We start from the raw sequence: 72,089 nt of genomic DNA on the forward strand, positions 1-72,089 counted from the left end.
ATCCAGCTACCACCTTAATGACAAATCATTGAGTTGGGATACCTTGAATGCTTAGATGCTTGAAATCACTCCGTCTCTAAAATAGAAAAACATTTAATAGAGTCGGATTCCAACATAACCTTGACCCAATCCGTCGCCTTACATTGAAGCATCATAAATATTGCGGATCAAGGGAGTTGAAGATTCTTCATCATCAAAGGAGGAGATCTTCATTAACATGCTTAATGGGGCTCATCTACTTATCTATAAGTCATTAGAGTCCAGAGACCTTGTTGATTATTCCTTTGTGTAGGATTGGGTCACAGGTGATTCTCACCCCTTTCAACTCCTCATAAGAGGCCTCCAACGGGAGAGTATCTGTGGGTGCTATGTGTTGACCCTTGCTCTTATAGAGCATAAACTTAGGTCCTTAGTGTAGGTCCTTGGCCTGTGTGGCCTAAAACCTAGGTGTTGTATGTCGACCTTTGCTCTTATGTAGGGCATAAACTCTAAGGTCCTTGTGTGGATCCTTAGCCTGTGTGGCCTAAAAGCTAAGTGTTGTGTGTTGACTTTTTTTCTTATGTAGGGCATAAACTCTAGGGTCCTTGTGTGGATCCTTGGCATGTGTGGCCTAAAACCTAGGTGTTGTGTGTTGACCTTTGCTCTTGTGTAGGGCATAAACTCTAGGGTCCTTATATGGAACCTTGGCCTGTGTGGCTTAAATCCTAGGTGCTGTGTGTTGACCTTTGCTATTTTGTAGGGCATAAACTCTAGGGTCCTTGTGTGGATTCTTGGCCTGTGTGGCCTAAAACCCTAGGTTCCTTGTGTGGATCCTTTGCTCTTGTGTAGAGCATAAAACCTTTATGCTGTGTGTTGACCTTTGCTCCTGTGTGGGGCATAAACTTGCGTCTTGTGGAGACATGTCTAGGTTCCTTGTGTAGGTCCTAAAGTCGACCTTGTGTAGGTTGTGAAGGTTAGAGGTGAACCTGATTTAAAACCTCCTTTAGTGAGATCCGGTACACTCAAGGGTTGAGTGCGTCCGCTGGAAGTGGAGTAGGCACATAGCTGAACCACTATAAATGACTGCATTTGGGATTGATATTTTCACCTTACTATTTGTGTTTACTTTGAATGTTCTCATAAAACATGCTAACATGATTATTTAGAACTGATAAGAATCCCATCCCACACACTCACACAGTCATATCGTTCATTCATCATAGACTAAGATTGCATACTGCTTAAATACTGGATATTCTTATGATTGGATCCTCTATTTGGCTTGGAAGCCATTAGAGTTAAATTGATGATATCTTGACATTTGCATATTAGATCAAGATAAAGGTAATATGATTTTAAATTGTCATAAAATTTTATAAAAGTCCTAATCACCCCCTACTAGGACACTTGACCTATTCCTACTTCTACTATAGCGGTCACTACTGCAATTTTAGCCTCGACCTCAGTCTCCGGAATGCGACGGGCAAAGTTCGCTGACAACCACTGTAGTTTAAACCGCGGGCCCGAGAAATCTGTGGGATCCGGCATCATCCCCAACAAGCTCATCGAGTCATCGACAAAAGGTATCGGAAGATCCTCCCTCATATCAAAGGCCCAACTACATAGAAATGTCGTAAGGGGTGATCCCTCATTCCCCGAAGGGCAGATGAAAGGTGTGGGTCTTCGCACGCCACCGCTCGACCATAACAGGTAACGGGGACATGTTCGTCTTGCTTAGACGAATCTTAAACAAACTAGCTAGAGGAGTGCACTCTAACACCTTGAAGAACAAGGGCTAGGGATCCTTGAACCAGTCCGTCCAATGGGTCCTAACCCCACACCCTCTTAAGACTGCAGGAGCGTCTCCCTCATGAGCCACATTAAACAAATGCCGGCCCTCCTGAGGTACGTAGTACAAATCAGCAGAATGGTGAGACAGACCAACCTCATTGCGGCCACGACGAGGCATGCTGCACAAGTAGAACATTTACGGATAAGTACCCTTCTCACCACAAGGCTCACAAGTCCAAAGCCCATCAAGTTCAAAAGCCCACAAGGCTCACAAGTCCAAAAGCCCATTTCAAAGTCTAAAGCCCATTCAAGTTCAAAAGCTCGCAAGGCCCAAAAGTCCAAGCCCATTGTCCAAAGGCCCATAATTCAAGGCTTAAAAGTCTAAGCCCATTGTCCAAAGGCCCATGGTTCAAGGCCTATGTTTTTAAGCCCATTCCCTAGACCCACATATCCAAAGCAACGCCCACTTCACAAGTCCAATTTCAAAGCCCATGGTCTTAGGCCCATATATCCAAAATTAGACCCATGTTCCCCAATCCATGATCCAGGGCCCACTTGAGAAATTTAACCCTTACATGGCTAAAAATCATGACAAGGAGTGCGATTCACTCCATAAGTGGTGGCCCACCATTAAGATCCATGCCATCGGAACACTCAAGTGGACCCAGAATCATCCATCTTGTCCATCATCCACGGCCCAGATCATCTCCAAAAAAATAAAAAATAGAAGCCTTTGTCAAAAATAAGATTTTTTAGTAAGATCTAATGGCTGGAAATCCTGTCAACACAATCAATGGTCCCGATCATAGCTCTCCTATGCCCAAAAAGAAGATCCAAAGCTACAAATATCCCCCCCCCCCCCCCCCCAAACACTCCACAAACATGATCCAGCTAAGTCCAGCAAAATACACAAAAGAAAATCATCCCAAGTGAGCAATCAACCACTTAAAAGAATGATGAAGGAAGTGTACCAAGTGAAGGCTACAAAGAAGCAAAAATCCACCACCAAAGATCTTCCAGGGAGCAACAATGGTGTCCCTAGATGGATTGAGAAGAGGACTGAAATAGGAGAGGGGACACCCATGATTGGACTAGCGTTGGTGCCGGACCAGTAGGCAAAAGGGTGCCAGGCGGTAGATGGACTATCACCCCGCTCGGAATCTCAGCGCACCTGTCCCCTTTGCAGAGATGGGATGGCCGGATCACCAACCAATCTAGTAGACAAAGGCCAGAAAAAGAGAAATAGGGATTCTTCTCATGAGAAGACCCCAATATCTCGTGAGAAATTCAAAATCTTGCCAGAAACTGGGAATCTTGATAAATGAGATGATAAATTGCTGAAAATTATAAAAAATGGTAAAAAGAAAAAAAAACACAAAAAATGTAAAAAAAATGGTTAAAGCCCCATTAATTCATTAGTGGTGGCCACACAGCTATTCGATCAAAACCACACAATAAAAACCGAACGACGATGCCCACTTGCGAGATCGAATGGATATTTTTTAAAAAAATCCAAAAAAAATACTTTCAATAAAATCCCTGCGGAATGTAGTTTTAAAGAGAATAGTTTAAAAAAAAATTGTACGTGGCGCGCAGTATACTGAGGAATCTTCCATATTCTCCAGTTGCAGTCAGTGCAAACAGTAAAATAAGATTCGATCCCTTTCGGTTTCCCCGGAGGACGATCGAATCCGTACATGATAGAAGTATGATTAGCCCAATCTCCATATCTGGACAGTCGTATAAGACGAATGCAAGTAAAAATGATTTGATCTATCTCTGGAAAGAATAATTAAACTCAAAGTGAAGATAATCTATTGTAATAAAAGTATCAGAATTAACAGACTACATGACAAAAGATTACCCGCACATACCTAGTCTGGGATGTTCGGGAAGATTGATCGAGTCCATGTCAGCGTAGTGAGTTCCCTATAAAGTCGCATCGACGCACAGGACAACTAACTACTTTGATGATTAAATGGAACGAATGCTCCTAGGGTGATTACGTAGCAAAGGAAATGATAGATCCAAACAGTATAGGAATCCTCGTAAAGCCGCATCGACGTGCATAGGCCGTACTTTTTAGACTTACCCTCTAATGCTATTAACAATCTGACTTGAAATAGTTGTGATTCGTGGCCTTAGAACGTGCAGTGACAATCACAATGTTTTCCTCAACCCTCATGATATGTACTAGTCATCTCTTTTCCAGACAGTCAACTAACAACGATACAATGACAGGCAACAGATTCAAACCACTAAATTTTCTGATCAGAAGGGTGGGGTGTCTACTCGCTTTGGCACTCGGGTGCTCTCAACCTCGGCCAAAGAGGGGCATCTATAGACACCCCACCCAGGCTAGCATCTTGAGAGAACCAGGACAATCTGGGAATCATGATCATATCCTAAACCAAATCCTAATCTCAGCTTAAACCCTAACCCGAACCGTAAACCAAAAAATGAGCCCAACCAAACCCTAATCTCAGCCTAAACCTTAGACCTAGCCTAACCCAAACCCAAACCCAAACCTCGGCCTAAACCCTAAACCCAGCCTAACCCTAGCTTAAATCCTAATTCGAACCCTAAACCATCACCTAAGCCAAAGCGTACATGCAAATCAATACAAGCTCTAAAAACACACCCGACCATTTGAGCCTAAAAGCTCGAAAGAAGACTTCCAGACGAGCTAGCACACCACCATTGATCAAAGCCCGGACCAAACGTAGCCCGGGCAGTAGTAGGAATACCGTGGGTGGTAGTCTGACTGCTACCCCAGAATGGACAGGTGTCTCCTCCGAGCAACAGTTGTCTCTCGTCCCAAAGTCAACTTGCATATGGATTTACCCCTTCAGCCCACCTTATTTACCATTTCACCTACCTTCAAGAGCCAATGAGAGCATGCCACATGGCATTCCTCTCTTGTCAACCAATCCCAAGCTGCCATGTCAGCTTTTATCCCTTACAAGCCCAATAATTACCACAATGCCATCAGAAAAGGCTATAAATAGCCCTCTCCTCTTCACATTTTACACATAATAATTTCAAGAAAGAAAAAACTCTTCTCATTTCAAGGGAGAGAGGGAGAGAAAGGAAGAGAGTGAGGGTGAGAAGGAGCTCTCAAGCCTCTAAGTTCAGATTTTTCAGTTACCCCTTAGCTCCTCCCAACCTTCCCAACCCCACAAGCCTTGCTCGAATTGATCATGGTGCAGTCCATGTCTTAACCTACTCAAGATTGAGCCAAAGATCTTTTCATTTTATTTACATGCAAGCATTCATCATAACATCTCTTCCCTTCTCAACCCCCATGCTTCATTAGATACCTAGTGAACGTATGTTCTGTGACTTGCCGTACATCAGATCCTATCACATCAGAAATTTTTAGCGATCTAGTCCACTTTTCTGTACCTTTTTACATAATGTAATGACCCAGAAAATTTTGTGCCAAGACCCGAGTACTACCTCTATTTTTTCCTTAGAAGTTGTTTTTGGGGTAATTAGCGCTTAACTCGATTGCTTGTGAAATTTGCATCAATCACTTTAAATTGGATCTGCATGACTCAAAATCTGTAGAATAGTTAGTGTTATGTTACTCTGAAATCTGGGATTCATCGCTAAATCCAGTAGCTCTTGGGAATTTTTGAAAGCTTTGGATCAGACCTGGACCGCGCGTCGAAAGTCCGATAGCGATGATCCTAGGCTGTTTTGGTCACCATGTTGGACTTGACCATCACCTCAAAAATCAAGTCCAGATGATGTTCTGGGTCGATTTGATTGAGTCCGGAGTGAAGACTGTGAGAACGGTTGGAAATTAAATAAGATTTTATGAAATCAGAGTCGTGTCGCTTGCACGACGATTTTAAGCAATCTGACCATTGAATTTTGACCCAATTTCACACTCTGATCAGGGAAGGTGGCCCAGGCATGTTCTTATGCTTGTGGACCTGATCGAGTTTCGGTGACCGTTGAATTGAGTGTGGTACGCCATGGCTGATCTGAAGATCCGATCGGTACAAAAACTCAGTTTGACCTAGATCCATGGTCAGTGAGCTTAAGTCCGACCTTTCGTGGTTATAGGTCCACCGGAAGTGCTTCGTTGGATCGAGAGAGGCCTGTTTTGGTTATACCCTAAGTCTACCTTGGCACTGGGGTTATTTTCATCAATGTTAGGCCTATTTATAGACCTTAAAACCCTAGCTCTCTTTTCCATACGAATTTCCTAACCCTAACTAAGAAAGAGAGAGGAAAATAGAGAGAAAGTGAGAGAGAAGTTGGTGAATCATCTTAGATTCTTTCCTATTCTTCTTCATCCTTAAACCTTCACTTTTGAATCGTTATTCCGACGATTCTGAGTTCATCTTTAGGTAAGTTAGCCTAACCCTAATCTGTTTTAGAGCTTAGAATAGTCTTTGTGTTGTTGTAGCTCATTTCTATTCTTGTCTTAGGTTGTCCTGTCGCCGTTGACAAAGACATATCGTCTGAATCAGTTCAGTGTTCTATTTCTGGTTTAAGGTGCGGGCTTTAATCGTATAGGTTATGGTTTTCAAGGCTTTCAACGCCAGTGAATGGTTTATTCTTGTTATGGATGAGATTTCGCATGCCAAATGTTATGTTTATTTTGCGTTCCTGATATGCATGTGTTACATTGAGATTTGTGCATTCTATGTGTATGTACAAAGTACCGTATACGTATAAAATATGAACATGTGATTGCCATGATTATTTGTCGTGTACTTATGCTAACTGTATGTGCGACAACTCCTTGGTAAAAGGAAATTGTCTAAATGTGTGTATTTTAACATACGTCATGTATGTTGTACTATGTATTCTAAGTGTTTGTATAAATGCCTGAATGAACTAAAGTGTAATATATTGTACTATTTGCAGGCATTGAGAAGCAATTCTCAACACTCCTAGTGATGTGTATGATTTACTGCATGCTAGTCATATTCCTTGTTGTTTAATTTCAAGTCTTACTTATGCTTAAATCCATGTTAAGTTGATATTCTTCAATGCTTACATACCACATGATTTGAGTTATTGCTCCATTACTATTCTAAATTGTTGTTATCGATATCTGTTGTAGTAGAATGTGTTTGGGACTATGATTAGTCTAGGAAATCGGTAATCGGCCTTAAGTTCGTGGCTGAGGTTGCTTTCGCCATGTAGGACGTGATTAGACGAACCCGAGTCGTATTAGAGTTGTTGGCAGTGGTTTGGCCACGCGGAGTATTTGCACACTCTATGTCATTCAACCCAACGTGCGCTTGTGCTAGCCGAGTTCGTCAAGTAACCCGATTGTCCGATGTAAGTTCACCATGTATGGACGCTATTGTTTGAATCTAGAGTATCGAACTTACCAATGAAATCCTGTTAACCATGGTACCTTGATCCACTAAGACTCATGAACCGGACATGGTGGTATGGGACACCATGGTCGAGCTGTCGGCCTACGCTGGGGTGACGAGCCTCCCCGTAGTGACCAGTGAGCAACCAAACTCGCGAGCCGATTATGGTGGTATGAGACACTATATTCTTGCTGTCGGCCTACATTGATTGGTGATGAGCCCTTTGTAGTGACCTCGAATGTGCCTGGATACCGCATTGAGGTGACGAGCCTTATTGTGGTAACAAAGGTATGATGGGCGTGCATTGATTGGTGATGAACCCTTTGCAACGACCTAAAACCATATGATCGTATAAGATGCCTAGAACTGACGACCCTAGAATGGATCATTGTTTGGATGGTGATATGAGGAAGGTACCTTAGCTTCCCAATCCTGCTATATGAAAAGGACTAATAACAACTTGGTAATCATGTTCATGCACCGCATTTGCATGTGCTTTGAAGACGTGGCGCACTTTGAGGTGATGTCATGCGTAACGTAAGATGAAGACGCTGAGGGTGTATGCGCGAGGGCACGCATCATTCTTCATACATCCTTACATTTAACAAGAGTACTTAGGACATGTTTAATTGATCTGCTTTATCATTACCGCTTGATTGAACTGATAACATGTTAACCTTTGCTATATTGTTCCACTGAGTTGATCACTCACTCCCACGTTCTGGACGGTGTTAAACACCCACCAGACTCTGTCTTAGTTGCTGATGTTGCAGATGTTGATGCAACCTTTGAGGCAGAGCCGAAGATTGAGGATGATGAGGCTGCATTTTCCTTCATGCAGTTTTCAGGCGGGTTCTAGTGAGCCTTGTTCTAATGCGTGGGATTCTGGGATTTCTTTTGGGATTAAATGATGTAATTTGATACTTATACTTTTGATAGCAACACTTGTATTACGACCTGGTATGTGTATGTATTTCAGGAATTTGCACATGTACACATATATTTCTTTAAGTCTTCCGCTTGCTTTCTTCACTTATCCCTGAATTATATCTGCAATTTGGCTTAATTTATTTCATGTTTTATGCACTAATATAGACAACATACATCCATCATTAAATATGTTGCATGAGTGATGTTTGGAACTCGGGAGCTGAGTTATGCTCGACCTCCGAATTTCAGGGCGTTACAAGTTCGTATCAGAGCATGATTTAGATTAAACCGGACCTGGGTTATGGTCACACACCACACACTGTCACCACGTTATTGTATTTGGGTGCGAGTTTATCATAGATTGTGTGTTTGTGTTCCGTTGCTTCTATCGACGAAAGTTTACTGAAAACGATCGCCGAGATTGAGTCTGTGCTCTTTCCTGATCACACACAGCGACCCAAAATCTTTTTTAGACCATCTATTAACGAGTCTAGATGGTTTATCATCCCTTTTCAACCTTTCAATCTTCAAGAAATCTCTGTTTGTATCAGATTTCTACCCGATTGGCCCGATAGGCGTCGAATCATGCAAAGGGGCCGATCGGTGCATTTTCAGTGGGGCCCAGGGGGGATCCACATCATTTTGGAGCTAAGGGACCAGGAGGACCTCGCCCAAATGGCGAGTCATCGCCGGTTCGGCGAGGCCTCGCCGATCAGCGGGCCAGGCTGGGCGGGTCGGCTCAGGCCGACGAGTGTATGGCCTAGTGTGGCCCACCCTTCCACGGTTTGCTAATTGAAATCCTTTCTATACCCTACTTCCTTCATAATCCTCTCTCCCAAGCTCTCCTTTCCTTCAAGTTCTTCTCCAAACTCCTCCAAATCTCTTTCAAATCTCCTGCTTCTTCCATTTTCGTGCAAACCCTACTAACCCATCTCAAAACCTCACCTCCCATTGCTGTTTACATTTCCTTTTCTTCTCATTTTGGCTCTCAAATCCTCCTTTGGGATCTCAAGTGTGTGGAAGCTTCACCATCCTTCCTATTTCTCTCTTTCTCTCATTTCTCATGGCCCTCTTTGAGTTTATCACGGCCATCTTTTCCATCTCCACCCTTCTTTCTTTGATGGGGATGAAGAGAGCGCCCATGGATGAAGCAGGGCCTAGCCGCCCAACCCGTGCATGGAGGCCGAGAGGTGCCGCCGCAAGCACGACCGCCGCTCGTGAGTTTCAGACCAAGCGGGACCTTGAACCTCAAGCTCCCATTGGAAGAACCTTGTTGGCGGAGCTATCGCATGGAGTCTATGAAGGCCGTAGAGTCCTTTTTGAGGCTCATATTGATCCGCGGCTGTTTAGCGAGTTCTTGTTGTTGGAGCGTCTGGAAGGGGCTGGTTGGTGTCCCTTGTTTGAGGGCGAGTATTACGAGAATGCAAGAACTGTTTGAGCTTTTTATGCCAATATTCGTGATCCTTCGCTGGAGCCTCTGAAGTTCAAGATTCCTTGTGGTAGCGGTCGGGAGGCCACGGTCAACGTCGCTTTGATATCCCGACTCCTAAATGTGCCACTTGGTGAGGTGCATGCCAGTGAGAAGAATGTGAACAGTATGCGCAAGAGGGATCGTCGCACCCGGTTCCTGTGTGATCGTCTGGTCGAATCGTAGCCTAATTGAAGTCTTCTAACTACCTACATGACGGATGACTTCCACTTGCTTCACCACATGTGTACATTCAATGTATATCTAAGGTGGAGTAACCGCAGCGAGTGTACGCGCTTGATGGTAGATTTTCTGTATCAGGTGGGGCAAGAAGCGAAGTTGTGTGTGCCGACGTACATCTTGCGTTAAATTATCCTTATCGCTCGTTCGACTAGGAGGACTGAATTGCTTCCATTTGGCCGACTTATCTGTAAGCTTGCTCATGAGTTTGGCTATAGGCTTGGAGCAGAGAAGCCGCTTCCTGTTCGTCATATTAATCTGACGACCCTTAAGCAGATGGAGATTGGTCCTCGTCGACAGGCCTCAGAGAGTGAGGATGAGTCAGAGAGTGATGAGGATGAGAGTTATGCTGAAGGTGGTGCTGAGATTGAAGAAGAAACAGAGCAGGACGAGGAAGAGGTTGAGGCATAGGATAGGAGTGAGAGCTCTCCTCCTGTGGCACCAAAGCAGAGCGCAGATTAGGCTACCAGGGATGCCCATATTGCTCGGCTTGAGGAAGGGCAGGCTGTTCTACGCCAAGATATTATGGATCTTCGAGGCCTTGTGAAGCAGAAGTTTAAGAAGGTGACTCGAACTCTGAAGTCTATCCTGTGTTGCTTATAGGATAAGGGTGCCCCGCCTCCATCTCCTGATTCCGACGAGTAGTTGTCGTTGTAGTCGTCCTTTGCTTTGTTTGTTGTTTCTTTCTGTGTGTAGCCATTGTTGGCTTTGTAGTTGGAAGTTGTTTGTTATTGTTTGAAGTTTTAGATGTTGTAGTTCACATGCTTTCCTTGTCGTGATTCATGTAATGTTACACTACTGTATTGCGACAATTTTGTTAAATGGAATGCATGTTGTTTATCTTTGAAGTTGTGCTGTGAATGCTGTGTGGATGGATTATGTGGACGTAGAATCTTACAGGTTGCATCCTCTGTTGAATGTAGGCTATGCCTCCTAAGGGTTAGAAGACTTCGGCCCGTCTCTCCTTAGTTAAGTCACTTGTCGGGGTTCCTCCCCTGAGCGATAGCCAGTCAGATCCACAAACGGGCCCGTCTCATGCCGGTGTTGGGCCGACACCTATGGCTCCTCCAGTCACACCTTCGGTTCCTGAGCCGAGCCATACATCTTCGTCTGCTTTGCCTACTGATAGGTTTGAGTAGATGATGCTGTTGATGCAGAGCAGCAGATTCAGCAGCAACAGCAGCAGCAGCAGTTCTTATCTTCCATGGCTGACATCTTTGCTCAGTCAGTGAGGGCGTCTCCACCTGCTTCACCTATGCCCTCATCTGGGAGTGCCAGTGCGAGCGGCACTTTTAAGCGATTCTAGCGCTTACGACCTCCCACATTTGCGGGTTCTCATAGACCCGAGGAGGTCGACTATTGGATCGATAGCATCTCTAAGATGCTGAGACCACTGCATTGCTCTGAGGTTGAGCAGGTCGAGCTTGCTTCCTTCATGTTTGAGAAGGGGGCCAGTCTATGGTGGGACAGTGTTCTTCGCATTATCGAGGAAGGATTTGAGTGGTCGTGGCAGGTGTTTGAGGCACGCTTCCATGAGAAGTATTTCCCGGTTACGTACCGGCATGAGAAGGAGAGTGAGTTCCTTCGCCTCCGCCAGGGAGGGCTGTTGGTGACGGAGTATGAGAACTGGTTCACTGAGCTAGGTCGGTATGTTCCTTTGATTCTGGGCGATCAGCCGATGAGGATGCAGCACTTTTCTGAGGGATTGAGGCCTGAGATTCGATCGAAGATATGCTGTGCTAGCATTTCTTCCTATGCGGAGTTGGTGAGCATGTCCTTGCGAGTAGAGCAGGATGGGGATAGGTCGTCCCGTATGCGAGCACCTATGGTTCTTACGCCGTAACCTGACTTTCAGGGTGCACCTTTTCTCGGCAAGTGGCTGCGGGCAGATTCTCCTCCTAGGCGTTCAGCACCGCCCGCTCAGCAGATGCGAGCTGATCTTCGCTGTTTGTATTGTGGGAAGATGGGGCATTTGGATCGTTTTTACTTTTCGCGTATGCGGGCTAGTGGTTTTACTCCACCGTAGAGGATTAGCTGTCCGATACCTCAGGTTATTTCACCTCCACCTCTTCGTTCAGTGCCAGCTCATCGATCCTTCAGACCTGCAGTACCTAGCTTCAGGCCACCTCAGCGGCCCATGGTTCCTCCGCCGAATCATCAGCAGTAGGCTCGAGTTCATGCGCTCTCAGCTAAAGCGCCTATGTCTGATTTGGTGCCGAGATCCTTCGAGGTTACAGCGCACATTGAAGGTATTCCCATTTCTATGTTGGTGGATACAGGGTCCACTACTTCTCTTATATTATATGCGGCAGTTAGGCGTTTGGGTTTGAGCACTGTTTCTATGCAAGGAGTGACGCTCACTACCACTACGGGGATTTCCTCTGCTATGAACAAGCATTGTATGGATTGTTTGGTTGATCTAGGAAGTGGATCAATTCGTGTTGATTTCTTTGTCCCACCTCTTTTTCATTACGATGTTATTATGGGTATGGATTGGCTCACGAGGATGCGAGCAGAGATTGATTGTGAAGCAAGATCAGTGACAATCCATGGACCTGAGGGCAAGACAGTTACTTTCCCAGTTTAGGTCAGTTACCCTTTTTGTCTTGATTATTATACTTCTCTGTTGGAGAGTATGGCTGAATCGGTGTTTGATAGCACACCGGTCGTTCGGGAGTTTGAAGATGTGTTTGAGTCGATTCCTGGATTACCTCCTCAGCGCGAGATTGATTTTACTATCGATCTCATGCCTGGTGCGGCGCCTATTTCTTTGTCCACCTATCATATGCTTCCAAGTGAAATGGAGGAGTTGAGGAAACAGATAGATGGTTTATTAGATTTGAGTTTTATTCGGCCTAGTGTGTCTCCTTGGGGAGCACCTGTCTTGTTTGTGAAGAAGAAAGATAGTTCCTTGCGATTATGTATTGATTATCGCAGGTTGAATCTGGTAACTGTGAAGAATAAGTACCCTTTGCCTAGGATTGATGATCTGTTTGATCAATTGAAGGGGGCACGATACTTTTTGAAGGTTGATCTGCAGTCAGGGTATCACCAGTTGCGCGTCAAAAATGAGGATGTACAGAAGACCGCTTTCAGGACTAGCTTCAGTCACTATGAGTTCCTTGTGATGTCATTCGGTCTTACGAACGCACCGGCCGTGTTCATGGATCTGATGAACAGGGTGTTTCGGCCATTCTTGTTCCGATTCGTCATTATTTTTATCGATGACATCTTGATATATTTTGTGAGCTGGGAAGAGCACGAGGAGCACTTAAGAGCGGTTTTGGATACTCTTAGGAAGAATCAATTTTTTGCGCAGTTCAAGAAGTGTGATTTCTGGAAAGAGGAAGTCAAGTTCCTGGGACATGTGGTGTTCAAGGAAGGGATAGCTGTCGATCTTGCTAAGGTAGCTGCATTGCAGGACTGGAAGCAGCCTGGTTTAGTTACTGAGGTAAGGAGCTTTCTGGGTCTTGCAGGCTATTATTGACGCTTCATTCAAGACTTCTCGAAGATTGCCAGACCGTTGTCGCAGTTGACACGGAAAGATTTGAAGTTTGCTTAGAATGAGAGGGAAGAGGAAGCTTTTCAAGAGCTGAAGGACAAGGTGACATCCGCCCTTGTGCTAGTATTGCCAGAGTAAGGGGTTAAGTATATTATATATACTGACGCCTCTTGCGTTGGTCTGGGTTGTGTCCTTATGCAGAAGGACAGGGTGATTGCTTATGCTTCGCGTCAGTTGAGGAAACACGAAGAGAATTACCCTACACACGACTTGGAGTTAGCAGCTGTCATTTTCGCATTAAAGCTCTGGAGACATTACCTCTATGGAGAGGAGTTCGAGCTCTTTTGCGACCACAAGAGCCTTAAGTATATTTTTACGCAGCGTGACTTGAATATGAGGCAGCGCCGATGGATGGAAACATTGAAAGACTTTAAGTTCGATGTTTCATACCATCTGGGCAAGGCGAACCTTGTGGCAGATGCGTTGAGTCGCAAGAAAGCTATTGAGTTTGCGGCTCCGCTGATGATAGCAGAGTGGGATATGTTGGAGTTTGTGCGAGACTTTGAGCAGAAGCTTACAGTGGAAGAGCCATATGAGGTTATCGCACACATTCGTGTACAGCCCCTTATCGACGAGAAGATCGTTGCAGCTCAGGCAGATGATGAGCTTTTGGCGAAGATGAGGAAGCGGGTTGGTACAGATGAGAACTCCGACTGGAGTGTTAGTTCTGATGGGGGCCTACGATTTCGTGGCCGGTTATGTGTTCCTGACATCCCTGACTTGAGATGGGAGGTTCTCGAGTTAGCCCATAGTTCTAAGCTTGCGATGCATCCAGGTAGCACGAAGATGTATCAGGATATGAGAAGATCTTATTGGTGGGACAACATGAAGGTCCATATTGCTGAGTTTGTCTCTCGTTGTCTCATATGCCAGCAAGTCAAGGCAGAGCATCGCCGACATCCTAGGTTGCTTCAGCCCATGCCCATAGCAGAATGGAAGTGGGACTTCATCTCTATGGACTTTATTTCTGGGTTGCCGAGAACGAGGAAGGGATATGACTCTATTTGGGTGATAGTCGACCGATTGACGAAGTCGGCTCACTTCTTACCGATCAGAGTCACAAACTCTGCAGACGAGTTGGCTAAGCTGTATATCAAGGAGATTATACATCCGCATGGAGTTCCCTTGGAGATTGTGTCTGATAGAGACACGCATTTCACATCTATCTTCTGGACTCGTATTCAGGAAGCGATGGGTGTGAAATTGAAGTTCAGCACCACGTTTCATCCGCAAACAAATGGGCAGACGGAACGCGTGAATCAGATCCTGGAAGACATGTTGCGGGCTTGTGTTTTGGATTTCAAGGACAGTTGGGATGATTGTTTCCAGTATGTAGAGTTCGCGTATAATAACAGTTTCCAGGCGAGTATCGGCATGGCTCCCTATGAGGCGTTATATGGTCGCCCGTGCAGAGCACCGCATTGCTGGGCAGAAGTTGGCGAGCGTAGTTTGATTGGCTCGGAGTTGGTGCAGGCGACTTCAGAGAAAGTTGACATCATTCGACGTCGACTTCTGACAGCCCAGAGTAGGCAGAAGAGTTACGCTGATATGAGCCAGCGACCGCTTGAGTTTGAGGTTGGAGACCATGTATTTTTTAAGGTCTCTCCTATGAAGGGAGTTCTGCGGTTCAGAAAGAAGGAAAAGCTCACGCCGAGATTTATTGGTCCATTTCAAGTTCTGGATCGAGTGGGAGCAGTAGCATACCGCCTTGCTTTGCCCACACCTCTTACGGGCGTGCATAACGTATTTCATGTTTCTATGCTGAAGAAGTACGTTCCTGATCCTTCGCATATTATCAGTTGGGAGCAGGTGCAGTTAAGTGAGGATGCCACATATGTACTACGACCAACGCGTATTCTCGACAGGAAGGAGCAGGTATTGCATAACAAGGTCATCCCTCTTGTGAAGGTGCTATGGACGCATCATAGTGAGAAAGAGTCTACTTGGGAATCTGAAACTGAGGTTAAAAAGAGCTACCCTTAGATCCTTGAGGAATATGAGAAGCTATGAATTTTGAGGACGAAAATTTTCTTTAAGGGGGGTAGATTGTAATAACCCAAAAAATTTTGTGCCAAGACCCGAGTACTACCTCTATTTTTTCCTTAGAAGTTGTTTTTGGGTTAATTAACGCTTAACTCGATTGCTTGTGAAATTTGCATCAATCACTTTAAATTAGATCTGCATGACTCAAAATCTGTAGAATAGTTAGCGCTATGTTACTCTGAAATCTGGGATTCATCGCTAAATCCAGTTGCTCTTGGGAATTTTTGAAAGCTTTGGATCGGACCTGGACCGCGCGTCGAAAGTCCAATAGCGATGATCTTAGGCTGTTTTGGTCACCATGTTGGACTTGACCATCACCTCAAAAATCAAGTCCAGATGGTGTTCTGGGTCGATTTGATTGAGTCCGGAGTGAAGAGTGTGAGAACGGTTTTAAATTAAATAAGATTTTATGAAATCTGAGTCGTGTCACTTGCGGGACGATTTTAAGCAATCTGACCGTTGGATTCTGACCCAATTTCACCCTCTAATCAGGGAAGGTAGCCCAGGCATGTTCTTATGCTTGTGGACTTGATCGAGTTTCGGTGACCATTGAATTGAGTGTGGTCCGCCACCGCTGATCTGAAGATCTGATCGGTACGAAAACTCAACTTGACCTAGATCCATAGTCAGTGAGCTTAAGTCCGACCTTTCGTGGTTATAGGTCCACCGGAAGTGCTTCGTTGGATCGAGAGAGGCCTGTTTTGGTTATACCCTAAGTCTACCTTGGCTCTGGGGTTATTTTCATCAATGTTAGGCCTATTTATAGACCTTAAAACCCTAGCTCTCTTTTCCATACGAATTTCCTAACCCTAGCTAAGAAAGAGAGAGGAAAAGAGAGAGAAAGTGAGAGAGAAGTTGGTGAATCATCTTAGATTCTGTCCTGTTCTTCTTCATCCTTAAACATTCACTTTTGAATCGTTATTCCGGCGATTCTGAGTTCATCTTTGGATAAGTTAACCTAACCTTAATCTATTTTAGAGCTTAGAATAGTCTTTGTGTTGTTGTAGCTCATTTTTATTCTTGTCTTAGGTTGTCCTGTTGCCGTTGACAAAGACATATCGTCTGAATCAGTTCGGTGTTCTATTTCTGGTCTAAGGTGCGGACTTTAATCATATAGGTTATGATTTTCAAGGCTTTCAATACCAGTGAATGGTTTATTCTTGTTATGGATGAGATTTCACATGCCAAATGTTATGTTTATTTTGCGTTCCTGATATGCATGTGTTACATTGAGATTTGTGCATTCTATGTATATGTACAAAGTACCGTATACGTATAAAATATGAACATGTGATTGCCATGATTATTTGTCGTGTACTTATGCTAACTGTATGTGCAGCAACTCTTTGGTAAAAGGGAATTGTCCAAATGTGTGTATTTCAACTTACGTCATTTATGTTGAACTATGTATTCTAAGTGTTTGTAGAAATGCCTGAATGAACTAAAGTGTAATATATTGTACTATTTGCGGGCGTTGAGAAGCGATTCTCAACACTCCTAGTGATGTGTATGATTTACTGCATGCTAGTCATATTCCTTGTTGTTTAATTTCAAGTCTTACTTATGCTTAAATCCATATTAAGTTGATATTCTTCAATGCTTACATACCACATGATTTGAGTTGTTGCTCTATTACTATTCTAAATTGTTGTTATCGATATCTGTTGTAGTAGAATGTGTTTGGGACTATGATTAGTTTAGGAAATCGGTAATCGGCCTTAAGTTCGTGGCTGAGGTTGCTTTCGCCACGTAGGACGTGATTAGACGAACCTGAGTCGTATTAGAGTTGTCGGCAGTGGTTTGGCCATGCGGAGTGTTTGCACACTCTATATCGTTTAACCCAACGTGCGCTCATGCTAGTCGAGTTCGTCAAGTAACCCGATTGTCCGATGTATGTTCACCATGTATGGACGCTATTGTTTGAATCTAGGGTACCGAACTTACCAATGAAATCCTGTTAACCATGGTACGTTAATCCGCTAAGACTCATGAGCCGGACATGGTGGTATGCGACACCGTGGTCGAGCTGTCGGCCTACGCCGGGGTGACGAGCCTCCCCGTAGTGACCAGTGAGTAAGCAAACTCGTGAGCTGATTATAGTGGTATGGGACACTATATTCATGTTGTCGGCCTACATTGATTAGTGACGAGCCCTTTATAGTGACCTCGAGCGTGCTTGGATACCGCATTGAGGTGATGAGCCTTATTGTGGTAACGGAGGTATGATGGGCGTGCATTGATTGGTGACGAACCCTTTGCAACGACTTAAAACCATATGATCGTATGAGATGCCTAGGACTGACGACCCTAGAATGGATCACTGTTTGGATGGTGATATGAGGAAGGTACCTTAGCTTCCCAGTCCTACTGTATGAAAAAGACTAATAACAACTTGGTAATCATGTTCATGCACCGCATTTGCATGTGCTTTGAAGACATAGTGTACTTTGAGGCGATGTCATGCGTAACGTAAGATGAAGACGCTGAGGGTGTACGCGCGAGGGCATGCATCATTCTTCATACATCCTTGCATTAACAAGAGTACTTAGGATATGTTTAATTGATCTGCTTTATCATTACTGCTTGATTGAATTGATAACATGTTAACCTTTGCTATATTGTTCCACTGAGTTGATCACTCACTCCCACATTCTGGATGGTGTTAAACACCCACCAGACTCTGTCTTAGTTGCTGATGTTGCAGATGTTGATGCAACCTTTGAGGCAGAGCCGAAGATTGAGGATGATGAGGCTGCATTTTCCTTCATGCAGTTTTCAGGCGGGTTCTAGTGAGCCTTGTTCTGATGCGCGGGATTCTGGGATTTCTTTTGGGATTAAATGATGTAATTTGATACTTATACTTCTGATAGCAACACTTGTATTACGACCTGGTATGTGTATGTATTTCAGGGATTTGCACATGTACACATATATTTCTTTAAGTCTTCCGCTTGCTTTCTTCACTTATCCCTGAATTATATCTGCAATTTGGCTTAATTTATTCCATGTTTTATGCACTAATACAGATAACATACATCCATCATTAAATATGTTGCATAAGTGATGTTTTGGAACTCGGGAGTTGAGTTATGCTCGACCTCCGAATTTCAGGGCGTTACACATAAGCATCATTGTTAAAGCACAAAAAATATTTTATCTTTCTAGTGCACGAGTTAAAGTCATCTTGTGGTGTATGGATAAGCGTGCTAGTCTCCATCTTTGTTATGCGCCCCTCCTCTTGAAGAAAGCCTTATGGGCCACCTGGTATGAAGGACGGTTGTACTTTATCTTAAGGAAAGAAGGAGAGGAGGTGCATTGGAAGCCTTATCTTAAGGAAAGAAGGAGGGATGAATGTTGCTTTGTATTAAGGAAGTGGTTGAACACCACTATTCAAGGAAGAAGTGGGTGAACACCACTGTTTAAGGAAGAAGGTTGGGTACTGTCTTAAGGGAGAAGTGGTGGTGATCACCACTATTTAAGGAGTGAGGAGCCTGTGAGGCCTATAAGTACCCCTCCCCATGCCTATTTGTGTGTGTGTGTGTGTGTGGGGGGGGGGGGGGGGGGAGTGAGGATGAAAGATAGGTGGGCATTGTGGAGCATTGTCCGCTCCTCCTCAAGGGAGAGAAAAGTGTTGCGCAGTTGCGCGCATGCAATCTCAAGGGAGAGAAGGTGTTGCGCGGTTGCGCGCAATGGAAAGAGGGAGAGAAGACGTGTTGTGCATTGGTGCGCAATGGAAAGAGGGAGAGAAGTGGGTTGCACCATTTTGTGTGGAACCTGTCCTGAAAGATGGCTTTTGCACCACTCTGTATGGACTTCTGTCCTAAGAAGATAGCTTTGCACGCCACGTTATGTGCATCCTTGTCTTGATGCGAGGCTTTTTGTGCCACTTTTTGTGGAGGCCAAGAGGAGTTGCATGCCACTTTTTGTAGAGGCTAAGATGGAGTTGCGCCACTTTGAGTGGGCTATTTCCCTAAGAGAAGGAGTTATGCTAAAATGGGAAGGAGAGGAGTTGCGTGCTTGCACGCAACTAAAGGAGAGGTGCTGCACGCAGTTGTCCTGAAGGCTGGCTTTATGCTCTATTTCTCATGGATCCCAGTCCTGAAGGCTAGCTTTGTGCGCCACTTCTCATGGATCCTTGTCCTGAAGGCTGGCTTTGTGCGCCACTTCTTATGGATCCCAGTCCTGAAGGTTGCCTTTGTGCGCCACTTCTCATGGATCCCTATCCTGAGGGCTAGCTTTGTGCACCACTTCTCATGAACTCTTGTCCTAATGCATGGATTTTGCACCATTTTGAGAGGAAGCATTGTCCTAATGCATAGCTTTTACACTATTTTAAAAGGGACTCTTGTCCTAATACAAGGAGTTTTGTGCCACTTCTCAAGGAACTTTGTGCCCTCTCGTCCTGAGGAATAGTCTCCTGCGCCATTTCTTAAGGAGCTTGTGTGCTCCACTTCTGAGAAAGCTTGTGCGCTCTCGCCTCTGCTTGGGCTGTATATTCCCACCTTCAGATAAATGATCTCCACACATGTGGGAGTTCTATAAATACCCCTCTCTCATCTTCATTTGGGAAAGGCAGTGAGCAAGATAAATGAGAAAGAGAAGTGAGAGAGGAAAAAAATTAGAGAGTCACAAGGAGCTCATAGAGGAGAAAGAAGAGTCTGTCAATATGACTGAAAGGATGGATGGAAGGACGATCAATGCCTATCGTACAACCAAATCAAGGGCTTCAAGTTTGCACAACCCATTTGCCTTTGTGATGAATATCAAAAGCGTTGAAATGCTGCTAAAATCGCCATTAGACTGTCTTCTCTTTAATTCATTGTGTTGATTGATTGTACTCTATTTTCAAAATCAAGGGAAATGTGAGGATGTAAATGAACTCAGAATAGAATATTTTGTGATTATTGTTCTCTTATCCTTTCTTTGTTATCATTGAATGAATTCCCCCAAATTAAATGCATTTGTTTCTTATCGAAATAATCATCACATTTGCCTTCTAGACACATCGTTGGACGTATGCTCTGTGGCTTGTCGAAATCTCGGATCTTGCCACATTAGAAATCCACATGTGCCTAGTCCTACTTCAACTACATCATTCATCCCTTAAGATTTCCTTACCACACCAAGTAAAGACAATACATTTGTACGGGCAGAGAGGGTGCCTAACATATTCCCTTTTTGTAACCAAGGTCCCTTAATAGGAATTCCGGATCGCAGACTAGGAGTCAATTTAAGGTAGGAGAATCTTCGGATATTCCAACCTTACGTATTCTACGGGTTCTAGCCGACTGCGGGAGTTTGAGATTAAGTGGCTAGTGGCGACTCCAAACCAACGAGCAAGGTTACAAATCCCCCCACAACAACAACATAAGAAAAAGAACAAAAGCCAAGATCACCTAAGAACGCGAGCGCCGATCTCCCAGCGTTCATAGAGATCAAATGTTAAGTATGAAATAGAGATATTCACTAGGAAAAATAACTTCAAACTATAGAAAGTGGAGAGTAGAGGACTTCTAGTTAACAAGAGTTGTAACATGCACTCCTTGGTATTGAAAAGTGTCCGGCATATATGAGCGATTAAAAATAAGAAGAATTGGATGAAAGAGCGAAAACCTCGATCCAACTATGTTTGGTAGACAATGTCCTTTATGATGTCCTGAATCAGAAGACCGCCACACGACTTTAGAAGAAGTTAACTTGTATATGACAAAATCATTTTCAAATCATTTGTATCTAAAGAAGCAATTCTATAATATGAATATAGATGATGGGTCATATTTTAATGAAAACATCAACACATTCAATCAGATCCTTTATAAATTAATGAGTATGAAAGTGAAGATGGGCGAAAAAGATTAAGTCCTAATTTTGTTAAACTCCATTCTAGAGTCTTACGATAGCTTCATAGACATTATGTGTCATGGTAGAGAGACCATTAATGTTAACATTGTCATCTCAGCCCTTTGGTCGAGGGTGTTGAAAAAGAATGACAATACCACAATTCCTTCACGGATGTATTGGTAGCTAACGGAAGGAATTTAGAGCGGGAGAAGGGTAATTCATCGCATTTGTGGTCCAAGTTTAAGGGCAAGGGAAAGATAAAATGTTGGAACTATGGAAGACATAGACATATGAAGAAGAATTACCAGAATCTTAAAGCTCAAAAGAGAGATAAGGTAAATGAAGCACTGAAAGAGGCCAATGCAGCAGAGAGGAGTGAGGATATGGACACCAGTGATGTTTCGATAACATCTAAATACAACTGTCTCAATGAGGAGTGAATTTTGGATAAGAGGGCATCATACTACATGATCTTGCATCGGGATTGGTTTATCACGTACAACGAGCATGATGATGACTAGGTGTTTATGGGAAATGATGTTGCCTGTAAGGTTATTAGAATTGGATTGGTATATATCAGGATGTCTAATGGGATTGAACGCATCCTAATGTATGTGAGACATATTCCTGGCCTATGGAAGAATCTGATCTCTCTGTGTGCTCTCGAGGAAATTGTGTGTAAATTCACCAGTTTTGATTGTGTCCCGAAGGTTTCAAAAGGGGCATTCATGATGTTGATTACTTAGGGTTAGAATTTTTTGTTGTAATGCTTACTCTCATATACCGTCAGTTAAGATAGATAAATTAGACTAAAGAGCTAAGAAGTTGGCTATGGTGATAGTGTAAAGGGATACAGGCTATATCACCATGTCATAAGGAAGATTACGATTAGTCGTGATGTCAGGTTTAATGAGGATTCTTTGTTCCGTAAGGAAGATCACAGGAAATCAGAAAAATCAACAATGATGGATGTTAATATTGACAAGAATAAAACATAAGTTGAAGCTGAGTAGCAACAAGAGGTACATGAATAGGTGTAGTCATTTGTGAGGAGAAATCCACCTATAGATCACAGATTACCAGTGAGGTAAAGGGATGACTCGAGCATTGCATTTTCCCTTATTACAGATGAGGGAGATCCATCCACCTTCCAAGAAACACTAAGCGATCCAAATACTAAGAAGTTGATGATGGCGATGCAAGACAAGATGGACTCACAAAGATGATGGGGATCCATCCACCTTCCTTATGACTGGTGAAGCTTTTTGTTGGGCATAAAGTGATCGAGTACAAGGCAAGGTTAGTAGCAAAGTGGTATACTCAGAAAGAATGTATCGACTTCAGTGAGATATTTATGTTGGTTGTCAAGAAGGTATCTATTAGGTTTGTGTTAGCGTTGGTTACCCACATTGAGCTGGAAGATGGATATAAATACTGCTTTCCTACATGGAGAATTAGAAGAACATATATACATAAAGAAACCAGAGGGATTCAAATCAAATGGGTCAGAGAATAAGGTTTGTAAGTTGAGAAGGTCATTGTACGATATTAAATAGTCACCTATGTATTGTTACAAGAAGTTTGATACTTTTATGGTAAGTCGGTGGTTTATCAGGAATGAATATGATCAATATGTCTACTTTAAAACATTAAATAATGAAGAAGTCATTATATTAATATTAAATATTGATGATTTATCGCTAGTCCAAAAACATGTCTGAGATCAATATATTGAAGACCTAGTTATCATGGACATTTAAAATGAAAAATTCAATGATTACCAAAAAAATTCTTTACATAGACGTATATAGAGACAGACAGGGGAGTAGATTACAGTTATCTCAAGTGAAATACCTTGAGAAGGTATTGCTGAAGTTTAGGATGAACAATTAATGCTAAGCTAGTTACCACACACCATACTTCTTACTTCAAGCTTTCTTCAAAGCAAAGTCCCATTATAAATGAAGAAAAGTGGGTTATGTCTCGTTTGCCATATTCGAGCACAATTGACAGTTAGATATATGACATGGTCTCTATGAGACCGGATATTTCACATACAATTGGTGTTGTGAGCAGATACATTTCAAACTCCGACAAGCAATATTGGGAGGCAGTGAAATGGATATTTCGTTATTTACAGGGTACAACAGACTACGTCTTTACATTTCATAAATCAAAGGGAAAACTTATTAGTTATGTTGATTCGGATTACGCAGGAAATGTGGACAATAGAAGATCGACTTCTGGTTACTCGTTTGTATTAATAGGTGGAGTGGTTAGTTGGATGTCGAAGATTCAATCTGTGGTTGCTCTTTCCACAACAGAAGCTAAGTATATGATAGTAATGGAATTATTCAAGGAATGTGTTTAGTTATGTGGAATGGTGAACGAACTCGAGCTTTAACAGGAGGTCATACCAATTAATTATGATAGAGAAAACACGAACAATTTAAAAAAGAATTCGGTTTACTATTCTAAAACTAAACATATTGATGTTCATCACCCTTTTATCCTACAGGTATTTGAGGAAGGTAGTGTCACTCTAGAGAAGATCCATACGAGCGTGAATCCAGCAGATATGCTTACAAAGGTAGTTCCCACAGAAAAGTTCTGATTTTGTTCGACTTCTTTAGATATGGAAAAAATGTTGATGAAGACAGTATATGCACGAGAAGCAATGATGATGTTGAAGCTATGATGGAGGCGATTAAAGATGAATCTTAGAGCCGTGGTTCATGATAATTGAAGACACGGTAGAGATTGTTATCAGATGCCTTAAATTTATCTGTAATTATGTCTGTCGATGCCATCGACAGACCACTCGATCCCATCGATAGCCCATTCGATCCCATTGAGAAAATTCAAATTTATTCTAATTGCTCGTTAGACTGTTTTTAGGTCCAAATCAATATGATCGAATGTGGCTTCGATTCCATCAAAGAGCCTTCAATGGCAGTCAATTCTATCAATAGAAGCGCATGATTTTGCAAAATTGTGGGAATTGTTTCTTATTCTAGGTGCAACACTATATATGTACGTAATTGCGAGATTATAGTAATCCTAAGATATTTTAAGGAGGACTAATGTTTTTGGGAGCTTAGGAAATGTGAAAACGGGAGTTTTTAGATTATCGTATGTGATTCTATCTCTTAATCTTTTACTTTCATAGTGATTTGTTGTCATTTTGTGCCGTGGTTTTTTTCCACAATGATTTTTCTTATATGTAAAATCGTATGTGCTTTGTAATTGCTTAGTTTACATTTACTTAATTTCTTGTAATCTGAATTCAGGATTTGCTTATGCAGATTCCTAACAAGTATTATGAGAGAGAGAGAGAGAGAGAGAGAGAGAGAGAGAGGATTTTTCAATTTTATATATTATAGAATTGCCCCTGCAAGCTCTAATGGGTTGGGCTGACATCAAGCCTGATTAATGGCCTGTTTTACATGGTCCAAGTCCAGCCCGTTTGAGATGCGGGCTTGAATTTTAAGCCCAAGACACCCTCGGCCCTGATATGCTAGCCAAAACCCAGCCCAAGGTGGGCCAGGCCGATGGGCTATGCCAGTCCATTGACAGCCCAATATAGTCAATAAATGCCGTGCGACTGTAGTACGTTAGAGATCAGTGACAATCATCGTCAGCGCACACCACATATTTTCGAGGCCATCACTGGCCCACGTATACGAATCTGAGTTTTGGATTCCATCTGGGATACGGTTTGAGAATCTACCTAGTAGATTCCAAAGATGGGCCTTACCTGTACGAAGAAATGGAATTTTGGTGAGAAAATAAATATTTTTTATTCAATAAACACTGACACATGTGGCTCAGCTTTAACGGTTGATCAGTAGTTCCCGGTCAACACGCGTTAATGGTCTTGCATTAATGTCTGTTTGGATTTACTGAAAACAAAACGAAATTTCTACGAAAGTGCTAATTCCGTTTCCCTTCTAATTCCGGGAAAGAGCTCTCACCTGTACGAAGAAATGGAATTTTGGTGAGAAAATAAATATTTTTTATTCAATAAACACTGACACATGTGGCCCAGCTTTAACGGTTGATCGGTCAACACGCGTTGATGGCCTTGCATTAATGTCTGTTTGGATTTACTGAAAACAAAACGAAATTTCTACGAAAGTGCTAATTCCGTTTCCCTTCTAATTCCGGGAAAGAGCTCTCCTTTATTTCATTCGCATATTTAAGAAACTTAATTTTAAGAAAGTAATAAAAAGCGAGGAAAAATATATTTCTTTAAGAAATGACCCTATATTTGTGCTCCATCCTGGAGTTCCTAACACGTAAGAATATGGATTCATTAATTTTAAAGCAGCACACGTGATATATGCCTCATGTATAACATGTGCCACCATCATCTTCAAGCATCTAAATATATCTATATACCATACATGGACCACTGGACCACTGTGACAATGTACAAATTATACCACTTGTGCCACCTTTTATCTTTAAATGCTGATATACATAGTGTGTTAATCATATGCTATTATTGACTATCTTTAAGTGCCTTATCCAGACACACGCCGTTTATCTTAAGCACCTTACTTTTGTGTCACAGGTATAAAATATGCTTTTGTCTATCTTCAAGTTCCCGGCATTGGGTGTTTTAGTCATGTCTCCGCAATGGACTCGCAAGAGTTTCAAGGACATGGGTTCAAGTGCCATTGCACTGAAATTCTGTGGCTGTATTAAAAAATAAAAAAAGTAAAAAAAAAACTAATATCCCCATTAGTCATAGATGTGACAAAGCGAAAAGACGTGGATCTAAAACAAACTGGTGGGACCCACTGTTGCAGATGATCTATAAAGGTAGTAGGAGCGCATAACACCTTTGACACTATACAGGCATGGAGCTTCAGATGAAGATCCCAGTTCAAATCTCTTTTCTCTTCTTCTTTTGTATCTTTCTTGGTCCATTGTGGGAGTTGGGCATGGCCCAAAATTCAACAGCTGTGATTGACGTGGGCGTGATCCTTGATTTGGATACTTGGGTAGGGAAGATGGGTCAGACCTGCATTTCCATGGCGCTCTCCGACCTCTACCAAGCTCATAATTACACCACTAGGCTCGTTCTCCACACAAGGGATTCCAAGGAAGATGTTGTTGGTGCTGCATCGGAGGGTATTTTTAGCCTTCTCTCGACTCTTCATAATTTTTCGTAGTAATCATCCATGTTGTATTTGTTGTGGCTGTTGTTCTACTGCTTTTTCTTCTTCAAGTCTGACTGAAGTGCCAATTGGTGTTAACTAGAGGTTCTTCTTCTTCTTCTTCTTCTTTTTTTCTTTTGTTTTTAAAAAAAAAAAAAATAATTATTATTATTATTATTATTTAATTTACACGGACTCACACACCTGACACACACCGGTGCACTCCCAGCACAACGAGTGCTCCAACTCATGACCATGTGTTGAAACTTTTGTGATGAAACTCTTGTGAGTCACCACTGAGCCAAAGGGTTGTAGGCATTAACCCGAGTTGATGGACACATAACGCGGATTGCGTCCTACCCTGCCCGTCTCTAGCCCCGAACGGGCGGTTCTGTGGGTGGGCCCACCGTCATGTATCCGTTTATCCAAGCCGTTCATCCCTTTTCTCATATCATTTTAAGGCATTAATACAAAAATGAGCCAAATCCAACGCTCAAATGGAACACTCTACAGATGACTCATGCATTTAATGCAACTGGCATTTAACGCTAAGAGCATTTCATGCAACCAAGCTTATTATTTGGTGTGGTCCACTTGAGCTTTGGATCTGTGTCATTTTTTAGATTATGCCTTAAAATGATCTTAGAAAATGAATGAGCGGCTTTGATAAACAGATACATCACGGTGGGCCCACCCACAGAACTGCCTGTTCGAGGCCAGAGACGGCAGGAGTAGGACGCAATCCGCGTCCCTCCCAGTGTCTTTAAGGGCCCCTTTGGCGGGTCGGATTGGAAGGGATTGGATGGTATTGGAAGGGATTGGAAGTTAAATCCCGGGATTGGCCGGGTGTGCCAAACAGAGTCGGTGATCTGATCCCAATCCCGTGGATCTTAAAACAATCCACTGACAACACCATCATTTCCTTTAAATCCCATCCAATCCACCCTAATCTGTTCAAATTTGCCTGCGACGTGTTTGGTTTGAGGGATTGGAAGGGATGGAAAGATTTAATCCTAGGATTGGCCGGGTGTGCCAAATAGACTGGATATAGCAATCGAGGGATAGAGCAATCCTAGACAATTCACTGACAACACCATCATTACCTAGAAATCCATGCCATCCACCCTAGGACCATTCAATCCCTTCCAATCCACCCGGCCAATGGGGCCCTAAGATGATATGTGCTGGAATTCCTGCAGCTGAGTATGTAGATGGCGTGAGATCGGTGTTTGCTGACAGTAGTTAACAAAACTCCGTTTAAAACTCTACATAAAGAAGAAAAAGCTTGTATAATTGAATAAACGTTTAGAACTCCATGTATTTCAGAAGATAGAAAAAAAAAAGAAAAAAGCTCTGGACAAACTGAATTAATTTTTTCGTTTTTACATTTTATTTGAGAAAAATCTTTGGAGACTATTTAAAATATTAAGATGGGGGTTGCCACCTATTGATAGAATTGAGTAGATTGTGAGAGGAAGTTTTGAGAGGGGCAAATAACACAATTTGGTTACTTAGATACATAATAGCTTATGGTATAGAAATTTTAATTAATTTAATTTAATTTTTCTATTTAAACTGTATTTATAAGTGATGCGCACACATATGCACACATTTACTTGTTTTTTTGCTCCATGTTTTTTTTTTTTTAGTTTAAATTGTATTAAACCTGCACTTTTCATTCTCTAAATATTTGGTGTTACCATTTTATTTTATTTTATTTTTTAAATTAAAGCTTTTACTATCTATTAACTATCGAGATTGATTTAAACATGAATTTTCTTTCCATAGCAGTTGTTTTTTTTTTTTTTTTTTTTAAATTTTTTGGCCACATGTCGTTTTGTTAATTATGCTGTTAGTATTGCATACCTATCTCAAATGGCCTTTTCCATTTCGAAAAGGTTTGGCATTGGAGATGGACGTCCAACATCTGCCATTTTGCACTTGGATCAAAATGGGGGCTTTTAAATCCCATTTTGGAGCATGCTGAATTACTGTGCAACATCGTTGGTGGTGTTGATGGTCCGGTCTCATGAATGTCACTCCTAATACGCACGTGTATGAAAATAATATTTTCCTTCTTGTAAGGACAAGCATTCTACAACTACGATAATTCCACGCGTGTGAAGCCTTGCTCATCCACACACATGCACATGGATTAGTATGGAACACGTGTGCTTATCAGATCTTTTCATCAGGTAGGCTACACTGATTATTAGATCTTCTAACCTGAAAGTCCAGCCATTCATACCCCATGTAGTCTCCAAAATGGTTAAGTGTTTATGCACGCAAGACATCTACGTTTTAGATGACCCAAAACTCTGTAAATACAAGGGGCCTTTTGGATCATAAGTTTCTTCAGATAAGTAATGCCACAAGTAATTTATCTTAGTTTCTACTTATTAAGAAGAAAAGAATGTGTAGTAAACAACCTACTTATTAGCTTCTCCTCAGTAAACAACCTACTTATTAGCTTCTCCTCTCTTTGGTCTTTCTTATGCCTCTCTTCAGCAACTCATGAAAAGTAAAAAAAGCTATAAAAAAAATTAACTAAAGTAATTAAGTACTTCTAAGTAAAAAAGTTATAACTAATCATAAATCAAATTTACTTATTTGAAATAAGTTGTAAGTTTTTTTTTTTTCTTAGAAAATGTAACTTATTTGGTGGTATCCAAATGGGCTCTAATTGCTATGGCAACTTGAATAAGTGAGCCATGTATCTAGTTTTAAGAGAATTAATTCTCATACTAAATATACAAGAGATAAAAGAGAGAATAAAAATAAAAAATAAAAAATAAAAATAAAAATATATTATTATTTCTCAACTCTCTACTTATGTGATAAACTCTGACGGTGGTGATTGATAATATGTGATAGCTTAATTGGGAAGTGGCGATCGATGGGGTAACAAACTTTACATTAGATGGTCATACATAGGGGCGTCAACTAAGCACATATTTCCACTGCATGGGATGCTCAGATCACCCACATATGCTTCATATATCCATGCCTACCTGCACACACATGAGCAGGGCTTAACAGGGGTGAATTAGGAAACTTCTCCGTCTTCATCCACACCATGTAAGAAATAGTGCTGACTGATCAACCTCCTCACATGTTACCTTGACGTATAGCTTTCAATACCATCCATTCTTTCTTGGGTCCCATTATGGATGGATCATATCTTCAGTAAAATCACATGAATTAAGCAATCCTAACCATCCAGTTGATAGACTATCAAATGTACGGTGAAAGTAAACTAATTAGAGTCCGAATTCAAAGGGAATGACCGCATAATTAATATTTTAATTCTTAGTGAAAATTTTAAGTTATGCCACTGTTCATAGTTGGGTCAGCAAGTTGGATGGTCTGGACTGTTGTACAACTGTGGCATGTGCACGTTTGAAGAGTCATCCACCATTTTTTTAAATGGCCAAGAACTAGCGGTGCAACAGGGAAAGACTCGGTCGTATTTGTCGTCTGTATTGGGTACCACACACTAACCTCTCACATGATCAGGCACCATTCAGTCCCATGTAAAACAAGAAGGTGTAGGACTTTTCTCCCAGGAATTAAATAACATGTGGCCCACCATCATTGTAACCATTCACTACACGAAACCAGTTTTTATGGGACGCGGTTTGCCTAATGTCGCTGTTAGAAGCGACTTGCTACTGGACGGTGCTGTGTGGGCCCCACTATGATGTATGCATTTTATGCCTGCCATACAATCATTTTTTCCATATCATTTTAAGCTATGAGCCAAAAAATGGGGCAGGTCAAAATATCAGGTGGACTACACTACATGAAACAGTGGTGATTGAACGACCAACATTAAAAACTTCCCGAGGGCCACAGAAGTTTTGGATCAAGCTGATATTTGTTTTTTTACCTTCATCCAGGTCTGTGTCACTTGATCAACATGTTGGATGGAAAATAAATATTACAGTTGGCCCTAGTAAGTTTTCAATGGTGAGCGTTCAATCACCACCATTTTCCTGTGGTGTGGTCCAACTTAGATCTAAATATACCTCATTTTTTGGTAATGACTTAAAAATAATGACCCAAAATGTATGAACAGTGTGGATAAAACATATACATCATTGTGGAGCCCACAGAGAACCATCCAATAGCCACTTCCTACTGAAAAGTGTGAGTACGCAATCCTCTTCCAGTTTTAATTTTATGATCCTGACCATTGGTTTCAAGTCAATCGTGTGGACGCAGATTAGCTATTGAACTCGACAGTAGAAGTCTTGCTACTGAAGTGTGGGCCAACATGTTGTATGTGTTGTATCCATACAGTCCATCCATTTGGAGAGATTATTTTAGGATATGAGCCAAAAAAATAAAGTAGATCCAAAACTTAACTGGACCCACCACAGAAAACAATGGGGATTGAATGCCTATCGGTAAAAACCTTCCTGGGCGAGAGAAGTTTTGGATCAAGTTTCATATTTATGTTTTCCTTATTTCATGTCTGTGTTAACTTATAATCAGGTCAGATCTTAAATAAACATCTCGATGGCCTTAGGAAGTTTTCAACTGTGGGCGTCACTGTCCCCACTGTTTTCCGTGCCGGGTCCACTTGAATTTTGGATCGGGCCTCATTCTTTGGCCCATGACTTAAAATGATCACTCAAAATGGACACATACATCAGTAGCCAAACTCGCTTCTGTCAGCTAGGTTCCGTAGCTAATACGTGTCCCAATCCTGATTGATCTGTCACATAGGAAATATCCTAGAGCCCATTATTAGGACGTTTTCAGTTGGAAAGTGAACCCTTGTTGTACCTCCCTTCTTACTGTCAATCTTCTGTCACAAATAGAAAGGTTTGCACTGTCTTATCAGAGAAATGTTCCAGTGCTCCTAGTTGTATGGGTTAAGTTGTATAGGTCAATTGATCAATCCGAGCTATCCCTTAAGTCCAAAATACATTCGATGGGCTGTTAAGCCACTGATCGGAACATCCAACTTGTTAAAGTCGGTTGATATATATCAATACACATCATCTGATATCTTTAACTTTTTGAGCAGTTGGTTATTTGACATCTTATCATCAGAGTGCTTGAAAGGTCAAGTATTCAAATCTTGAGAGAACCAAATGATCCCTAACAAGTAGACGGTTGAATTGTTGATCAGGCCCATTTTTGTGTAAATGATCTTGACCGTCAATATCAAAGGACACAACTCAAATGGTTAGTACGGCAAAATCTGTAATGTTTGCATGGTAACTCATAAAGCATTTATTAAGCCTAATGAACGGTCTTGATTTAACTAATGGGACAATGTAAGTGACTTGATGCAACTATGAAAGCAGTGTTCTACCAGCAATGGAACATTTCTAATTTATTAGTATTATTATTATTATTAATTTTCTTTTCCTTCTCCCCAGTACAAGTTATAGTGCTCTGAATTGTATCAGTTCAGTTGGATAGTCTGATCCATCCATCTGAACTGCCCATTAAGTCTAGAACACACTGCAAACTATGCGAAAATTGCACTGATCAGGTCATCCAAGCCATCCTCAATTTGACCTTATTTTCTACAGCGACCATTTTAACAAGCCTGAGATAGGCCAGTCGGATTAAATTGTTGATTGGACTTATTTTTGTGCAAACATTCATGACCGTACATACTAAAGACCATTGATTGATGAATGGTTGTCAAATCGTTATGATGTTTGCATGGTAGCCCATGAAACGTAAGTTAGACGTAGTAAAATTAAAATCTAGATAAATGGATTTGGACGGTCTAGGTGGACTTTCCAGGCATCTCAATGCAACTAGGAATACTTTAAATTGCAATGCTTTTACACCGCTGGGCATTTCTCTCTCTCTCCTTCTCCTCTTCTTTTTTTTTTTTTTTTTTTTAAGTAATTTTTTTCTTTTTAATTTTGAAAATGATCACATACAACATACGTGTGTGATTTTTACATACAATGCTTCTTTTTCCTGCCAACATGTTACGTATGTAGAAGATCCTGGCCATGAAAAAAGTGGGCTTACAGATCGAAGTGAAAAAATGGGATTGAAAGACTGTTATAAGCTCAGACAAAAACGGACGGCCCTCCATTAGTTTGGACTTTGTAGCTTGCATAATGAGCGGACGACACAAGATGATCCTCATGGTGAGGTCACAATTTTAATGGCTTGATGTTTTACAAAGGTGACACGCTGGCAAAGCAGGAAGCATCGCAGAACATGCTCTATTTTCTAGCCAATGGTCTTAATTACCTGAGTAGACCGACTGATAATGGAGGACTTCAAGTCAAACGTGTGGGGGGACTTGAAGTCCTCTTTTGTCACCCAGCTCACGCCTGTGGGGGCCATTGGGGTGTGCGGATGGCATTTAAGCTGTCAAAGATCTGGGTCGTTCCACGGCGACAGGTCAATCCAACCATTAGGGGAAACGTGCCGTGGAAAACAGTGGACAACCTCTCCAAAATTTCAAACTCACATGATGGCCAAAGTGACAGTTGCTCTGGCTGATACTTCGGTATTTCATTTTCGAGTCCGGATCCTCTGTTATCAGGTCAACAGAGAATTCCTGATACCCTAATTCTCATTGGTCCATGTCACCGCTCACTAAAAAAATAAAAATAATAAAAAACAGCTTCGGATGCCAAACCATTAGGGTAACAGGAATTCTCTGTTGACCTGATAACAGAGGATCCCGACTCTGCGGATTGGGTATTACCCCACTAGGACCTAAGCAAAGATGGATGGTTCCATCGGGGCCACCATAATATATATATATATATATATATATATATTGTGTGTGTGTATGTGTTTTATCCATGCCATTCATCCGTTTCAACAAACACAGATTTTTATTTTTATTTTTTCACACACACGCACACATACCTTCATACACTCACACCATAGTGGGATTTCACCACCTATGGGTACTCAACCCTTGACCAGGTGTTGAAATTCCTGAGAGTTTACCACTGGATTAAGATTCCACTAAATAGGAGGAGATTGAAGGCTCATGTAGACCACACCATAGGAAGGGATTGAGAAAAATTCTCGAGGGCTATGAAAGTTTTGAATCAACCTGCTAGTTATGAATTCCTTTCATCCACATCTATGTGACCTTATGTTAACAAATAAACATCACCATGAGCTCTAGGAACTTTTCAACCTTAAGAGTTCAATCCCCACTCCTATGGTGTGGTCTATTAGAGCTTTCGATATGCTTCCTCTTGCGTTCATATGCTCTAAATTGATCTATCAAAATATAGCATGGATAAAACATATATATCATGGTAGGCCCCCACAAACCCTTACTAGCTAGGTCCCTCGTTTCAACACTGAGGTCTCCCCACCCCCAAGAATGAAAAAAAGGAAAAAAAAGTTCCTGGTGAGGTTAGTACGGGTAGTACCATCTGGTCCAGGATAACTGCCTACAACTATAACCAGACTTCCACCCAAAGGTCAATGTAGAACCCAACCTACTTGGGTGTATGTATGTTGCCCAATCCATTCAACATGTATTAGGAAATTAAATAAGAAATATTTGATTTCCCTTACATGCGTGATTCAATAAGAAATATTAGATTTCCATTACACATATATCATTTCAAATTTTGAATTAAAATTTTGGATTAAATCTTATATTTCTTTTATATTTTGAATTGAATTTTTGAATTAAAATTTTAAATTTAAATTTTATATTTGCCCTTGTATACCATTGTAGCTTATATATTCACTTTATATGAAAGGAAAGATATAAGAGCAAAAATAAAATCATTTATTAATTTTTATGGCTTATCATGATTCATAAAAATGAAAGCAAAGGAAATATTGTTTTTTTTTTCCAAACTAAGAGAAACTTTACAAGGATTAGATCAACATTCAGGCGCCCTGCCATCAAAAAAATCATGGCTGGCTGCCTATCCTATGTCGACTCTCTACAACCAGCGCAACCTAGGATCCCTTACAACTTTTAATGGCCCCCAGGCCAGTCTTATCAAGAACTACTAGGCCTCTAATTTGCCGCGGGAGCTCAGCTGAATTCTTGAAATAAGAATTCTCCTGGGAGGAGCTGCCAAGCCGAGCCAGAGCATCCGCAGGGCCATTTACCTCCCTGGGGATGTGACGAAAATAGAACGTCCCTCTACTCCTAAGCGCATCAGTCCTTATCCAATGTTTCCAAGCCCAATTAGGATTCGAGCTACCACTCAGGAGGTTGATTACAAAGCTTGATTTTGACTCAGCTTCCACTTTTTCCAGACCCTGGGCCAGACAAAAGAAAAGCCCTTGCCAAATCACCCGCAGCTCTGCCCTATTGCTAGAACCCACACCAAAGACGCAAAATTAAGATTACCATTCGAATCTTTACATAACCCGCCTCCTCCAGATGGGCTGGGGTTGCTGCGCGCAAAACCATCTAAGTTGAGATTAAACTAGTCCTCTTTCGGCCTAATCCACCGCACAACCTGAAGATGGGCTTGGTTGACGGGGTTTTTCCCATCCGACAAAATCAACTACAACCAGAATTTTACTCGACTGATGGTGCGTGAACTCGTGCTATTCATGCCTTCCATCTTCATGGAGTTTCTGACCCTCCAAATCTCCCAGAGGACTAGACTAGGAAGAACCTTATTAAAGGTCTGGTTGTCGTCCTCAACAACCACCATCCACCATTGTTTCAGCCTCGTTTCCACAAATTGAGCTGGCAGGGGCGGCATACTAGCTATGACACCAAAATGCTGCAAAAGCTTAGATGCCAGCTCACCGTGAATGAATAGATGGGTCAGGGATTCCACCTAGGGTTTATGAGAACCATCCTCTCCCCAACAGACACAGGAAGACGCCAATGATACTCCCTTGGACTGAACTCTATCCTCCACCGCAATCGCCCCTTGTAAAAGGCGCCAAACGAATAAGGAAATCTTCGGTGGGAGTTTTCCTTGCCAAATCCCCTTTGACCAGCTCCTGCGCTGGGCAGGGATCCTACAAAGGCTCCAGGCTGACTTGACTGAAAAGTTACCGGAGGGGTAAACATGTACCGTGTATGCCATAATTTTATTTTATTTTTATTATTTTATTTTTTGTTAACACGGACACACGCACCATACACTCACGCCACGCCCTAGTGAGATTTCACCATCTATGGATACTCGAACCCTTGACCGGGTGCTGAAACTCCTGAGAGTCTACCACCGGAGCAAGAGTAAGGATGGAAGTGTGCCATAATTAAGATTTAACTACCCCCTAAAATATGTATGCCACATATGCAGCTAATTCATCTTCAAGCATCCAACATGTGTCACATATGCTAATTTGACATGTGCTACTAACTAGGTAGAATTTTTTAAAATATATTTTTCTTTTGCCAAACAATAAATTTAAATTTTTTTAAAAATCTTATTGAAATCAAATAATAAAAATAATGTTTCATTTTCCATCATTTTTTGAAATTAATGTTTCCTAAGAAATGCTATTTTCTTTTCTATGCTTTCTATGAATCTAAACGGGCTCTTATAAAATTTATCGACATGATTTGGCATGATGAAAATTAGATGGCCCAAAAATCATAGTAAGAGGGCCTAATGATAGAAAACATGTACCAGAACCGAAGAACCAAAACATCCTTGTAGTGGCCCACTTGATGGTTGGATAGCATGATTTTTGGCCATCCCAAATGGGTTTTCCATGTTAGACCAGTTGAGTGTGATACATATACCATCAGTGAACCTACCCCACGCCCCATGTACTTGGAGAGCGGATTAGGTGAGACCCTCGCCTCACCCAAAACTACCGTGGGGTTTATCTTAATGTATGGATTATGTATCCACATCGTCCATCTATTTATCCAGATAATTTTAGGGCATTATCACAAAAATGAAGCAGATCTAATTATCAAGTGGACCATACCATAAGAAACAATGGTGATTGACCATTAATGAGCCACAATAGTTTTTGATCAAGGTGATATTTTGGTTTTTCTTTCATCCAGGCTAATGTTACCTTATCAACTAATAGGTTGGTGAATAAACACTACCAAAATATTAAGGTGCACTGTAAGAAGTTTTTAATGATATGATGGTCAATCACCACTATTTCTTATGGTATGGTTAGGGGTGTACATCGAGTCGAATAAGTCGAGCTGGCTTCAGCTCAAACTCGGCTCGGCCACTGGCTGACTTCAGCTCAAACTCGGCTCGGTTCAGTCCTCAAGCCTGACTAACTAGCTTGGCTCAGTTTGGTCAGCAGCTCGGGCCAGCTTAGGCCGAGTTCGAGCCAAGATCGAGTCGAGTTCGCCATTGAGGCATTTCCACAAACACCTAAATTGCAACTTCATAATCCCATTGTTTTATCAAGGCTGCTCAGTCTCAACTAGAGAGTCAAAAGACCTCTCAGCCAACATCTCCATCTCACACAGCTGCTCAGTCTTAACCAGCCCAGCCAACATCTCCATCTCATGCATCTTCTCAGCCTTAACCAGCGAGTCAAAAGACCTCTCAGCCAACATCTCCATCTCGTATAACTTCTCAGTCTCAACCAGTGAGTCAAAAGACCTCTCAACCCACATCTCCTTCTTGCCCAAGCTCTCAACCTACTCGAGCAGCATCTCAGCTCCCATCTCCACACACTACTTCTCAATCACATATATCAAGGTGAGCAACATCAATGGCAAAGTAACCAAGTCACCGAACTGGTTCAATCCGAGTTCGATTCGAGCTGGATTCGATCCGAGTCGAGTCGAGTAGGGCCTGCTCGAACTCGGCTTGAACTCATTTTCGAGCTCAAAAAATCAGCTCGACTCGGCTTGAATTCAGCTTCGAATTGAGTCGAATCGAGCTTTTTCGAGTCGAGTCGAGCAAGCTAACTGAGCTAGCTCGGTTCGTGTACACCCATAGGTATGGTTCACCTGATAATTGGATTGCTTTATTTTTTAAATAATGCCCTAAAATAATCTGAAAAAGCGGACGAACAACGTGGATACATAATAGATACATCAAGGTGGGCCCCACAGCCCTTCTTGGGTGAGGCCTGGGTCTCACCTAATCCACTATCAGTTAATTGTAGGTGAGACCCCACCCACGAGACCCCACGCACGTCGAGTTTGAGGAAACAGATTGGCTAGTGTACCCCACAACTATATAGCTGCTGTATTGATGTTAACAAGTTCTGTGGGTCTGATCATGAGGTATGTGTTATATCCAAACCATTCATACATTTGGGAAGCTCGTCTTAAGGCTTTAGACTAAAACTAAGACATATCTAACTATCAAGTGGACCACGCTGCAAAAAGCAGTAGGGGATTGAACGTCTGCTATTGAAACCCTTTTTGGGATCACCGAAGTTTTGGATCAATATGAAATTTGTTTTTCCTCTTCATTCAGGTCTTTGTGACCTCATGAACATATTGGATGAAAAATAAACCCTATGGTGGGCCCTACGAATTTTTTAACGGTGAAAATTATTATCTCCGCTGCTATTTGTGGTGTGGTCCGGATAATCTTTGATTCGTTTTTTGGATAATGCTCTAAAACGTTCTCTAAAAATAGATGAAGGGTGAAGATATAATAAATACATCACTTTGAGGCCCATGTAATTAACTTTGATCTCCTTTGAACCGTTCGTACAACTCAGAGCTGGAGGAGCGCCAGTGCTCATCTTCGCATGACACGTACCTACGGCAGCTATATAGCTAGTGTGTGGTACGCTAGCCAATCGACTTCCCGAGTTTGAGTGCTATCGAGTTTTCTCATGAGTACATTGAGTTTTTTAGTATTGACTGAGTCAATGTTTCACGTTTGGTCGTTTCAATATCAGTATGAGTAGGCTGATGTGGCACATGTATGTGACACCCGAGATGTGACCATATACGATCCAATGGACATGATTGCACCAATCTAACAGTCTAGATTGCTCTAAACAAACCCTCTTATTATGCAAACCCATACATACCTCTGAATTATATCTTCTTCTCTTGTGCATGGTAGCTTTGGACCTGTTGAAAAATTTACAAGTCAAAGCGATCATAGGACCCGAATCGTCGGCCCAAGCCAAATTTGTGGCAGATCTTGGCAGCAAATCTCAAGTGCCCATCTTGTCCTTCTCAGCTACAAGTCCTTCTCTCTCTTCATCCCGAAATCCCTACTTTATCCGGACCGCAAATGACGACTTATCTCAGGTCAAGGCCATCGCAGCCATTGTTCGAGCCTTTGGATGGAGAGAAGTGGTCCCCATCTACGAAGACACTGATTACGGACGTGGAATCATACCCTTCCTCACCGATGCCCTCCAAGAGATTGATGCCAAGGTCCCATACCGGAGTATGATCCCTTCTTCAGCGACAGATGCTCAGATCCTTAAAGAGCTATACAAGTTGAAGACCATGACGACTAGGGTTTTCGTCGTCCACATGGGTTTTTCTGGTCTTGGGTCCCACTTTTTCTCCAAGGTGAAGTATGCAAGAATGATGAGCGAAGGGTATGTTTGGATTACAACGAATGGGATAACAGATTTCTTGGATTCAATGGCATCTTCTGTCATTGATTCGATGCATGGTGTCATAGGTGTGAAACCTTACGTGCCAAAATCGGAAAAACTCAACAATTTTACCCGAAGATGGAGAAGGAAAATCCTCTTAGAGAATCCAAGAATCGAAAAAGCTGAGCTAAGCATAATAGGGCTATGGGCATATGATACAGTCCAGGCGTTGGCAATGGCGGTAGAGCAAGTTGGAGCCATGAAATCCCACTTCCGAAGGCCAGAAGCTAACCAAAACTCCAACGATTTATCAAGCTTGGGAGTCTCAGAAACAGGCCCGGAACTTCTTCATGCCATCTTAAATACTACATTCGAAGGCCTTAGCGGCAAATTCCATCTCATTGGCAGGCAGTTGCCATCTTCGGCTTTCCAAATAATCAATGTGGTGGGGAAAGGAAGGAGTGAAATTGGGTTTTGGACGCCAGTATCTGGACTTTCAAAGGTCCTAAATGAGACTAGTAACAAAATGTACTCAGGTCCCATGCAAGATCTTTTGCATGTAAATTGGCCAGGACAGTCAAAGACATCGCCGAGAGGTTGGGTGATAGCACCCAATGGGAAGAAGTTAAGAATCGGCGTTCCGGTGGAAAATGAATTTAGTGAAATTTTGAATGTTGTGAACAATAGTAACGGCAATGTGAACGCCACGGGATTTTGCATAGATGTGTTTGATCATGTAAGAAAACGGTTACCATACGACCTCCCTTATGAATTCGTGCGATATGAAAATGCCAGCAGAGGAAGCGCAGGGAACTACAATGACCTTGTTTATCAGGTCTTTCTTCAGGTGAGTGAAACTTCAGAACGGGCTCATGTTTCTTTTCTTTTCTTTTCTTTTTTTTTTCTTTTTCTTTTTTATGTACTTGCTTTTTATTTTAAATGCTGTTTGGGTGGAAGAATCCCAAAACGTGGAGATAAGAAACCTCCATGATTTTTTTATTTTTATCTTATTTTTATTTTTTAAAGAAGAAAAAACATTAAAAACTGTGAAAAAAAATGTGTTGATGCTCAAATTTGGTTGATCCTTCTTCACCTTCTTCACCTCATGGAGGCCTTTTGGATACCTGCAAATGAATGATAAACAAGGAGACACTGGGGCGCGAGTTGTGACTGGGGACCCTCTGATGCCTAAGTCAGGTGTATGGACTCACATTAGGCTTAATAGAATCGGGATAGATGTGCGTACCTTTCTCTTGAATAAGGTCATGTGTTTATAGGTTGGCTAGGCAGTTCGTGTATCTGAGAGATTATGTAAGATACGTTGGGGGGACCTATATTGGAGTTAGAATCTACTTTATGATATTTCTCTCACCTCAATTTGCGTGATCTTCAGTTGAGGCCTTACTAGGCAGTTCCCCTCTATACGGTGCATGATCTTCTCTAGATATTTCTATTCCAAGGTTGGGTTTGGTAACCGAGGTCGAAGTCGATGTTCGAGGTTGAGGTCGATCCCGGTGTCGAGTTCGGTACTCAAGGTCGAGGTCGATACTGGAGATCAGGCTCGACACTCGAGGTTGAGATTGACACCCAAGGTCGAGGTCGATAGGTCTGTTGATGAGCATTATTTTCGAATTGGTTTAACTGTTATAGTTTTGTCATTGAGTCTCTTTGCTTAGCTCATTTTTTCTAGCTCTCGTTCAGAAGGTCTGTTCCGATGTTCGCCTTGCCACATGCCCCGTACATTAGGTAAGTTCAGTTTTACCCATAACAGAATGCATAGTCTGCTATTAGTTTTGCAAATAAAGTTTTCATGAAAATCGATTTGCTAAGAGTTTGGGTATTTTTAAATTTTAAAACATTAGTCTTTGCTGTTAACAACTAATTTAGAGGTTTGGGGATTAAAGCTTAGTAATAGAGAGATGTTAATTCCACATGCAAGAAGTACATATTCACAGGCTGACGAATGTGATGACGGTCATTTGTGCTGATGAAAGGACACGCATGGGTAGGGCTGTACACGAGCAGAGTTAGCTCGGTAGCTCGCTCGACTTGACTAAAAAAAGCTCGATTCGACTTGGTTCAAGCCGAGTCGAGCTGATTTTTTGAGCTCGAAAAAATTTTGAACTGAGTTTGAGCTTGCCCGAGCTCGACTCGACTCGGATCGAACCCAACTCGAATCAAACTTGGATCGATTCATTTTGGTGACTCGGTTACTTTAATATTGTTGTTGCTCACCAAGTGTTTGATGAAATGACTTAATAAAGTGTGGCTGGTGGCAAGGAAGGTACGTTTATGAAACAAATGCCCTTTTTTTCTTGATTTTTATGTTGCTTACAAGGTGTTTGATAAAATACATGTAAAACCATTGTTGTTGTTTTATATATAGTGAGATTTTGAAGGTGCAGACCACGTGTTTGTGGAAATGCCGCACAGGCGAACTCGGCTTGAACTGGCCCAAGCTACTGACCGAACTGAGCTGAGCTGAGTTTGAGCTGGGGTCAGCAAGTGGCCGAGCCGAGTAGAGCTGTCCTAAGCTCGATTCGGTTTGACTCGTGTACACCTCTACGCATGGGCATTAGGTATGAAGGTGACAAGTTCAGGATGGAAGCCATTAACTGTTATCTTAATTTAGGGACACACTATGCGATCAATCACGTTATTAATTTAGGCTGGATTTCAACACCCTACAAGCAACTCGACAATAGAAACTAAAAACCTTAAAACCAGACCTCTGTGTGCAACTTAAGCAAAAGAATCAAAATCTTGCAGTTGCATGCAAGGTGAAAATTAAATTTTTTATTATCAAACAATCAACCATTTGCGCTCTATTCACTAAAGCCTTTTATTATTAATTTAACCAATTATGATCTATGAGAAACAAATCCTAATTCTAATAATCAATAGAAATAGACTTAAATCACCTATATAAAAAATATGTTGCTACTGAAGAATTGTTGAAATTGCATTACTCCTAAAAAGCACTCACTTCTTCTTTTTTAATGAGCATCCACTAATTAGTTGAATTTGTTGGGGGGATTGCAAAAGCACACAAAGATGAATCTAGGATAACAATCCAATAGCACTAAACAAACACAAAGAGAACATAGTAATTTAAAGTGGAAAAATCCTTTTGGAAAAAAACCATGACACAAAGCGACAAATAATCACTATGAAAGCAGAATTACGAAATATAGAGCTTACCCTATTTGAATAATCTCAAATCTCACCCTTGCTACGTCATTTGAAACCCTTGGACGATTTAAAAACCCTAGAACCCTTCGATACTCTTCCAATTCCGATTGCACTCCAATATATAGCCTTTAGAGGAAGCCCAATCGAAATAGGAAACAAAATCCCACAAATACGCAACTCTACGTAAATCTGTGCAAAACAGTTCGATGGCATTGAACACACTTCGATGTCATCGAAACTTATCCTTCGATGGCATCAAACTAACACACAAACTGTCTAGCAACATAACATGAAAATTTGATATTCTTCGATTGCATCGAGCCATGTTTGATGGCATTGAACAGATCTTCAATGACATTGAAAAGATGCCTAGTTAGTCTAGCGACCAACTGGAGAAATCTGAAAAATCTCGATGGGATCGAGCATTGTTCGATGCTATCGACAATGACATCGAATAGTCTGTCAATTGCATCAACATGCCCTGTAACAGACTCAATTTAAGACATTTATTACAACAATCTCTACCATGTCTTCAATCATCAAATATGTAGCTTCTTGTCCTCTTCTTTTATCTTTACCTTGCATCATAGCTCCATCAATGCTTCTCGTGTACACACCGACTTCCTTTTACGCCATCGCCAAGCTCGAAGAAGTTAGATAGAACTTGAACTTCTTTGAAGGAACCACCTTGGTAAACATGTTTACCGGATTCACGCTAGTGTGAATCTTCTCCAAATTCATGCCTCCTTCATGCACTTGATGGATAAAGTGGTAACAAACATCAATGAGTTAGTACGAGAGTGATCAATAAAAGTTTGCAGCAAATTGATAGCGCTTTGGCTGTCACAATTAATCGGCACGGCCTTCTACTGAAGTCCCAACTAATTTATCATGCCTCTCAATCAAATGCATTCCTTAAATGCTTCTGTCACTGTCATATACTCAGCTTCAGTCGTGGAAAGATCAGCCACGGACTGAAGCTTTGACATCCAATTAATTGCTTCACCCACTAGTATAAACAAGTAACCTGAAGTAGACTTTTTAGAATCCACACTGCCTACATTGTCTGAATCCATAGACCCTACCAACTATGTCCCTGTCTTCTCAAAAGTGAAGATGTAGTCTTTTGTACCTCGAATGTATCAAAGTAGCCATTTCACTGCTTCTCAATGTTGATTGTCGGGGTTTGACATGTATCTGCTCACAATACCGATTGCCTGTGAAATATCCAGTCTTGTACAGGCCATGACATACATTAAACTGAACATGAGACATAATCGATTTTTCCTTATTTAATTTAAAACGTTGTTCTGAGGAAAGCTTGAAGTGAGCTGTGTGAAGAACGCTCATTGGCTTTGCCTGGTCTATCCTATACTTGATCAATACCTTCTTAAGGTATTCTGCCAGAGATAACCAAAGTTTGCTCTTCTTCCTATATCTATGAATATCTATGCCGAGAACCCTCTTTGCAACCCCCAGATCTCTCATCTCGAATATCCCTGATAACTGAGTCTTGAGTACGTCAATTTCAGACATATCATGAGTGTCGATCAACATATCATCAATATATAATACTAGGATGATGAATTTTTCATCACTCAGTATCTTATAATAGACACAATGATCGTATTCACTCAGAGTAAATTTCTGACTCAATATGAAAGAATTAAATTCTTTTATATCATTGCCTAAGCGACTGTTTTAGGCTATACAAGGACCCCATTAACTTACAAACTTTGTTCTCTACTCCTTTAACTTCATAGACCTCTAGTTGCTTCATGTATATCTTCTCTTCCAACTCCCCGTACAGGAATGCAGTATTGACATCCATTTGTTTCAGCTCGAGATCGTATTGGGCAACCAACGCTAACATGAATCTAATAGACACTTGCTTAACTACCGGCGTGAATATATTTTTAAAGTCGATTCTTTCTCTTTGAGCATAACTCTCTGAATCACCACTTGCATCCGATCGCTTTTCGGCCCACTGAAAGCTCCACCAACTCTCATGTGTACTTCTTGTACAAAGAGTCCATCTTATCATCTATAGCTGCCTTCCACTTTTCTACATCAGTCTCATCAAGGCCCTCATGAATAGTAAACAGGTCCTCTTCATCTGTAATGAGGGCATATGTGATATTAGAGTCGTCCCTGTATCTTGTCGGTAACCTACGATCAAGCGGTGGATTTCTTCTCACAGGTGGCTGCTCTACCGTTCCTATACCTCTATCTATGCATTTGTCTCTGCCTGAGTATCATCTGTGTCAATCTAGATGTCTACGATCAATCTTTCAGGTTCCTCTTTCTCCTCTTGGTCATTTTTGTGGAATAGTGAGCTTTCATTGAATCTGACGTCATAACTAGTGATGATATTGCGTATGACCTTGTCGTATACCTGTAACCTTTCATACCAACACCATAACTAACAAAGATGTACTTTTTGGCTCTAGGTTTAGCTTATCTCTCTTAACTGATGGTATATGAGAGTAAGCCTCACAACTAAATATATATAAATTTGAGTAGTCCATCTTATTACCATCTTCCTCTGGGATCTTATAATCAATTGTCGCAGAAGGGGACCGGTTCACCAAATAGCAAGCCATGTTAACGGCCTCAGTCCATAGGTCCTTACCTAACTCATCATTACTTAACATGCATTGGACCCTCTCTAAGAGAGTCTGATTCATCCGTTCATCTACACCGTTTTGTTCGGGCGTGTGGCACACTGTGTTATGCCTAATGATCCCTTCATCCTTGTAATATTCATTAAATGAAGTGAAAATAAATTTCCCACCATTGTCAGTCTTTAAAACCTTTATTTTTCGCCCGGACTATTTTTCCACTATTGCCTTCCGCTGTTTGAATATGGTGAAAACTTCGGATTTATATTTCATGAAGTAAACTCAAACTTTCTTGGAGTAGTTGTCAATGAATGAGATAAACCATGATGAGTGATGCAGGGATGAACGTGATGAGGATAATTACTCCGAATCCACGGAGCTTCTCTGGACTCCTCACAGAGACTTCTCGAATCCACGAGGAAAGAAAGCAGAAAATAGAAATAAATTCTAATAAATTCGAAATTGATTAATTGATGAATAAAAACGAGTTCACAACCCTTTAAATAGGGGTACCAAGCAATGGGAAAGAAATTAGAATCAAACTACAACTCAAACTCTTAGAATCCGTGACTTACTATAAATAGTAAACTTACTATTTATAGACGGTCGTGATGTCTACTAGTGCGCAAGGTTTTCGGCCAAAAATAGTAAGTGTCCTATTTGGCTTCACCAAAACGTTCTCCTAATTATTCTAAGCTCTTTTCACGTTGGGCGCAACTCCTAAAGCCCGACGGATGAAGAGTTATAATCAAACTAAAACTTACTATTTATAGTAAAAACGAAATTAAAATGGGGAAACGACCATCAATCCATGGGTTTTTCGCAATTTCGGGCTGCGCAACCCGACATAGCAGGGTTGGTTGGCTTCAGTAACTCGTTCTACCCCAAAATCATATATTTTACGTCAGATAACTCATTCCGGATTGCAAGATACGCCCGATTTAAGGTTTGATGGTCTGGATCACTTCTGTTGTCGACCGGGCCTTTTCTGATCCATCTTGGCCATGTAACTATCCGCGACCCACTCTACATCAATGACCCTCCAACGGAAACATCTGGCGATGGCCCCCATACGTCAGACTGCACATAATCAACCACTCCCTTACATGTTTTTCAGATTTAAATGATAATCTAGATTGTTTACCACATATATAATGCTCGCATATATTTAAATCAGAATTATTGAAAGTTGGAATCAAACAACGATTAGAGAGTACCTTTATTCCCCGCTCACTCATGTGGCCTAGATGAGCATGCCACATAGTGTAGACGTGGAATCCATAACAACTGCTATTACTCCATCTACTGAAGTGCTTCTAATTAACCTGTAAAGGTTTCCGTGCCTCTACGCTTTCATAACCACAAGTTCCCCCTTTGATACTTTAAGGACACCATTGACACCAGTGAACTTGCATCTTATTGCCTCAAGTGCACCATGAGAAATCATACTTTTTTTTATGTCAGGAATGTGCCTTACCTTAGTTAGGGTACACTTTGTCCCATCAAACATCTTGATGTGTACCATACCAATAACCACAACATTACAAGCAATGTCATTGCCCACAAACACCTATCCATCATCGCATTTTCTATAGCTGGCGAACCAACTCCGATGAGGAGTCATGTGATAAGATGCCCCTATGTCTAGAATTCACTTGTCCTTATGATCATCGTAGAAGTGTCCGATCATAGACACAAACAAGACATCACCTTCACATCCACTCGTACTTTCATCAGACATGGTAGCTTTGGCCTCCCTAGAAGAAGCCTCAGAGTCTTCTTTCTTCGATTTAAGATTTGTGCAATACTTCCTCATGTGTCCAGTCATTCCACAGTTTCAGCACTTTAATTTGCCTTTTCCCTTGCCCTTGAATTTGGATTTAAGTCTTGAAGATCCTGTACCTTGCTTAGTATTCCTGCCTCTAGTAAGTAGTGTATCAGAAGATGTCCTTATGCCACCATTTATTTTTCTCATATGCTTACCCTGAAGGGATGAGTTAACGGTATCCACACTCAAGGACGAATTTTCGGTGCACAACGAATCCCTGAATGACTCATACAAACCTGGAAGAGAATTAAAATACATGCTTGATCTTCATCTTTGACCATTTCCTCCATATCTAACAACTTGCAAATCAACTTATTAAAACTACTGATATGGGCCTCCACATCTTCACCTTTTACCATCCTAAAATTGAATAACTGCAACTTCAAGTGTAGGCGATTCTTAATGGACTTTTTAGCATAAAAGTCCTCTAACTTCGCCGACAAACTCTTTGCGGTTTTCTCCCTCAAAACATTGTAGATAACTTCATTCGTGAGATACAATCGGATATAGGATAAGGCCTTCTTATCAAGACTATTCCAATCATCATCACTCATAGATGGTCGATGCTTCACAAGAGTTCCATCTTCACCTTGCTTAGTTAATAGACTAATCATCTTAACCTTCCATAACTCAAAATTATTTTTCATTGAGTACTACTCAATATAAAACTTAGTGTTTCCCATTGATACTAATCCTTCAGATTTAAGCATGTGCCCCAATGTTATCTTGAATACCACTTGTTTGGGGGGGGGGGGGGGGGGGGATCACGGAAGCACATAGAGAAGAATCTAGGATAGCAATCCAATAGAACCAAGCAAACACAAAGAGAACACATCAATTTAACATGGAAAATCCCTTTTGGGAAAAAACTACGGCACAAAGCGACATATGATCACAATGAGAGCAGAATTACAAAGTATAGAGCTTCCCTGATTCGAACAACCTCAAATCTCACCCTTGCTACACCCTTTGAAACCCTTAGATGATTTGGAAACCCTAGAGCCCTTCGATACTCTACCAATTTTGATTGCACTCCAATATATAGCCTTTGGAGGATGCCCAATTGAAATAGGAAACAAAATCCTGCGAATATGCAACCATGTGTAAATCTGCATAGAACAACTCGATGGCATCGAACATACTTCGATGTCATCGAAACTTTTCCTTTGATGGCATTGAAGCCGAGTCGATGGCATTAAACTAACACCCAAACTGCCCAACAACATAACATGAAATTTCAATTTTCTTTGATTGCATCGAGCCATATTCGATGGCATAAAACAGATCTTCGATGGCATAAAAAAGATGCCTAGTTAGTCTAGCGACCAACTAGAGAAATCTGGAAAATCTCGATGGGATCGAGCACTATTTGATGTCCTCGACAATGACATCGAACAGTCTATCAATTGCATCGACAGGCCCTGTAATAGACTTGATTTAAGACATCTATTACAACAGTATCTCAGCCATATGATGTTAGATGCATGTTCTTGGGTTTAGGATTTTTAAAACATAATTAAATTTAAAAGTTTTCAAAATTCAAAATTTTAATGTATTAACCTTAAGAAACCTTGTTTAGGTATTATCAAGTTTCTATAAGAAAAAATAAAAATTATACAACTAGAAATACCTCTTTATCAATATTGCTGAACGGCTAAAGATTTTTTTAATTTAATTTAATTTAATTTAATTTTAAAGAGGAGAATTATATTGAAGAGAAAAAGGGGCCACGGACGGCTTACATGCACAGATTCAGGGTGGGCAGATGACAAAAAAGGGACGGGCCCCCTATCGTGTTGCTATACAAATAAAGCGGGAAATAGAAGGTTAGGCAGTCCTAAGGTTGCCCAGGCCCGTCCTGTCGAGAAATAGAAGCCCTCCGATATTGGTCGGGAGAGAGCTACAAAAGTGGAAATTGTGATCTTGTTGCCTTTCACTACCCAGCCTGGCCAAGCCATCTACTGCCGAATTAGCCTCTCAAGGGGTATAAGAAGTTTCAGCCTGAATGGAATGGGCGATGGACCGAATTCTAACTATCTAGTACCAGGTGGACCAGGAACTTTTGTTGCTGAATAAGGCTTGGACCCCAATTTGAGAGTCACTAACAACTTGGACTCGGTTGAAACCCAAAAGCACCCATAGCGAAAGGCCATCGTGGATCACTTTGATCTTCGCTCTTGTGTTTGTGCCTGCACCATAGCCACGATAGAAGCAAAAAAGAAAAGAACCATTGGAATCCCTGCTAATTCCAACCCTGCCTGAAGCACCCGGGTTCCCTTGGCTGACCCATCAATGTTGAGCTTGATCCAGCTGGGGGGAGGCTTGGCCCAGGTAACTACCGACACTCGCTGGGGTCTTGGGACCGGGAGCGGGATATGCATCAAGTTCATCATTGCTAGCATGGAAGGGTGAAGCTTTCTGGGAGCTGGGAGAAGGTTGCTCGCCCATTTGATCCAGAATTGGGTCCCCACAATGATCCCATTGGCGCTGAGAGCCTTGCCCTCGAATGAACGGCTAAAGATTCAATAACAGGTGGAATTGGCAAATCTCTAGCTTTTAAGGTTAGTACGTGAGTTCTGATGGTTCAGCCAAGTGCAACCACATGGAAATCAGTGAGGAGATCACATAAGATTAGTTGGTGAGCTACATTTGTTAAAAAATACGTTGAGTCAACAAAGATTGAACCGAGTCAACTCAGTTTTTGGCTTGTCTAGGCAATGAGTGGTAGATAACTCAGCATGTTGCCAAGAGTCCACTATGTTCATATGATGTAGAGTGGATCGGATGGACCAGAGAAGGCTTGATCGGAGGCGGAAATGATCTGGACTATTGGAACCTTAAATCAGTCATATCTTACAAACCGGAATGAGTTTTTCAATGTATTATGTATGATTTTGGGGTGGGATAACCTACTTAAGCCAACCAACCCCGCTATGCTGGGTTGCTCACACTAGATTTGTGAGATTTCATCAGATTAATGCTTAAAAGTCCCGTTTAGTTTCATTTTTACTATAAATAGTAAGTTTTAATTCAAGCATAACTTTTTATCCTTTGAATTGTAGAAGACTCGCCCAACATGTATATAAATAGTAAGTTTACTATTTATAGTAAGTCATGTTTTTAGTGTGTTTGAGTTGGAGTCTAAATATAAAACTCCGTTCTACGTTTTATAATCAATTAAGTTATTTCAAATTTATTAAGAATTATTTATGTATTTATTTTTAGTAGATTTGAGGAAGCTCTTTAGGAGTCTAGAGATCTCCATGGATTTGGAGTAGTTTCTCCTGAGGAAGACAGTGATCAACCTCATCGATCACGTCCCTCCCTGTGCCATCATAAAAACCAAATCGAGGCTAGTTCTCTCAATTCCTTTTATTAACTCACTTGACTTGGCCGAGCTAACTCACTAGGTGCCCACGGGTGCAAATCCCTATTACAGCTTTGGATACCTCTCATTTGTCATTTCAAACTGATCTAATTTCTTCTTCTTTTGTGATTGGATAATCAGAAATACGATGCAGTGGTGGCAGACACGACAATCATAGCCAACCGATCTAAGCACGTCGATTTTACGTTGCCCTACACTGAGTCAGGTGTGTCCATGCTCGTGCCGATCAAGGACGACAAAAGTAAGAATGCATGGATTTTCTTGAAGCCTCTGAGTAGGAATTTATGGCTGACAAGCACAGCCGCCTTCGTTGTCACGGGCTTCGTGGTGTGGGTTCTTGAACACAGGATCAATGACGATTTTAGGGGCCCACCCGCTCATCAGATTGGCGTGATGTTCTGGTTCTCCTTCTCTACGCTAGTCTTTGCACACAGTTGTGTCCCCATCCTTTCTCTATTTCAATTTCTCAATTTCTATTTATATTTCAATAATTATACCCATCAGATGTTTCTAATCATCCAATCAACGGCCGGGATTTGGATAGGAAAAATAAGTTATTGGCAGTGATCCACGGGAGAGCGTGTATAGGTTGGATGGTTAGCATCATTCACATGAGGTGAGATTTTTAGGGCATTTCTGGTGACTTACAAGGTTGTGATCAATGCCCATGTGAACCTATATATCCAACTTAAGTATATAGTTCTTGAGTGATGATCCATAGCTGCTGGAGCAATAAGCTATTTTCTCCCTCATTCAATATGGATATCACGCAGGCCAGTCAATTGACCGGCAATTCCCGCTTAGGTCTAACCTTCATTTTATGGACCAACATGCAGAAATTACACCCATTAGATGATCCTATCCGTCTACAAGATAGCCTTAATTTTTATTACCAACGCTTTTCCAAGCCGTACGTGGATGGGATGCTTAGGATCATCTGATGAAAGTGACCCTTTGAACCCGTTCGCAGTCCACAGTGGACCCCACTTAATGGATGGTTCAAATGGTTGATTAGAGCTAGTTGTCTGTAAGTAAACAAATCTTTGGCCATCCATTTGTCCAATGTTTATAATCATCTGATCCGTTGATTTTTTCCTAGTGGCCCATGAAGATTGAGATGGAAAAAGATGGACGACCCAGATTGATTGGTTAGATGTTGGATATTTAAGGAAAATTAAATAAGTTTTTTATTGGTTGCAGAGGAGAAAGTGGTGAGCAACTTGTCAAGGTTCGTTATGATCATATGGGTGTTCGTCGTCCTCATATTGACTTCTAGTTACACTGCAAGTTTGACTTCAATGCTGACCGTCCGACAGCTCCAGCCCACCGTAACGGACGTCAAGGATCTAATCAGAAATGGGAAGACCGTGGGGTACAAGAAGGATTCTTTTGTTCTGGGACTATTAAAGAGCTGGGGTTTTGATGATTCTAAGCTCAGGCCCCTCGTCACCCCAGAAGAGTATAACGAGGCCTTGTCTAAGGGAATTCGGAATGATGGGGTTGCGGCCATCTTTGATGAGATCCCTTACATCAAGCTGCTACTCGGCAAATACTGTGGTCGGTACATGATGGTGGGGCCCACCTACAAGACTGATGGATTTGGCTTTGTAAGTCTCTCTCTCTCTCTCTCTCTCTCTCTCTCTCTCTCTCTCTCTCTCTCTCTAAGAGTTGAATGATTGTCCTGTCTGATTGGTGGGCAGTTGACCTTTCGAATCCAACGAAGAAATGTCTATTAATCAGAGATTAGGATTGCTCAAACGATTTTATTTTTGATTTTGACCTATCTACACTCGTTCCCATGATTTGGAACGATTAACTTGAGTTATGCTGTAGGCGACATATACAATGTCTAACTGCACGCGTATCAACCCTTCTACTCTTCCAGTGTATCCAATAACTCTCAAGTTTGAAATCTTATGTCAAAGCATCTTAAGACTAATAGGATGGTCATCACCCAAGGACCTGTACGTGGCAGGTGTTGCAAGGAACAAGGACCGTCTATCTAGTGGGTTCTTCTCAAGAATCCCCTGCTGTTGATGAACAAAATGAATGGTTGGTCCTATCCATCTTAGAAGTGGCCTTCAAATGGAAGGTTGAGATGAAAATCTATTCAACCATAGAGAGTGATGTTTGGATCATCAATTTATGTCAGACAAGACTAAACTAGATGGACATTTCAGATTCACCCCTTTCCAACATCATATCCTAGTCGAAGAAAGGGGGATTGTAGTGGGTTGTGCTTGCATTTTTCAGCTAATGTAGCCTTGTCACTAGTTTGGTTGCTGGGGAATTTCCTAGGTTTTTATATCTTTTGGAATATGTTCAAATTGGCCTAGTGTTTCGTATGATGTAATTAAGCTTTGTGTTAGTTCCTTGGTTTTCCATTCTCCCAAGTAAAAACTCTTAACAAGTTTTCAGAGGAAATGGAGAAATGGAATTTATGAAGAATGAAAACGAGAATGTAACTCATGTTTTATTGGTTTTTTACATTCCCCAACTTTTTCCAGGAAAATTTCTCTGAGGAAAGAAAAACTAGAGAAATTAAAATAGAATTTTAAACCTTTTCTGAATTTCCTCCAGTGTATCAACCATACAAAATTTAAGCATTCTCTACAAAACAGCATGCCAACTCTAAGGGCTCGTTCGGCAGCATGGATTTGAACTACCTTAGAATCTAGTGGAATTTAGACAATACGGAATCTGATTGGATTTGAATTCAGAACTTTGATGTAGAAGTTCAAAAAGAGCTCTTTTAGAGGATTTGGATTCCTCTCAATTTCAAAACCCTCTAATTCCTAGCTACCAAACATCCAAAAAACAGCAAAATCCCTCCAATTCTGCAATGCAAATGGCCCCTAACATTGTCAAGAAATATAAAACCAGGAAATGAAATCCCAACAACCAAACAAGCTCTAAAGTGCATTCCAAAAGACATGGGCGTTCTTGAAAAATTTCAGTGCTTGGTATGCTACTAACAAATTTTGGTACGTAGTGTGATACATATATGTTGGTTTTCTCACTCCCTCTAATTCACAGGTCTTCCCCAAAGGGTCCCCTTGGGTCCGCGACTTTTCTCAAGCCATCTTAGAGGTAAGGGAGGGAGATGAAATGGTGAAGATCGAGCAAAAATGGTTCGGACAACAAGCCAATTGTTTGGACCCATCACCTACCGACGCTTCAAACAGCCTCACCCTCGATAGCTTCTGGGGCCTCTTCCTCATCACCGGGACCGCTTCTTTTCTTGCCTTCTTCATATGCGCACTCCACTTCCTTCACAAGCATTGGCATGTTTTGACCACACCAGACGATCCCGAGACCTCCTTCGGATGCAGGCTCGTCCAACTTTTAAAACACTTCGACAACAAAGACCTCTCTTATCATACTTACAAGAAGGCGCAACCACCTGGCGAAGGGCGGGCAATAGGACCTAGAGGATTTGAAGAACCTTCAACGCTTCATACCAATGGCTCTGAGAGTCCGTTGAGCATGTCAAATGGTTCTGATTTCGTTGGAGGTGAGGTTGGGATATTCTTTCCAGAGATTGAGACTCCATATCAAAATACCTCTGCGGATGTGCCCAATAATAGAAACGCTATTCCAGGGACGGTGGAGATGATTGAAAATAGGATTTGATAGATTTGTTTCTTCTTTCTTTTGGAGCTGATTCAGTTTTTGTGATTGTGGGTCGTTCTGTATATGGTACGAGTATGGTGTGCAGTATGCTACTTTCTCCAATACGTGGTGTGCTAGGGTTACAATCATTCGTGTGTCACTTCCTACACGTGTGCAATGTAGTTGTATATATTTATTGTTATATATGTATGAAATTATGAATGTTATTATTGTAGATCTCGCGTGCATAGAATAATATTGAAGAGGTAGTAATTGTTGGCTTTACAAAGCCCAAATGGTGACAAGTGCAGCTCCACTTGCAAAGGAGAGAGAGAATATACTATCTTATATTTTTCAAAACCAAGCTACTGCTGTAAAAAGAAAACATTTGCTGTTTTTCTCTGATTTTTCTACACTTTCACAACACAACTATTTATAAGATTAGTTGGTGTTTACAAAAGACATTTCTGCCCCTATATGATACATTCACCGGGAGTAAATACACTACACATTTCTAAAAATAATAAATAGCATTAGGTAGCATGTATTAAACAGGGAGGATGAATTTGCTGGATGAATCTAAAATTCTAGGGAGAATGCATCTTACTGGATGAATATGAAATTCCAAGGAGAATGCATCTTGTTGGATGAATTTGAAATTCAAGGGACAATGCATCTACTAGATGAATCTGAAAATGCCAGGAAGATGGATTTGCAGGATCTGGACAGTTTGGTTTGCACAATCCAACATTCCCCTTCAAACCATAACTGGCTTCATTCAGAGCATTGTTTTGAGTCGTCTGAATGCATCTATTGATAGTGCCTTGGTGAAAATATCTGTCATCTGTTCAGTAGTATAATAGTACTCCAACTTCATCATTTTCTGCTTTACTTGATCTCTTAAAAAGTGATACCTACTATCAATGTGCTTGCTCCTTCCATGTTGCACCGAATTTTTGGCAAGTTCAATTGCCGACTTGTTATCCAGTATATAACTATGGATTCCTCTTGTGGATGTTTCAGCTCCTTTAGCAGGTTCTTCAACCATATTGCTTCACAGACTATGGATGATGCTGCCACATATTCTACTTCACATGTGGACAAAGCGACTACACTTTTCTTCTTTGAGTTCCATGTGAAGGCAGTTGACCTAAGATACAATATATAGCCAGTGGTGCTTTTCCTTTCATCTTGGTCACCTCCCCAATCACTGTCTGAGTATCCATTTAATACTGCTTCATCATTGTATGGATAGAAGAAACGGAATTCCATGGTTCCTTTGACATACCTGAGGATTCTTTTTGTAGCAAGCCAGTGTGACTCTTTTGGTGGTTTCATGTACCTACTTAGAAGCCCAACATTGTGGACAATATCTGACCTAGTGATTGTGAGGTATCTGAGACTTCCAATCAAACTTTTGAATAGAGTCGAGTCCACGCTTCTTCCCTCTCCTTCTTTTGTCACCTTCAGGCCCGTTGCTACAGGCATATTTACGGCATTGCAGTCAGTCATCTTGAACTTTTCAAGAAGTTCCTTTGCATACTTCTTTTGAGATATATAAATGCCATCAGCTTGTTGCTTCACCTCAATGCCAAGAAAGAAGAACATAAGTCTTGCATCAGTCATTTCGAAGTCCTGAAACATGGCATGCTTGAATTCTTGGAACATCTGCAATCTGTTTCCTGTGAACAACATATCATCAATATATAGGCATGCTATAAGGATATCACCATGAGCATTCTTCTTGATGTAGACTACATGCTCATATGGACATTGGGCGAAACCATTTTCTTGAAGATAGCTATTGATGCATGCATTCTACGTACATGGAGCTTGCTTCAACCCATAAAGAACTTTCTTCAAGCGGTACACTTTGTGTTCCTCCCCTTGCATAACAAAACCTTTAGGCTGGTCAACATAGACCTCTTCTTCAAGTACTCCATTTAGGAATGCAGATTTCACATCAAGTTGGTAGATTTTCCAACTGTGATGGGCTGCAAGTGAGATTATCATCCTCACAGTGTCAAGGTGAGCAACTGGGGTGAAAACTTCTTCCTAGTCTACCCCGTATTTCTGTTTATAGCCATTTGCTATGACCCTTGCCTTAAATCGTTCCATCTTATCGTCGACATTCTGCTTGATTTTATACACCCATTTGAGACCCATGGTCCTCTGGCATTTATGGAGTGAGATCAGCTCCCATGTGTGATTCTTCTCGATAGCATGGATCTCTTCTTCCATAACCTTTCTCTAACATTCTTCACTCACGGCATCGTCAAATGTGAGAGGCTCATGGTCTGCATATAGGCAGAGTAAATTCACTTCCTTAGTTTCTGCGTAGATCTCGTTGAGGCTTCTCATTTTGATAGGAGCCAAGGGTGAAGGAGAATCGGATGAAGATGTGCTGGCTGAATTCTGATTTGATGAAATACTTCCAGGGGAGATGGAACGTACTTCTGGACTTCTGCGATCTGAAGGAGGTGTTGTGGGTGTCTACTCATGATTCACATGCCTCTCTTCTTTATATTCTTCGACTTCGACCTAATTTTCTTGGGCCGAATCTTCCCGTTTTCACTTCCAAGCTTCTTCCTCGCAGAACACTACATCTCTACTTACCACTACTTTATTGGTTAGTGGATTGTAGAGCTTGTATGCCTTAGATTCTTCACTATATCCGATGAAGATACATTTCTCACCACGATCCTCGAGTTTCTTTCTTCTTGCCTCAGGAACTTGAGCGTAGGGAATACACCCAAAGATTTTAAGGTGCACCACGCTTGGCTTGTAGCCGCTCCATGCCTCCCGCGGTGTCATGAACCTGACGCTCTTAGTAGGACACCGATTGAGCAGATATGTAGTACATGCAACTGCCTCTCCCCAGAAGCTCTTTGGTAGGCCTTTCTCTTTCAACATGGTCCTCGTCATGTCAAGGATGGTGTGGTTCTTCCGTTCTGCAATTCCATTCTGTTGTGGCATGTAAGATGCAGTGTTCTACTGCTTAATATCATGTTCCCTGCAATATTCTTGAAAAACATTTGAGGTGTACTCCCCACCTCTGTCAGATTTGAGGACCTTGATTTTGTAGCCACTTTCATTTTCAACTCGGGCTTTGAAGTTTTTAAAGATGGAAAAGGCTGCAGACTTTTCTTTAATGCAGAATAACTAGAGTTTTCTACTATAATCATCAATGAAGGTAATGAGATATTTGTTACCTCTAAGAGATAGTGTCTCCATGGGTCCACAAATATCAGTATGAATCAATTGTAATGGCTCCTTTACTCTTCAGGATACTCCAACTGGGAAGGAGTTCTTTTGTTGCTTGCCAAGTGTGCACCCCTCGCTCACATGTCCTGAAGCTTCAATAGCAGGCAATCCATGCACCATGCTTGATTAGGATAGGAGCTTAAGGCCATTAAAGATTAGATGGCCAAAGCGAAGATGCCACTTCCATGATTCATTGTTGGCACATCCATAAAGACACTTCTCGGGCCTTATGTTTATACGGAGTGGGTGAAAGTGACCTGGTTTGTTAATTAGCGTGGGTGTTAAGTCAGCAAATCAAGTGAGCCCCGTAGGAAGAACATTCAAGCGTCTGCCTCAACTGGATGTTGCTCTAAATTCATCAAAGGTAAACTTAGCCTCACATCCCATGTCCTAAAACACCCAGGTATATAAAACCCTTAAAAGTAGATAGAATAACATAGGGTCTATAGTATGAAAACTATTTTGTAAATCAGGAAAATCTTTTAGTTTCCAGCTTTTGTCGATTAATCAAGTACTCATCAATGACATCGAACACTCATGATCGATGATATCGAAAACAAATCGATATCATCAAAATAGGCCATTCTATGTCCAGCAACCATAAAGTATTTTGGACAATATACTTGATAAATTGAAAAACATTTCGATAATATCGACATTCAAATATCAATCAAATCAAATGAGGATCAATGATATTGAATTACCTTGAGCTTTGTCAACAACTTTTGGAAAATATCCTGACATCGCTCGAGTAATCGAACAATCGTCGATATCATCTAAATTAAAACATCGATGATATCGAAAGGGGTTTGATATCATCGAATTCGATCAAGTTTTGTCCAGCGAGTCTCAAAGAAAAATCACCTAGAAAGATCGAGGACTCGAAACCATACTCGATATCATCGGATTTCAAATCTCGATGATATTGAAGGTATATCGATGAAATCAAATCCAGATAAAACTATTCTAGCAAACTTGCAAGGTAAAACATATGGGAATGACCATGGAATCGATGATATTTTGATATGATCGTAATTCAAATATCGATGAAATCGATATATTCTCGATATCATCGAAATGGATCAAAGATTGTCCAGCAAGCTCTTTTGAATTTCATAAGAAAATGATCGATATATCGAGCAGCTAGTCGATGAAATCAGAATTCAAACTTCGATGACATCGACCCCAGCTCGATTGCATCGATCTTCAGCAGAAAGTTTCAGGGATATACTTCAGTGGAGTTTATATCATCAAACCTTGCTTCGGTAGCATCGAAAGCATATGTTCGAAGATATCGAAGCAGGCCCGATGATATCGAACTCTGTCAGAATCTGACATCTTTATTACCATTGAAACTTTTTATCTATTTAAGGAGAGCTTGTTCTTGGTTGCTGCATTGAGAAAAAGAGTGAGAGCTTTGAGAGAGTAACTCACATCACCTACCCTAAGCCCTTTTTCTCAAGAGAGTTCATTCCTCAATCCACCCTCATCATTGATATTTAATAGAGTGGATTGGTGAATGAACTTTCGCATTCAAGGATCTTCCAACAACCACCTTAATAGCAGATCATTGAGCTGGGATCCCTTGAATGCCTAAGATCTTGGAATTACTCTGTCTCTTCAATGATTATCCTTTAATAGAGTAATTACCAACATAACCATGACCCAACTCGTCGCCATACATTGGAGCATCATCAGTGTTGTGGATTAAGGAAACTAAAGATTCTTCATCATCAAAGGAGGAGATCTTCATCAACATGCTTAATGGGGCTCATCTACTTATCTGTAAGTCATTAGAGTCCAGAGACCCTCCTGATCATTTCTTTGTGTAGGATTGGGTCACAGGTGATTCTCACCCTTTTCAAGTCCTCATAGGAGGCCTCCGACGGAAGAATACGTGTGGGTGTTGTGTGTTGACCCTTGCTCTTGTAGAGCATAAACTTAGGTCCTTAGTGTAGGTCCTTGGCCTGTGTGGCCTAAAACCCTAGGTGTTGTGTGTTGACCTTTGCTCTTGTGTAGTGCATAAACTCTAGGTTCCTTGTGTGGATCTTTGACCTGTGTGGCCTAAAATCCTAGGTTCCTTGTGTGGATCCTTTACTTGTGTGCAGAGCATAAAATCTGGGTGCTGTGTGTTGACCCTTGCTCCTGTGTGTGGCATAAACTTATGTCTTGGGGAGACATGTCTAGTTTGCTTGTGTAGGTCCTAGAGTTGACCTTGTGTAGGTTGTGAAGGTTAGAAGTGAACCTAATTTAAAACCCTCGTTAGTGAAATCTGGTACAGTCAAGGGTTGAGTGCGTCCGACGGGAGTGGAGCAGGTAAGTAGCCGAACCACTATAAATGACTCTATTTGGGATGGTTATTTGCACTTTTCTTTTCTATGTTTACTTTGGATGTTCACATGATGCATGATCACATGATTGTTTAGAACTGATAAGTATCACATTCCACATATAGTTACTGATTCAATCCATCTTAGACTAAGGATATATATATATATATATATAGTTTAGATTCTGTTTAGTCATGTGATTGAATCCTATAATTGGTTTGGAAACCATTACAGTTAAATTGATGATATCTTGACATTTACATATTAAATCAAGATAACGGTAATAGGATTTTTCAATTGTCAAATTTTTTTATAAAAGTCCTATTCACCCCCCTTTAGGACACTTTGACCTATTCGTACTTCAACTAAAGTGGTCGTTATCATAATTTCAATTGGTTTCAAAGCGGGTCTTTCTTAAGGGCTTAACCACCTAGAGAGTGATCTTGACTGAACTTGGAATCATGGCCAAAGGAGAGGGGTCATCTGTAACTAGACCTCCTGTATTTGATGGATCAAATTATGCTTACAAGAAGGCTAAGATGCATTACTTTCTAAGATCTTTGGATCATGATGTTTGGGACATTGCTGAAAACGGATACGTGCCTCCAACCAATCAGGTAGTACATGATGATGTCATAACCATATCCAAACTGAAATCTAAAGAGTTGTGGTCAACTCATGACAAAGAACAACATACTGTAAGGGCAAAAGCAATGAACGCCATTTACTGTGTTGTGTCCCATGAAGTCTTTAATTAGATTAGTATGTGTGGAACAACTAAAGAAGCATGGGACTTGTTGGAAACAACTCATGAGGGAACCAGCACAGTAAAAAGATCCAAACTGCAGCTCCTAACATCACAGTTTGAAAGTATCAGAATGGAAGAGCATGAGACCTTCATGGAGTTCTTCACAAAACTGAATATCATCATCATCTGCAATTCCATGGGTGGATTAGGAGAAAACGTTCTGGTCCCAAAAATATGTAAGAAAATTTTGAGATCCTTACTGGAATGGTTCAACTCAAAAGTTATAACCATTGAAGAATGTAGAAACACAGATGAAATGAAAGTAGAAGAACTAGTAGGTTCCCTACAAACATTTAAACTACAATTCAAGCAAACTCTTAAACCTAAAAATACTGTCCTCAAAACTTCAAAACACACTACTAATGAGGAACAGGAAAGTGAAAAGGGTAATGAGGATGAGGAAGTAGCTCTCTTGGCTCAAAGGTTCAAAAGATTTTTCAACAAAAATTGTGGCTAGCCATACATAGGCAAACAGATAGACAACGAGCACAATATAGGCAAACCTTCCAAAAAGTCTAGAGAACCTCAGTGTTACAACTGTAGGAAATTTGGACATTTGTCTATCGAATGCCTCAATAGAAAAACCAAAGGAAAGGCCATGGCTGCCACCTGGGATGACACTAAAGTTTCAAACTTTGACCTCAGTGATTCAGATAGTGATGGAGACCAAAAGTCCTCGAAAATACTCATGGCCTCCACATCTACAAACATTCCAGTGATACTTGAGGAAATTAATGAACCTCGGATCGAAGAGACATTTCCATCAAATGATGAGAAAGAAGAAGAAGAGGAAGAGAAGGATAAATTACAGGATGCCTGTTGAGAGTCGAATATTGCATATTAGACCCCAATTACTACCTGGATTTACGAACATAACACCGCTTAACGGTTTATTTTAATCGTGTTTGTGATGTAAGGTGAATCTAGGAGCGTGGACTGGAAAGGATGCTAAAAGCATGGATTTAACTCTCAGGCATCACTAAGGCATTGGACGGGGCTCTATGGGACCAAGATCGAGGATTTTCACGCTAGAGATCAGAGAAATTCCAGCTACTCATCTTAAACAGGCCTAAAAGACATCCAGAATGCAAGATCATAGGGTTACCACCATCTGATCGGCTCGAAACTCCATACATGGCCTGAGGACCATAAATAAATTGCACACGTCAAATTTCAACCCTCGGATCCCTGTGGAAGTGGCCCAACGGACAGATCAGCCACCAAAACAATGATATGGGGCCCACCTGCTATCAGGATACGCTTCAAATTTGGTACCCACGGTTAAAATGAGATGGCAAAACGGATGGATGGAGCAGATGTCTCAAAAAGATCACAGTGGACCCCACATGTACACATGCATGTACATATTACACTTTCACCAGCCATGCACCGGATCTCCTAAAGTCGGTCAGCGCACGTTGACCGACTCAAATCTCTTTCCTGTGCAAAGACACCAGCGGACGGACAGAGTTCATCCGGGTTTGGATTGTGGGCCCCACCCATCATGTATTTTGATAATCTGGACCATCCATTCACTCAATAGGTGGGGCATAACCCTCACTTAGGTGTCCTTCTGTTCCCATTATGCACACACGTGTAAATCGCGATCAAACGCAGGATGGACGGCGGAAGCAAAACATCAATGGGCCACACTCAACCCAATCCAAAACTGACCATCTCAAAACGGTTTTCTGAGGAGAAATTAATGGACGTAGTGGATTTATAAGATACCAAGTATGTGGACCCCACCGACTCTCATTCAAAAACAAAGCCTTCCGTTTTGACGCTGCTGCGAAATCCTGAACAGGGACCTGCGGATGATCTCTGTGGGTCTCTATATTGGCCTGGAAAACTGATCCGGACCGTCCATGTGACTCACGTGGCCCATATCACTCAGGTCTAGGTGGAAGTATTTCGAAAGATAGCATATAACTTATCTCAGCCGTCTAAACTTAAGTCGGACGGCAGAGTGAAAAAGTCTATGGACAACACCGAAATCATTCAAGAACCGTCCATTCCTGATGGGTTTTTCGAGTTGAATCTGATAGACGACATAGATCTCTCAAATGTCGGCTGCAGTGGGCCCATCGACATCGCAGCGTAATCAGTTACGCACTCTGTTATAGAGCGTCCGAGACCCGGACGCTGCAGGCTATTTTGCAGACATGGCTAGGATCGGTCCGACGATCCTTGCCGTTAAAAATCTCTTCAAAGAAGGACCGACCAAGGCCAAGACGATTGAACGTCTTAGATTTTTGATTCATGGCCATAAATTCGATCGGATGCAAGTGATTTTTATGTTGCTGCCGCACCAAACTGAGGGTGCGTAAACACCTCCAGCCGTCTCCAACCAGCTATCCACGCACTGCTCCTTGTGCGTATGCACCATCCGACCAACCGTCCATCTGTTTAAAGGGAAAGAGAAGCGAGGGAGAGGGAGGGGGGTTGGACGTGGATGCACAAGAGAGAGAAAGAGAGAAAGTTCAGATTTGTTTTCTTCTTTTACTGTCTTATGATGTTTATGAGATCTAGTCTAATTATGTTAGGCTAAACCCCTTAGCTAGGGCTAAGAGGTGAAGATTGTAGCGTGATGGGAGAATTTATGCGTGTGCCTTTTGTTTAGATTGAATAGATTTTGATTTAATTTTATTATGAAAATATTTTTAGTTTTTAATGGTCTATTGTGATTGAAATTACAATGGGTCTGCGATGGCTTTGAGTATTTCTTTTTCCTTATTTTGATTATGACGTCAGGAAGCCCTGTTGTTCGCCATCGTCTCCTAGGCATGGTTGGATGTCGGTACCCTTCCTAACTTTCATACATTGTTGATTGGTTAGTAATTAGTTTAATTCTGTTGTTTACTTTGTCTCATGGGCATGGTTTGGTGATGGAATCCATTCTAATTCATATACCTTTCATCTCTTAAAAATTATATCAAGGGAAGTTCAGTCTTGATTTTCATGAAGATGGGACTCTAAGTCCAGTTGAGTTCTTGAAACAGGCATAAGGTCTCCCTGATCTCTACAAGTGGATCCTCTAAATCCCTAGTTTCTTACCTCTGAATTCTTTAAGTTTTAGATTAATAATTCATCATTATTCTCTCAAATTCATTTGATTTAGATTTTATCTTTATCTAGTTTTAGTTCTAGTGAGTATCAGATTACGCACAGGTTTCAGTCCCTTAGGATTCGACCTCGGTCTTACTGAGTTCATTACTACATCACAACCCTATACTTGGGGAGTGAACAATGCCTATAATCAACTTTATACACATAGCCTCCATATCCTTAAAAGACTTGGGATGAATGAAAGTAAAAATAAATTGCTGTAAATGGATCTAGATAAAACTTTAGAGATTAATACTCACTTGATCACTGATCTTCAGCAATACCACTCTGAAAATGATAAGTTGGAAAGAATCAATTTATCCCTCAAATCTGAGTCCTTAAAACTGACCAAACAGATTGAACTATTGAAAGATGAAAATATGCATCTTAAGAATGAGAATCACACACTTAGGTTTGATGCAGAACAATCTAAGAAGTCTGTTGAACTGAACTACAAATTCTCTTAGAGTAGTGAAAAATTAGAAAACTCTTAGGGATGGGAAGACCTAGGAAAGACAAGAGTGGATTGGGATATGAAAAATTCAAAAATGCAGCACCAATGAATGAGAAATTAGCTGCATCAGGAAGTAAAACAAAAGCTACTTCTATCTGTCATTCATGTGGAGACTCAGGCCATTTTAAGTTTGAATGTATTGCTCTTAGGTGGACTCAATCCAATTTCCGTCTGAATCATATTAGTAAATATAGACCACCGGGAAGAACAATACAAAATACCAAGAGTACACCAAACAATATGGCAAGAGGTAAGACACATCCATCTCCACCCAGAATGACCAAGAAAATGGAGGAGCTATTGAATCAAGTGACTTAACTGAATCAAAAAACAAATGATCTAATAGAACAAGGAAAAATGATTTAGTTACCTAATGTACCTAGACAAGTTCCTGACAAAGTAAAGGAAACATTCTCAAGGAAACTTGTCACAACATGGATAGTGAAAGAAAAGAAAAATTGCCTTGTCACTCACTCAAATCATATAACAGGCAATAATAATAAGTGGTACCTAGATAGAGGGTGCTCAAGACATGTCACGGGTAACAAGTCTCTTCTCTCAAATTACTCAAACCTTGATGATGGGATAGTTTCTTATGGTGATGGAAGCACCGCTGAGGTAGTAGGGCATGGACCTATAGAAGGAAGGAAGATGCTCAAAAATGAGAATGCTTTTTGCATAAAGGGACTAACTCACAATCTTTTAAGCATCTCTCAAATATGTGACAACAAGCATGTGGTTACATTTGACATGCTAAAATGCAAGATCCTGGACTTATCAGGAAAACTAGTTATAGAGAGTCTTCGCACAAGTGACCACTGCTATGTCATCGAAGGCAGTGCAAAGGTTGATCCATATGTCTAATGTCAATTGAGCAAGGATAACAAGTCCAGGTCATGGCATCTAAACCTGGATGGATGTGTGAAGTGATGCACTTTTGGAAATAATCATGATATATCTAAGGTTTATATACCTTAAAAACTCTTTTTGCACATAAGTATAGCAGGTGTTTATAATTTTTTCTTCACAATGTTTTGTACAAATTTTGATGTGTATACAAGCTTATATGAAAATATACTATGATATGCAAATACAGTAGATCATCGAAGTGATCAAATCAATGTCATACTTTTTCTCTTCGATTAGTCTGTTGATGAATCAGACTAATCCTCGATTAGATCGAATATATATCGATATCATCAACGACCTTTCAGAATTTGGAGTGTCACGTGTTATAAAGTGTTATCGAAGACCTCTTTGATAAAATCAACTTAAGGCTCTCGATGAGATGGAAATATACTCGATGTCATCGAACAATTCTGCCCGATAAAAGTCGGGCGAGCGGGAAAAGGTTTTTTTTACTTTTCACTTTTACCATTTCCATTTGGGTGGTTCATCTTCTAGAACATTTCCGTTATCCTGGTTGGCCGTCTGCCCCTAAAATCCGAGGATCCCCAACATCTACTTCTTCCATTCAAAGGTATCATTCCTTCTATTTGGTGTAATGTAGTTTAATAGGATTTTTGTTGAGACAACCATTCAATTGTTCACTCCCTGGTTAATTCCCTGTCTTCCTTCGCCTGGTTGTCGATTAATCATGTCCAAAAACAAGGGAAAAGCCCCGATTGTAGGAGAATCATCTCGTCCTACACGGCAGAAATCTCTGGCTCCGTGAGAAAGGGCCAGAGCATCCTCATCACCTGTTCACCGCTGTGGAACCACCACAAGACAAACGTCACACGGTGAGACTCTGGCAGTGGCATTTGCTCCTCCACCTGCTGCATCAACTCCTCCTCCAAATGTACATGTGTTGGAAAAATATACTGAGAGGAGTCTGGTACATGAACGACAGGTTGATAAGGAGTGCATTCAAACATATAATCTAGAATCTCTTTTGGATGCAGTTGATTGGTTGCCCATTTTGGACTTTGGTGGTATATGTCATGATGAAAGGACCTATCACTTTCTTACGTACTGTCATTCTCCGGCCCTTGATCCTCCTTCGATAACTGTCTCTATCATGGAAGAAAGTGTTGAAATCACGACCGAATCCATTGCCAACATATTTGGTCTTACCTTGTCTCCTATCGGTCTATCCAATCTTGACCTCGAGGACCCAACAAACCGATTTAAGGTCATGAAATTTCTATGTCAAGGTAGAGATATCCCATGGTATCAAGGGAACGCACTTAAAGCAAAATACATGACTCCTAAATACAAAGTTTTGCACTGGATTTTCTCCACAAATGTATACCCTAGAGGGACAAATCGAGCTGATCTTACCTCCTTCATGGTGTTGTTTCTATACAGTATTGCGTCTGGTATTAAGCTATGTCTGCCCACTTTAATTCTCCACCAATTAACCTATGTCATTTTCACCTCCAGAGCAACTCATCTACCTTTTCCTCATATCGTCCGTGTGCTGTGTGATAAAATTGGACTGCCCATGACAAACGATCCTGAGCGTCCAATGCAACATTTCAACAAGGTCAATATACGGAAGATGGATCTCAAGCTTCATCCGTATACAGAAGGACAGCCCGAGGAAGAGATACATGAAGAAGTAGAATGGGAGAAGGAGCAACACCTACTGAAGGAGAACCATAGGAGCCATAACCCGTTCTGACTACACTTGAATCTGCACTAACTCATCGTCATAAATTACATTAGGATCAGGTCGGGAAAATGATGCGACGAATGGCACGGATTGAAGATAAGCTTGATAAGCACGGTGACTTTCAGCCTTGGAAAGGATGGTAGCTGGACTGTAACATATGACACAACAACTCATCGACGAACTGACCTGTCGAAGAGATGACACAACACCATCCAGCTCAGCCCCGTGATTTTATTTTACTCATCACATACACCTGCTTATCACTCATATTAAGGATATGGATATCTTTTTGATTATCCTAAGTACTTATAAGTGTATGTGATGATCTATTGACTTGTATAGTTTGTCAGTTGGTGTGCTCGTCGGTCCTTGGAAGGACCACAATGGTTTACCAAACTCGAATATTTTGGAGTGATAGTCCTCTGGATGAGGAGAATATTTTTTTATATACCCATGGAGTGATAGTCCTCTGGATGGGTTGAATATTTTGTGTTGATACAGTAAATGCCGCCAAGCTTAGGCAGCTATTTTGGAATGCTCATTGAATGACTGCTACTATTTTTGAGCTGTTCCTTTGGATTCCTCTAGTTTCAAATGCATCTATGCTTGTTATGTCTCGTATGAATTGCTATATCTTCTTCTATCTATATATGCATTTTGAATACACACTCACCTTGATTCTCTCATGTTTACGATTCAACTTCCGTCAATTACTAATCTGATATTGCTATATACTGACTTTTGTCAATAACTGACAAAAAGAGGGAGAACAAATCCCACTATGAAGAAAATTGTGTGTATCTATGTATGTATGGTGGTACATGTGTTAGGGGGAGCAGCTGCAAGAAGATAGGGGGAGCAGTTACTATTGAATGTTACAACCTTGTGTGTGAACTCAAATATCATATTTATAAAATTGTGTAAAGTTCATGTACACACAATTTAGGATGTTGTTTTAGGATTACAGGTGTTTTGTCATGCAATTGACAAAGGGGGAGATTGAAAGTGCCCTGGTTTGTCAATTAGCGTGGGTGTTGAATTAGCAAGTCAAGTGAGCCCCATAGGAAGAACATTCAAGCGTCTGCCTTAACTGGATGTCTGCTTCGAGCTTGTCAAAGGTAAACTTAGCCTCACATCCCATGTCCTAAAATACCCAGGTATATAAAACCCTTAAAAGTGGATAGGACAACATAGGGTCTATAGTATGAAAGCTATTTTGCAAATCAGGAAAATCTTTTAGTTTTTAGCTTTTGTCGATATATCGAGTACTCATCAATGACATCAAACACTCATGATCGATGATATCGACAACAAATCAATATTATTGAAATAGGCCATTCTATGTCCAGCAACCACAAAGTATTTTGGACAATATACTCGATAAATTGAAAAACATTTCGATAATAACGACATTCAAATATTGATCAAATCAAATGAGGATCGATGATATCGAATTACCTTGAGCTTTGTCCAGTAACTTTTGGAAAATATCCTGACATTGCTCGAGTAATCGAACCATCATCGATATTATCTGAATTCATACATCGATAATATTGAAAGGGGTTCGATATCATCGAATTCGGTCAAGTTTTGTCGAGCGAGTCTCAAAGGAAAATCACCTAGAAAGATCGAGGACTCGAAACCATACTCGATATCATCGGATTTCAAATCTTGATGATATCGAAGGTATATTGATGAAATCGGATTTGGATAAAACTATTCCAGCAAACTTGCAAGGTAAAACATATGGGAATGACCGTGGAATCGATGATGTTTCGATATGATCGTAATTTAAATATCGATAAAATTGATATATTCTCGATATCATCGAAATGGATTAAAGATTGTCCAGCAAGCTCTTTTGAATTTCATAAGGAAATGATCGATGTATCGATCAGCTGGTCGATGAAATCGGAATTCAAACTCTGATGACATCGACGCCAGCTCGTTTGCATTGATCTTCAGCAAAAAGTTTCAGGGATATACTTCAGTGGAGTTTATATCATCGAACCTTGCTTCGGTAGCATCGAAAGCATACGTTTGATGATATCGAAGCAGGCCCGATGATATCGAACTTTATCAGAATCTGACATCTTTATTACTATTGGAATTTTTTATCTATTTAAGGAGAGCTTGTTTTTGGTTGCTGCATTGAAAAAGAGAGAGAGAGCTTTGAGAGAGTAACTCACATCACCTACCCTAAGTCCTTTTTCTTAAGGGAGTTATTCCTCAATCCACCTTCATCATTGATATTCAATAGAGCAGATTGGTGAATGAACTTTCTCATTCAAGGATCTTCCAGCTACCACCTTAATGGCAGATCATTGAGCTAGGATCCCTTGAATGCCTCAGATCTTGGAATTACTCTGTCTCTTTAATGATTATCATTTAATAGAGTAATTACTAACATAACCTTGACCCAACTCGTCGCCATACATTAGAGCATCATCAGTGTTGCGGATCAAGGAAACTAAAGATTTTTCGTCATCAAAGGAGGAGATCTCCATCAACCTTCTTAATGGGGCTCATCTACTTATCTATAAGTCATTAGAGTCCAGAGACCCTGCTGATCATTCCTTTATGTAGGATTGGGTCATAGGTGATTCTCACCCCTTTCAAGTCCTTCGACGGGAGAGTATGTGTGGGTGTTGTATGTTGACCCTTGCTCTTATAGAGCATAAACTTAGGTCCTTAGTGTAGGTCCTTGGCCTGTGTGGCCTAAAACCCTAGGTGCTGTGTGTTGACCTTTGCTCTTGTGTAGTGCATAAATTCTAGGTTCCTTATGTGGATCCTTGGTCTGTGTGGCTTAAAATCCTAGGTTCATTGTGTGGATCCTTTGCTCTTATATAGAACATAAAACCTAGGTGCTGTGTGTTGACCCTTGCTCCTGTGTGGGGCATAAACTTGTGTCTCATAGAGACATGTCTAGGTTGCTTGTGTAGGTCCTAGAGTCGACCTTGTGTAGGTTGTGAAGGTTAGAGGTGAACTTGATTTGAAAACCTCGTTAGTGAAATCCGGTACACTTATGGGTTGAGTGCGTTCGCCAAGAGTGGAGTAGGCAAGTAGCTGAACCACTATAAACACTGTGTTTGGGATTGCTATATGCGTTTTACTTTTCTGTGTTTACTTTGGATGTTCACATGATTGTGTAGAACTAATAAGTATCACATTCCACACACAGTTACTGATTCAATCCATGTTAGACTATGGATATATATATATATATATATATATATATATATATATATATATATATATATATATATATATATATATATATAGTTTAGATTTTGCTTAGTCTTGTGATTGGATACTCTAATTGGTTTGGAAACCATTAGAGTTAAATTGATGATATGTTGACATTTACATGTTAGATTAAGATAACGGTAATAGGATTTTTTAATTGTTGCAAAATTTTGTAAAAGTCTTATTCACCCCCCTTTAGGACACTTTGAACTATTCTTACTTCAACTAAAGCAGTCATTACTGCAATTTCAGTGGGAACATTTGATTTTTCGTCAATTGGATCCGTGCCACAAGTCTATCGCATGTATCTTTTAATGACATAACTGCGTTCTCCATGTGTATCACATACCCTTTTTCAAGTAGTTGGCCGATGCTGAGGATATATGTTACCTTTCATGTTGGGTACGTAATATACATTAGAGTTGAATTGTGGCTCACCTTTTTTCTGGTAAAATTTGATTTTACCTTTGCCTTTCACCGAAGTTTTTGATGAGTCTCCGAACGTCACATCGCCATGAACTCCTTCTGTGAGTTCCATAAATAGATTCGCCGCACATGTGAGTGCTTACACCTGTGTCAAGATACCACACATCTGACTAATCACGGCCTTTCTCTTGTGCAAGGAAGAGTGTAATTTTTTCCTCTTCATGATTTGATGCTTCGACATAGTTGGATCGTTCATCTTGATTCACTGGCTTGCTCCAACAATCTAATGCATAATGGCTGAACTTGTTGTAATTTTGGCACTTAATATTTTTCATATTTCCACGACCTCGTGTGGATCGGCCTCTACCTTTCCTCTACCACAAAAATTGATAATTTTTTTTCATTTTGTGGATTACTTGGATTATATCTACGCCCTCTTGCTCTTGCACGATTGTTATTGGCGTGGCCACTTCGAAAATGGGAGCTTCCATGACCATGACTGGTCTTTTGTTCATTTAGAGTAAATCTTGATCCCAATGCTTGTGCTAGCATCATAGATCTAGCATTCTTTTGCATTCGTTGCTCATGAACTTGCAACGATCCCATCAACTCTTTAATGGAGAGATTTTCCAAATCTTTTGATTCTTCAATGGCCACAACCACATGTTCAAACTTGGTTGTGAGGGATCGAAACACCTTTTCAACCACATGAATGTCTTTGATCTTTTCACCATTTCTTTTCAAGTTATTGGTAATAACGAGTAGTCATGAAACATAATCTAAGATACTCTCACCTTCCTTCATGTGAGTGGCCTCGAACTTGGCTCTAAGTGTTTGTAGCCAGATTCTCTTTACACGATCCACACCCTTGAAGATTCTCTTTACACAATCCACACCCTTGAAGATTGTACTTAGTGTCTCCCATGCTGGCCATCTTTACACGAATAAGTTCTTGATGTTACTAAGTCTCAAGATGACCTAAACAATCGAAAAATAAAATCCTATTTTTTAAAAAAACTTCTTCAACATATTTTATTCAAAAAAAATTGTTGGCTGAAAATTGTTGCCGACTTCAACCAGGATGGCTTTACAAAGCCCAAATAGGGACAAGTGCAGAGAAAATATACTATCTTATATTTTTCAAAACCAGGCCTAACGCCCCGAAATTCGGGGTCGAGCATAACTCAGCGTGCAACATATTTAATGAAGGATGTATGTTCGTATTAGTGCCTAAAACATGGAATAGATAAAAAACATAGATATGATTCAGGGGTAAGTGAATAAAGCCCTACTAGCAGACTCATCATCATCCATCTCCCGCTCTGCCTCCGAAGTCGCATCCACATCTGCAACATCGGAGCCTAAGACAGAGTCTGGCAAGGATGTACGCAATATGATGCGTGCCCTCACGCGTACACCTTCAGCTGACGTTACGCATGACATCGCCTCAAAGTGCGCCACATCTTCCTGGCTGCTTGCCAAGTTGTTATTAGTCCATTTCACACAGTAGGATTAGGTTACCTTCCTCATATCACCATTGATCCATACTAGGGTCGTCAATCCTAGACATCTCATACGATCTTATGGTTTCACGTATTCATCAAGGAAGGATCCAGAGATAGGCAGGCCAGTCATCCTATATAGATCTCACAAAGTGATGCTCACTTCGCCAATCGAGAGTTTTCGTTGAGTTGACTTTGTAGCACCAATTTTCATCAAGCGAGGGATACCTCGGACAATCGGGTTACTTGACGAACTCGACTAGACGAACTTTGGACATAGATTTGTGGATACATCCTACGTATCTGTGGTGATTTCTGGACCAGTCATTTTACACGAACAAGTTCTTGATGGATAAAATGATAAAAAAATTTTGCTTTACTAAGTCTCAAGATGACAGATGACCCAAACAATCTGATTTTTGGAGAAGGAAAAATAAAATCCTATTTTCTATTTTTTATAAAAAAAACTTCAAATCTCAATTCAACATATATTATAATTTATATTATATCCAAAGACATTAAAAGATTTGAAAACCATAACCTATACACTTGGTTAAGCAAGGAAAGAACCGAACTGATTTAATTGTTCGACGACTAAAAGCTCTAACACAGGTTAACTTACCCCAAAAAGAACTCGTAACCGTCGGAAGAACGCGCAAAGATACGATACCGCTAGGGTTTGTTGGCTTTACAAAGCCCCTTAGGTTATAACCAAAGTAAGCCTTTCTCGATCCAATGAAGCACTTCGGTGGGCCTATAACCACGAAAGGTCGGACTTAAGCTCTTGTGGCGGACCACACTCAATTCAACGGTCACGGAATC

At 41.0% G+C, this 72,089-nt stretch overlaps 1 protein-coding gene across 1 annotated transcript; it reads left to right on the plus strand.

Moving 5' to 3' along the window:
• Window positions 1-25,996: 25,996 nt before the first annotated feature.
• On the plus strand, window positions 25,997-53,687 carry LOC131246234 (glutamate receptor 2.7-like). The gene is made up of 5 exons (XM_058246158.1): window positions 25,997-26,338; window positions 38,322-39,658; window positions 49,961-50,273; window positions 51,041-51,447; window positions 52,877-53,687. The coding sequence occupies exons 1-5, from the start codon at window positions 26,065-26,067 to the stop codon at window positions 53,471-53,473; spliced, it is 2,928 nt and encodes a 975-aa protein (XP_058102141.1). The 5' UTR covers window positions 25,997-26,064; the 3' UTR covers window positions 53,474-53,687.
• The last annotated feature ends 18,402 nt before the right edge of the window (window positions 53,688-72,089 follow it).

The sequence above is a fragment of the Magnolia sinica genome, chromosome 5 (assembly GCF_029962835.1).
Source record: "Magnolia sinica isolate HGM2019 chromosome 5, MsV1, whole genome shotgun sequence".
Classification (NCBI taxonomy): domain Eukaryota; kingdom Viridiplantae; phylum Streptophyta; class Magnoliopsida; order Magnoliales; family Magnoliaceae; genus Magnolia; species Magnolia sinica.

Coding starts and splice junctions, on each gene's coding strand:
- LOC131246234 (XM_058246158.1), top strand. CDS start 26,065: ATGGAGCTTCAGATGAAGATCCCAGTTCAAATCTCTTTTCTCTTCTTC. Junction 26,339..38,321: donor TGTTGGTGCTGCATCGGAGG/GTATTTTTAGCC, acceptor TGTGCATGGTAG/CTTTGGACCTGTTGAAAAAT. Junction 51,448..52,876: donor AGACTGATGGATTTGGCTTT/GTAAGTCTCTCT, acceptor TCTAATTCACAG/GTCTTCCCCAAAGGGTCCCC.